At 44.3% G+C, this 57,655-nt stretch overlaps 1 protein-coding gene across 1 annotated transcript; it reads right to left on the bottom strand.

The window, feature by feature from the left end:
* Window positions 1-20,048: 20,048 nt before the first annotated feature.
* Window positions 20,049-52,059, bottom strand: dlat (dihydrolipoamide S-acetyltransferase (E2 component of pyruvate dehydrogenase complex)). The gene is made up of 14 exons (XM_045224122.1): window positions 51,512-52,059; window positions 44,840-44,941; window positions 40,118-40,242; window positions 39,362-39,500; window positions 39,147-39,273; window positions 35,003-35,196; window positions 33,923-34,070; window positions 33,749-33,819; window positions 32,439-32,552; window positions 30,284-30,391; window positions 29,468-29,586; window positions 27,599-27,761; window positions 27,261-27,397; window positions 20,049-21,093 (listed from the first exon to the last, which is right to left on the bottom strand). Exons 1-14 carry the CDS (start codon window positions 51,776-51,778, stop codon window positions 20,964-20,966), a joined length of 1,944 nt encoding a protein of 647 aa, XP_045080057.1. The 5' UTR covers window positions 51,779-52,059; the 3' UTR covers window positions 20,049-20,963.
* Window positions 52,060-57,655: the final 5,596 nt, after the last annotated feature.

Below are 57,655 nucleotides of genomic sequence, written 5' to 3'. Positions count from 1 at the left end.
TGACAGCTATGGTTAGACTATATGGGTGCTGAAACCGTGACAGCTGGTTAGACTATATGGGTGCTGAAACCGTGACAGCTATGGTTAGACTATATGGGTGCTGAAACCGTGACAGCTGGTTAGACTATATGGGAACTGAAACCGTGACAGCTATGGTTAGACTATATGGGTGCTGAAACCGTGACAGTTGCATGCATTTCTGAATTCAATTGCTTTAGCCGACATGTTCAATTGCTGACACTACACATCCAAGTACTGTATATCTGACCAAATTATGAAATTATGAAAGACATTGTAATTATGAATTCTTTAAAGTGAGTAAATAGCTACCAAGGATGAACCAGACTTGTGGAGGTCTACAATTTTTTTTTCTGAGGTCTTGGCTGATTTCTTTTGATTATCCCATGATGTCAAGCAAAGAGGCACTGAGTTTGAAGGTAGGCCTTGAAATACCTCCACAGGTACACCTCCAATTGACTCAAATGATGTCAATTAGCCTATCAGAAGCTTCTAAAGCCATGACATAATTTCCTGGAATTTTCCAAGCTGTTTAATCGCACAGTCAACTTAGTGTATGTAAACTTCTGACCCACTGGAATTGTGATACAGTGAATTATAAGTGAAATAATCTGTCTGTAAACAATTGTTGGAAAAATGACTTGTTTCATTCACAAAGTAGATGTCCGAACCGACTTGCCAAAACTATAGTTTGTTAACAAGTAATGTGCGGAGTGGTTGAAATACGAGTTTTAACGACTCCAACCTAAGTGTATGTAAACTTCCGATTTCAACTGTCGTTCAGAGATACTGGATATAATGAGGAGATGCTTGTGTCTCTGCCCTAACAATGGGATTCGTTATCCACAGAGCGGAACGGCTGGCTGTCAAGCTCCCACCGATTATTTTCTTTGGATTGGTGTCATCTTGTTATTTGAGGGGTGTTGACGTCAACCACCTGTATTCAATGGAGAGTGAGATGTTATGCTGGCCTCATGAATATGCATAGACTGTTACGAATATCAACATGGACAACTCTGATATAAAGTTATTTTTTTGGCCGGGATGTCATCACACTTATTAGTACACTCCTAGCAACCTAAGATTTACACAATGTCTATAAGACTCAATAAGCCCCACGTATCAAAATAGCAAATCATTTTTTTCATGATTACATTTGACACTATTAGTCTGCCACAGTGGATGCGTCATATTACCCATAAAACCTAGCGGTCAAACACGGAAATGGTTCCAATCATTTTTTCACATAGTGAATTTTACAAACCCTTCAAATGAAATGTGTATCTGGTGTAGGCTTACCTTGGCGTGATGTTTTGATAACCGTGTCATTCTCTCTCGGACAAGATGAGTTGTCAATATACCTCTATTTACTCAAAAACTAAATTAAATGCTAATTAGCAACAGAGAAGACCTCCGCAACACTATAAATTCCTGCAGGAAGCTCCTGCACGTCATCTCTAGGAAGCTCCCTTTGCGGTCGGAGGCCAAGCAGTTGCCATACCAGGCGGTGATGCAACCAGTCAGGATGCTCTCGATAGTGCAGCTGTAGAATTTTTTGAGGATCTGAGGACCCATGCCAAATCTTTTCAGTCTCCTGAGGGGGAATAGGCTTTGTCGTGCCCTCTTCACGACTGTCTTGGTGTGTTTGGACCATGATAGTTCGTTGGTGATGTGGACACCAAGGAACTTGAAGCTCTCAACCTGTTCCACTACAGCCCTGTCGATGAGAATGGGGGCGTGCTCAGTCCTCTTTTTTTCCCTGTAGTCCACAATCATCTCCTTTGTCTTGATCACGTTGAGGGAGAGGTTGTTATCCAGGAAGCTCCCTTTACTCATCATATTATCTCTAGCCGACACTGTCAGCTACCGTTCACCAGCGCCATCAGAGACCTGTGCCATCTCTAGCCGACACTGTCAGCTACCGTTCACCAGCGCCAGAGACCTGTGCCATCTCTAGCCGACACTGTCAGCTACCGTTCACCAGCGCCATCAGAGACCTGTGCCATCTCTAGCCGACACTGTCAGCTACCGTTCACCAGCGCGATCAGAGACCTGTGCCATCTCTAGCCGACACTGTCAGCTACCGTTCACCAGCGCCATCAGAGACCTGTGCCATCTCTAGCCGACACTGTCAGCTACCGTTCACCAGCGCCATCAGAGACCTGTGCCATCTCTAGCCGACACTGTCAGCTACTGTTCACCAGCGCCATCAGAGACCTGTGCCCAATCCATGATGAATCCATGTGCTGTATGAAATGAATTGAATAAAGTGTTGAACTTCAACTCTTCTTCCTTTTCTCTGTCTTAGCTAGCCACTGACTACACTTCAGCTAGCTAGTTAGCAGAGCAAAACATATTTTTGTATGACTGAGTCTAGATAATAGTTTGTACAGTATGTTGACTTTGGTGTCTAGTTCAAACCTTGTGTCTTTCTTCAAGGAGGAGCTTCAGAGCATTTAAAGGGGAGAAGTCCACTAGAAGTCTGGCCATGTGGAGACGAGCAGCTACAGTGAGGGGCAACTTACCGGTTTGGTCAGGGCCTGCGTGAGGGATACAGTTTATCCTGTGTCGGTGAGTGTAGCTATGGTCAGGGCCAGCGTGAGGGATCCAGTTTATCCTGTGTCTGTGAGTGTAGCTATGGTCAGGGCCTGCGTGAGGGATACAGTTTATCCTGTGTCGGTGAGTGTAGCTATGGTCAGGGCCTGCGTGAGGGATACAGTTTATCCTGTGTCGGTGAGTGTAGCTATTAAGTTAAGTTTGAGCATCTTAGCAATACAATGTGTTCTATACTGCTGTCAACATTCTACAAGGAAAGAGACACTTAATCAATTATATAATCAATAACCAGATTACCCCGGATACCAGACTTACATGAGCGATAACTCAGTTCTAGAATGTTGTTATTGATGAAAATCTATTGATATTCAGAATTAACTTAGTTTAGACATCCAGCCTGTATTGGAGTTTCATGACCAGAGACAACTCTTCAAAGGCACAGTATTTATTTATTCATTGTGGTACATGCATTCACACAGTGAATTTACAGGATCCTTTCCACCATATGATTGATATATCAAGTGATAAAATCCCAAGTTATCAACTAGAGGTTTATGGAAAAACTGCACTCATCCTCATGTGAAAAGGTGTTTAAATATTCTACAGCTGTAATGTCATCAATCAAATAAAACTTTATTTACATAGCACATTTCTTATAACAAATGTATTTCAAGGTGTTCAAAATCATGCATTGAAGGGCATGTGGCACTTAACATCCTTCCTCTTGGCAGGTCTCTATAGGTGTCCAGGGGATTCTCTCTACCATGTGAATGCCTCTGTGGAGCTCATCAGTGTCACCATGCAGCCTATTTTTGCGTTTCACAATATCGGCCGTACGGATGTGGAATGAGAGTGGAGGAAGCCAGCCGTGCCCAACCAGGTCCAGTCAGTGAAGGACCTGTACCCGGCCGAAGACTAATCAAATCAAATCAAATTTTATTGCCCACATGCGCCGAATACAACAGGTGCAGACATTACAGTGAAATGCTTACTTACAGCCCTTAACCAACAGTGCATTTTTTTTTTTTTTATAAAAAAGTAAAATAAAACAACAACAAAAAAGAGCAGAAGTAAAATAAAATAACAGTAGGGAGGCTATATACAGGGGGGTACCGGTACAGAGTCAATGTGCGGGGGCACCGGCTAGTTGAGGTAGTTGAAGTAATATGTACATGTGGGTAGAGTTAAAGTGACTATGCATAAATAATTAACAGAGTAGCAACAGCGTAAAAAGGATGGGGTGGGGGGGCAGTGCAAATAGTCTGGGTAGCCATGATTAGCTGTTCAGGAGTCTTATGGCTTGGGGGTAGAAGCTGTTGAGAAGTCTTTTGGACCTAGACTTGGCACTCCGGTACCGCTTGCCGTGCGGTAGCAGAGAGAACAGTCTATGACTAGGGTGGCTGGAGTCTTTGACAATTTTGAGGGCCTTCCTCTGACACCGCCTGGTATAGAGGTCCTGGATGGCAGGAAGCTTGGCCCCAGTGATGTACTGGGCCGTACGCACTACCCTCTGTAGTGCCTTGCGGTCGGAGGCCAAGCAGTTTCCATACCAGGCGGTGATGCAACCAGTCAGGATGCTCTCGATAGTGCAGCTGTAGAATTTTTTGAGGATCTGAGGACCCATGCCAAATCTTTTCAGTCTCCTGAGGGGGAATAGGCTTTGTCGTGCCCTCTTCACGACTGTCTTGGTGTGTTTGGACCATGATAGTTCGTTGGTGATGTGGATACCAAGGAACTTGAAGCTCTCAACCTGTTCCACTACAGCCCTGTCGATGAGAATGGGGGCGTGTTCAGTCCTCTTTTTTTCCTGTAGTCCACAATCATCTCCTTTGTCTTGGTCACGTTGAGGGAGAGGTTGTTATCCTGGCACCACACGGCCAGGTCTCTGACCTCCCTATAGGCTGTCTCATCGTTGTCGGTGACTACAACCCTCTGTCCTGAGAGCCCACAGGAGGATCTTCAGTGGCTAAGGAACAGGTTCAGTGGAATGGCATGTCTCCTTGAACCTGAGCCAGAACAACCTCTACCCTCCCTGTCACCCGTGTCTGTACCAGACGCTGTTAAAAAACAAGGGCCCCTGGGGTATGCAGGCATCCTGGCTGGCGTGGCGCTGTCGGTGGAGCAGCAGGAGGCTATACGGCAGGCAACAGATGGACAGCGCACCAACCCCAACTGGCACACCATGAGGAGAGGGAGGTTGACGGACAGCAATTATGGAGCAGTAGGAGGCTATACGGCAGGCAACAGATGGACAGCGCACCAACCCCAACTGGCACACCATGAGGAGAGGGAGGTTGACGGAGCAGTAGTTACAACATCACTGCCAAAAAGGGTCCTCGGATCACAGTCATTGGATGGGGTGTTGTATGTAAAGTGGGCCCAGATAACGAAGAGGAGGTCATCAAGGCATTCAAAATGACTACAGGGATGGATGTGCAGCCGTCAGGGCTTTGGGTCACAGGGTGTGGGATCCTGGGTGCCTCACCGGATCCACAGCAGTGGTGGAGGTCAAGTGTCCCTATGGTGCAAGGGACCTTACCATTGAAGAGGCTGTGAAGTCGAAGGATTTCTATATCAAGGAGGGAGGATCTTACAGCCTCCGTGAAGACCATCCTTACTGGCACCAGGTCCAAGGTCAGCTCCACATAACAGGAAGGGACACCTGCTTCTTCGTTGTGTGGACCACCAAAGCCTCCATCACCATCCAGCGTGACGACCTCTGACCTCTGACAGACTCCTATAGGTCCACCTGTCAGAACATGTTTTCAGGGAAGCCAATGGTCCAAGAATATTCCCCATAGTTCACACTAGGCTCCCAGAATAGGTTATATTACATACAAGTTTTCCTCAAAGCAACCAACTAAAGTAAATGTAGTTAACTTTATCATGGGCACAGTGGGAATTTATATCTGTGATGTTCCGATTATTTCTTACCCCGTGTCTTACTTGCTGAAGGCCCCAGTCATCCCTGCCTGTACCTGGCTGAACAACAAGTCAACAATGAATAAAGATCAAACACAAACAACAGGCTCCTATACTGAACAATAATATAACCGCCACATGTAAAGTGTTGGTCCCATGTTTCATGAGCTGAAATAAAAGATCCCAGAAATGTTCCACATGCACAAAAAGCTTATTTCTCTCAAATGTTGTGCACACATTTGATTACATCCCTGTAAGTGAGCATTTCTCTTTTGCCAAGATAATCCATCCCCCTGACAGGTGTAGTATATCAAGAAACTGATTAAACAGCATGATCATGCAACAGTGGTCATGCAACAGTGGTCCTCTGTAGCTCAATGTAGCTCTGTAGCTCAATTGGTAGAGCACGGCGCTTGTAACGCCAGGGTAGTGGGTTCGATCCCCGGGACCACCGATACGTAAAAATGTATGCACACATGACTGTAAGTCGCTTTGGATAAAAGCGTCTGCTAAATGGCATATTATTATTATTATCATTACACAGGTGCACCTTGTGCTGGGGATAATAAAAGGCCACTCTAAAATGTGCAGTTTTGTCACACAACACAATGCCACAGATGTCTGAAGTTTTGAGGGAGTGTGCAATTGGCATGCTGACTGCAGGAATATCCACCAGAGCCGTTGCCAGAGAATTGAATGTTAATTTCTCTACCATAAGCCACCTCCAACATCGTTTTAGGGAATTTGGCAGTACATCCAACCGGCCTCACAAGCGCAGACCACGTATAACCACGTCAGCCCAGGACCTCAACATCCGGCTTCTTCCCCTGCGGGATCGTCTGAGACCAGCCACCCCGACAGCTGATGAAACTGTGGGTTTGCACAACTGAAGAATTTCTGCGTTGTGTGGGATGAGCGGTTTACTGATGTCAACGTTGTGAACAGAGTGCCCCATGGTGGTGGTGGGGTTATGGTATGGGCAGGCATAAACTACGGACAACGAACACAATTGCATTTTATCGGTGGCAATTTGAATGCACAGAGATATCGTGACGAGATCCTGAGGCCCATTGTCGTGCCATTCATCCGCCGCCATCACCTCATGTTTCAGCATGATAATGCACGGCCCCATGTCGCAAGGATCTGTACACAATTCCTGGAAGCTGAAAATGTCCCAGTTCTTCCATGGCCTACATACTCACCAGACATGTCACCCATTGAGCATGTTTGGGATGCTCTGGATCGACGTGTACGACAGCGTGTTCCAGTTCCTGCCAATATCCAGCAACTTCACACTGGCATTGAAGAGGAGTGGGACAACATTCCACAGGCCATAATCAACAGCCTGATCAACTCTATGTGAAGGAGATGTGTCGCTCTGCATGAGGCAAATGGTGGTTACACCAAATACTGACTGGTTTTCTGATCCACGCCCCTACCTTTTTTCTAAAGGTATATGTGACCAACAGATGCCGATCTGTATTCCCAGTCATGTGAAATTCATAGAGTAGGGCCTAATGCATTTATTTTAATTGACTGATTTTTCTTTATTCGAACTGTAACTCAGTAAAATCGTTGAAATTGTTGCATGTTGCGTTTTATATTTGTGTTCAGTGTAGGATGGGTTATATTACATTGAAGTTTTGCTCAAAGCAGCCAACTAAAGTAATGTAGTTAACGTAAGTTCAATCACAAAGGCTGGTCTGACTGCATATCCTCAGTTTCATTCAGCAGTACAACACAATTCACATTGCATTTTATAATGGGCACAGTGGGAATTTACATCTGTGATGTTTAAATGATGTCTTACCCCCAGAGTGGGAGAGACATCACTTCCAGCAGATCTCCTTGCTGAGAGTGGCGTTGATCATGCACTGCTTCTCGTGAGGTGAGCCTGATGGTTCGCATGTCACGCCTCATGTCTAAAACATGGGGAAAAGGGGACATGGTCAAAATGTTCGATGCATCTACAAATTCAATGTTTTACACAATATTGTATCAAAATGACAACAGGGACAGTCTAGGGCAGGGATCATCAACTAGATCAGGACAGTCTAGGGCAGGGATCATCAACTAGATCAGGACAGTCTAGGACAGGGATCATCAACTAGATCAGGACAGTCTAGGACAGGGATCATCAACTAGATCAGGACAGTCTAGAGCAGGGATCATCAACTAGATCAGGACAGTCTAGGACAGGGATCATCAACTAGACTAAGGACAGTCTAGGACAGGGATCATCAACTAGACTAAGGACAGTCTAGGACAGGGATCATCAACTAGATCAGGACAGTCTAGGGCAGGGATCATCAACTAGATCAGGACAGTCTAGGACAGGGATCATCAACTAGACTAAGGACAGTCTAGGACAGGGATCATCAACTAGATCAGGACAGTCTAGGGCAGGGATCATCAACTAGATCAGGACAGTCTAGGACAGGGATCATCAACTAGACTAAGGACAGTCTAGGGCAGGGATAATCAACTAGATCAGAACAGTCTAGGACAGGGATCATCAACTAGATCAGGACAGTCTAGGGCAGGGATCATCAACTAGATCAGGACAGTCTAGGGCAGGGATCATCAACTAGATCAGGACAGTCTAGGACAGGGGATCATCAACTAGACTAAGGACAGTCTAGGGCAGGGATAATCAACTAGATCAGAACAGTCTAGGACAGGGATCATCAACTAGATCAGGACAGTCTAGGGCAGGGATCATCAACTAGATCAGGACAGTCTAGGGCAGGGATCATCAACTAGATCAGGACAGTCTAGGACAGGGATCATCAACTAGATCAGGACAGTCTAGGGCAGGGATCATCAACTAGATCAGGACAGTCTAGGGCAGGGATCATCAACTAGATCAGGACAGTCTAGGGCAGGGATAATCAACTAGACTAAGAACAGTCTAGGACAGGGATCATCAACTAGACTAAGGACAGTCTAGGAAAGGGATAATCAACTAGACTAAGAACAGTCTAGGACAGAGATCATCAACTAGATTCAGGACAGTCTAGGGCAGGGATCATCAACTAGACTAAGGACAGTCTAGGAAAGGGATCATCAACTAGATCAGGACAGTCTAGGGCAGGGATCATCAACTAGACTAAGGACAGTCTAGGGCAGGGATCATCAACTAGACTAAGGACAGTCTAGGACAGGGATCATCAACTAGATCAGGACAGTCTAGGACAGGGATCATCAACTAGACTAAGGACAGTCTAGGGCAGGGATCATCAACTAGACTAAGGACAGTCTAGGGCAGGGATCATCAACTAGACTAAGGACAGTCTAGGACAGGGATCATCAACTAGATCAGGACAGTCTAGGGCAGGGATCATCAACTAGACTAAGGACAGTCTAGGACAGGGATCATCAACTAGATCAGGACAGTCTAGGGCAGGGATCATCAACTAGACTAAGGACAGTCTAGGGCAGGGATCATCAACTAGACTAAGGACAGTCTAGGGCAGGGATCATCAACTAGACTAAGGACAGTCTAGGGCAGGGATCATCAACTAGACTAAGGACAGTCTAGGACAGGGATCATCAACTAGATCAGGACAGTCTAGGGCAGGGATCATCAACTAGATCAGGACAGTCTAGGACAGGGATCATCAACTAGATCAGGACAGTCTAGGGCAGAGATCATCAACTAGATCAGAACAGTCTAGGGCAGGGATCATCAACTAGATCAGGACAGTCTAGGACAGGGATCATCAACTAGACTAAGGACAGTCTAGGGCAGGGATAATCAACTAGATCAGAACAGTCTAGGACAGGGATCATCAACTAGATCAGGACAGTCTAGGGCAGGGATCATCAACTAGATCAGGACAGTCTAGGGCAGGGATCATCAACTAGATCAGGACAGTCTAGGACAGGGATCATCAACTAGACTAAGGACAGTCTAGGGCAGGGATAATCAACTAGATCAGAACAGTCTAGGACAGGGATCATCAACTAGATCAGGACAGTCTAGGGCAGGGATCATCAACTAGATCAGGACAGTCTAGGGCAGGGATCATCAACTAGATCAGGACAGTCTAGGACAGGGATCATCAACTAGATCAGGACAGTCTAGGGCAGGGATCATCAACTAGATCAGGACAGTCTAGGGCAGGGATCATCAACTAGATCAGGACAATCTAGGGCAGGGATAATCAACTAGACTAAGAACAGTCTAGGACAGGGATCATCAACTAGACTAAGGACAGTCTAGGAAAGGGATAATCAACTAGACTAAGAACAGTCTAGGACAGGGATCATCAACTAGATTAAAAAACAGTCTAGGGCAGGGATCATCAACTAGACTAAGGACAGTCTAGGAAAGGGATCATCAACTAGATCAGGACAGTCTAGGGCAGGGATCATCAACTAGACTAAGGACAGTCTAGGAAAGGGATCATCAACTAGATCAGGACAGTCTAGGGCAGGGATCATCAACTAGACTAAGGACAGTCTAGGGCAGGGATCATCAACTAGACTAAGGACAGTCTAGGACAGGGATCATCAACTAGATCAGGACAGTCTAGGACAGGGATCATCAACTAGATCAGGACAGTCTAGGGCAGGGATAATCAACTAGACTAAGGACAGTCTAGGACAGGGATCATCAACTAGATCAGGACAGTCTAGGACAGGGATCATCAACTAGATCAGGACAGTCTAGGGCAGGGATCATCAACTAGATCAGGACAGTCTAGGGCAGGGATCATCAACTAGACTAAGGACAGTCTAGGACAGGGATCATCAACTAGATCAGGACAGTCTAGGACAGGGATCATCAACTAGATCAGGACAGTCTAGGGCAGGGATCATCAACTAGATTCAGGACAGTCTAGGAAAGGGATCATCAACTAGATCAGGACAGTCTAGGACAGGGATCATCAACTAGATCAGGACAGTCTAGGGCAGGGATCATCAACTAGATCAGGACAGTCTAGGACAGGGATCATCAACTAGATCAGGACAGTCTAGGGCAGGGATCATCAACTAGATCAGGACAGTCTAGGGCAGGGATAATCAACTAGACTAAGAACAGTCTAGGACAGGGATCATCAACTAGACTAAGGACAGTCTAGGAAAGGGATAATCAACTAGACTAAGAACAGTCTAGGACAGGGATCATCAACTAGATTCAGGACAGTCTAGGGCAGGGATCATCAACTAGACTAAGGACAGTCTAGGAAAGGGATCATCAACTAGACTAAGGACAGTCTAGGGCAGGGATCATCAACTAGATTCAGGACAGTTTAGGGCAGGGATCATCAACTAGATTCAGGACAGTCTAGGAAAGGGATCATCAACTAGATCAGGACAGTCTAGGGCAGGGATCATCAACTAGACTAAGGACAGTCTATGGCAGGGATCATCAACTAGACTAAGGACAGTCTAGGACAGGGATCATCAACTAGACTAAGAACAGTCTAGGACAGGGATCATCAACTAGACTAAGGACAGTCTAGGACAGGGATCATCAACTAGATCAGGACAGTCTAGGGCAGGGATAATCAACTAGATCAGGACGGTCTAGGACAGGGATCATCAACTAGATCAGGACAGTCTATGGCAGGGATCATCAACTAGATCAGGACAGTCTAGGGCAGGGATCATCAACTAGATCAGGACAGTCTAGGGCAGGGATCATCAACTAGATCAGGACAGTCTAGGACAGGGATCATCAACTAGACTAAGGACAGTCTAGGGCAGGGATCATCAACTAGATACGGACAGTCTAGGACAGGGATAATCAACTAGATCAGGACAGTCTAGGAAAGGGATAATCAACTAGATTCAGGACAGTTTAGGGCAGGGATCATCAACTAGATTCAGGACAGTCTAGGGCAGGGATCATCAACTAGATCAGGACAGTCTAGGACAGGGATAATCAACTAGACTAAGGACAGTCTAGGAAAGGGATCATCAACTAGACTAAGGACAGTCTAGGGCAGGGATCATCAACTAGACTAAGGACAGTCTAGGGCAGGGATCATCAACTAGATTCAGGACAGTTTAGGGCAGGGATCATCAACTAGATTCAGGACAGTCTAGGAATGGGATCATCAACTAGATCAGGACAGTCTAGGGCAGGGATCATCAACTAGACTAAGGACAGTCTAGGGCAGGGATCATCAACTAGACTAAGGACAGTCTAGGGCAGGGATCATCAACTAGATTCAGGATAGTCTAGGACAGGGATCATCAACTAGATCAGGACAGTCTAGGGCAGGGATCATCAACTAGATTCAGGACAGTCTAGGAAAGGGATCATCAACTAGATCAGGACAGTCTAGGACAGGGATCATCAACTAGATCAGGACAGTCTAGTGCAGGGATCATCAACTAGATCAGGACAGTCTAGGACAGGGATCATCAACTAGATCAGGACAGTCTAGGGCAGGGATCATCAACTAGATCAGGACAGTCTAGGGCAGGGATAATCAACTAGACTAAGAACAGTCTAGGACAGGGATCATCAACTAGACTAAGGACAGTCTAGGAAAGGGATAATCAACTAGACTAAGAACAGTCTAGGACAGGGATCATCAACTAGATTCAGGACAGTCTAGGGCAGGGATCATCAACTAGACTAAGGACAGTCTAGGAAAGGGATCATCAACTAGATCAGGACAGTCTAGGGCAGGGATCATCAACTAGACTAAGGACAGTCTAGGGCAGGGATCATCAACTAGACTAAGGACAGTCTAGGACAGGGATCATCAACTAGATCAGGACAGTCTAGGACAGGGATCATCAACTAGATCAGGACAGTCTAGGGCAGGGATCATCAACTAGACTAAGGACAGTCTAGGACAGGGATCATCAACTAGATCAGGACAGTCTAGGACAGGGATCATCAACTAGATCAGGACAGTCTAGGGCAGGGATCATCAACTAGATCAGGACAGTCTAGGGCAGGGATCATCAACTAGATCAGGACAGTCTAGGGCAGGGATCATCAACTAGACTAAGGACAGTATAGGACAGGGATCATCAACTAGATCAGGACAGTCTAGGACAGGGATCATCAACTAGATCAGGACAGTCTAGGGCAGGGATCATCAACTAGATTCAGGACAGTCTAGGAAAGGGATCATCAACTAGATCAGGACAGTCTAGGACAGGGATCATCAACTAGATCAGGACAGTCTAGGGCAGGGATCATCAACTAGATTCAGGACAGTCTAGGGCAGGGATCATCAACTAGACTAAGGACAGTCTAGGAAAGGGATCATCAACTAGACTAAGGACAGTCTAGGGCAGGGATCATCAACTAGATTCAGGACAGTTTAGGGCAGGGATCATCAACTAGATTCAGGACAGTCTAGGAAAGGGATCATCAACTAGATCAGGACAAACTAGATTCAGCGGCGGCCCTTTTTTTTCTTGAGCAGATGGTAGGAGGGCGGAACATAATTATAAATCATTTGTAGACCGCAAATTGACTGCAAGAAGCCCAAACAGATATGTTTGACTAAAACATAATACTTTCAAACCTTGCTTGAATTTGTATATGATCACATCTCTCTATTATGCGTGGGAATACTTGGGAACAGATTTCTTAAAATTAAAATCACTTGGAGCTGATATATATGTTTTTTAAAAAAATTTGTAGTTGGGGGGCCAAATAAAACCACCGCCAGTTGGGGAACCCTGGTCAAGGTGAAGCCCGGTAGAGGTGAAGTATTGAGATGAGCTATACGACTGTACTTCTGATTCTAACTCTCAAGAGAAAAATGAAAACCCTCAGCTGTGAGGTCACTGAGGAGGACCAACAGTGATAGGGGGCTGTGAGGTCACTGAGGAGGACCAACAGTGATAGGGGGATGTGAGGTCACTGAGGAGGACCAACAGTGATAGGGGGATGTGAGGTCACTGAGGAGGACCAACAGTGATAGGGGGATGTGAGGTCACTGAGGAGGACCAACAGTGGTAGGGGGATGTGAGGTCACTGAGGAGGACCAACAGTGATAGGGGGCTGTGAGGTCACTGAGGAGGACCAACAGTGATAGGGGGCTGTGAGGTCACTGAGGAGGACCAACAGTGATAGGGGGATGTGAGGTCACTGAGGAGGACCAACAGTGATAGGGGGATGTGAGGTCACTGAGGAGGACCAACAGTGATAGGGGGATGTGAGGTCACTGAGGAGGACCAACAGTGATAGGGGGGATGTGAGGTCACTGAGGAGGACCAACAGTGGTAGGGGGATGTGAGGTCACTGAGGAGGACCAACAGTGATAGGGGGCTGTGAGGTCACTGAGGAGGACCAACAGTGATAGGGGATGTGAGGTCACTGAGGAGGACCAACAGTGATAGGGGGATGTGAGGTCACTGAGGAGGACCAACAGTGATAGGGGGATGTGAGGTCACTGAGGAGGACCAACAGTGATAGGGGATGTGAGGTCACTGAGGAGGACCAACAGTGATAGGGGGATGTGAGGTCACTGAGGAGGACCAACAGTGATAGGGGGATGTGAGGTCACTGAGGAGGACCAACAGTGGTAGGGGGATGTGAGGTCACTGAGGAGGACCAACAGTGATAGGGGCTGTGAGGTCACTGAGGAGGACCAACAGTGATAGGGGATGTGAGGTCACTGAGGAGGACCAACAGTGATAGGGGGCTGTGAGGTCACTGAGGAGGACCAACAGTGATAGGGGGATGTGAGGTCACTGAGGAGGACCAACAGTGATAGGGGGATGTGAGGTCACTGAGGAGGACCAACAGTGATAGGGGGATGTGAGGTCACTGAGGAGGACCAACAGTGATAGGGGGATGTGAGGTCACTGAGGAGGACCAACAGTGATAGGGGGATGTGAGGTCACTGAGGAGGACCAACAGTGATAGGGGGCTGTGAGGTCAGAGGAGGACCAATAGTGATAGTGGGATCGTCTGAAAGGGACTGACATGCAGGGGTGGAACATAAGCTAGTCATGACTAACGTTAGGCATGTCACCGCCTGTCGGGAAAGTCCGACTACACCAGTGAGATACGGTGCAACGTTAGCTAGTGTAGCCAACGTGCCCACCAAGGTGCCTAACTAGCTAGCCCACCAGGCGATATTTAGCTGGCTATATCCCTGCCCTTGTGGGCTAACGTTAGCTGGCATGTCACCACTTAAACAGTAGGACTACACCAAAATAGCTTGTTAGCAGCTAGCAAACAGTCATCACACAGCTCCAGCGACGCCTCTCGCTTACAGAGGTCGGAAAACTATAAAATGCATGTGTGCTTATCACAGTAGTGGATATCAGTGGCGGTCAGTGCCGTTTGTGATGAGGGAGGACACATTTTGTTTTCTCATGAGGATGGCCTTATTTCTATTACAGCATATTGGATGACTGTCATTCATATTCCATCCACCCAGTTCAATGTAACATCGATAGGTTTAGGCTACTACATGATACTCTAATGTTCCCTGTACCCATCATGAGGTTGCTATAACCTAGCCTATGAATGAAAGTTTACAACGTAGGAGCACACAGCTCGGAGACACATTTGAGATGACAGACCGTGATACATTCAGTACCGCCTTGCACACTCTCGCCTGCATCTAGCTAATCTAGGGTGTAATTATTAGTCCAACAGTTGCAAACGAGAGTTTCTATTGGACAAATTCAGGTATTTCTATCACCATTTCGTTTGCTTCCATTTAAGAAACATTTTTCAACAGAATCGGCAGAATGAATATACCCCTGATCACGCATAAACACTGTTCACTTTCATAGCAGCCATTTTGTATTCCTTCTCGCCTCTATGCACTCTCCTCCTCTCACCTTTTCCCTTCGTTTGTGGACTTCAATGAACAACACTTCAGCTGTAAGTGACCAGTTGAAAAAACCTTTCCAAGCCAAACCATGTCATAACCGCTACACACAGCCTACACCGTTGTTCCCATATTAAGTAACATCCTAGTCAATATAGCTACTAGAACTAATGCGTTAGTAAACGTTGCAGTGTATAGTCAGTAAGCAGTTACACCGGCGGGCCCCGGTGGCAATACATTAATAAAACCAAAAGCTTACCTTGACTTGGAAGAGTTCCAGTGTTGTGTTGGATAGTCATAGCCAGCTAGCGAACATAGCATCCCTCTGTTTGAGTCGGTTGTTTGAGTAACTAAACTAGCCAGCTGCATTTGCTAGCTAGGTGAAACTGAAACTGAAAAAATGATGAAATCTCTCTCTTGCTTCTGCTTAATTTTAGAATAAATTAATTTGTTAAACTGTTCAACTATTGTCTTTCTCTCTCTTTGAGTCAACTACTCACCACATTTTATGCACTGCAGTGCTAGCTAGCTGTAGCTTATGCTTTCAGTACTACAGGTCAGTTCATGCTGCAAGAGCTCTGATAGGTTGGAGGACATCGTCCTGAAGTTGTCATAATTACTGTGTAAGTCTATGGAAGGGGATGAGAACCAAGAGCCTCCTAAGTTTTGTATTGAAGTCAAATCAAATCAAATTTTATTGGTCACATACACGTGTTTAACAGATTGCCTGCAATGACAACAAGCTCAGTCCGATGATGCTGTGACACACCGCCCCAGACCATGACGGACCCTCCACCTTGAGAAACTAAACAGGCTATAATATCTACTTGCTAGGTTACTTGCTACTCGATGAGAGTTTGCATGGAGAAATATGGAGGTTTTCCCGGCCTTGAGTGATTACATCAAAGCTTGGGACAGGATGTGTAGTTCTATATGATGGCCACATTAGCGGCTAATTAGCATTACATTTTTGGGGTGATTACAGGCAAATTATTTGATAAAAGTTACCTTGTCCGAGAGAGATTTGCGCGGTTATCAAAACATCACGCCACGGTAAGCCTTCACGAAACACAGCCCTTATATGAAGTAGTTCTAAAATCCCCTATGGAAAAACGATTGGAAACATTTCCGGGTTTTACCGCTAGGTTTTATGGGTATTATGACTCATACTGTGGTACTCAATTGCCCCCCATACAAAAATGTAATAATGAATGATATGCTTAACATGGACAGATTTTGGGCGGAGTAAACCCTCTCACTTCGCCTATTCCTCTCTGTAGGGGTCAGAACAGGGGCTACGGTTTCGACTACTCCCACAGTCAGAAGAGGAAGTAGGGGTCAGAACAGGGGCTAGGGTCGACCTACTCCCACAGTCAGAAGAGGAAGTAGGGGTCAGAACAGGGGCTACGGTTTCGACTACTCCCACAGTCAGAAGAGGAAGTAGGGGTCAGAACAGGGGCTAGGGTCGACCTACTCCCACAGTCAGAAGAGGAAGTAGGGGTCAGAACAGGGGCTAGGGTCGACCTACTCCCACAGTCAGAAGAGGAAGTAGGGGTCAGAACAGGGGCTAGGGTCGACCTACTCCCACAGTCAGAAGAGGAAGTAGGGGTCAGAACAGGGGCTAGGGTCGACCTACTCCCACAGTCAGAAGAGGAAGTAGGGGTCAGAACAGGGGCTAGGGTCGACCTACTCCCACAGTCAGAAGAGGAAGTAGGGGTCAGAACAGGGGCTAGGGTCGACCTACTCCCACAGTCAGAAGAGGAAGTAGGGGTCAGAACAGGGGCTAGGGTCGACCTACTCCCACAGTCAGAAGAGGAAGTAGGGGGTCAGAACAGGGGCTAGGGTCGACCTACTCCCACAGTCAGAAGAGGAAGTAGGGGTCAGAACAGGGGCTAGGGTCGACCTACTCCCACAGTCAGAAGAGGAAGTAGGGGTCAGAACAGGGGCTAGGGTCGACCTACTCCCACAGTCAGAAGAGGAAGTAGGGGTCAGAACAGGGGGCTAGGGTCGACCTACTCCCACAGTCAGAAGAGGAAGTAGGGGTCAGAACAGGGGCTAGGGTCCGACCTACTCCCACAGTCAGAAGAGGAAGTAGGGGTCAGAACAGGGGCTAGGGTCGACCTACTCCCACAGTCAGAAGAGGAAGTAGGGGTCAGAACAGGGGCTACGGTCGACCTACTCCCACAGTCAGAAGAGGAAGTAGGGGTCAGAACAGGGGCTAGGGTCGACCTACTCCCACAGTCAGAAGAGGAAGTAGGGGTCAGAACAGGGGCTAGGGTCGACCTACTCCCACAGTCAGAAGAGGAAGTAGGGGTCAGAACAGGGGCTAGGGTCGACCTACTCCCACAGTCAGAAGAGGAAGTAGGGGTCAGAACAGGGGCTAGGGTCGACCTACTCCCACAGTCAGAAGAGGAAGTAGGGGTCAGAACAGGGGCTAGGGTCGACCTACTCCCACAGTCAGAAGAGGAAGTAGGGGTCAGAACAGGGGCTAGGGTCGACCTACTCCCACAGTCAGAAGAGGAAGTAGGGGTCAGAACAGGGGCTAGGGTCGACCTACTCCCACAGTCAGAAGAGGAAGTAGGGGTCAGAACAGGGGCTAGGGTCGACCTACTCCCACAGTCAGAAGAGGAAGTAGGGGTCAGAACAGGGGCTAGGGTCGACCTACTCCCACAGTCAGAAGAGGAAGTAGGGGTCAGAACAGGGGCTAGGGTCGACCTACTCCCACAGTCAGAAGAGGAAGTAGGGGTCAGAACAGGGGCTAGGGTCGACCTACTCCCACAGTCAGAAGAGGAAGTAGGGGTCAGAACAGGGGCTAGGGTCGACCTACTCCCACAGTCAGAAGAGGAAGTAGGGGGTCAGAACAGGGGCTACGGTCGACCTACTCCCACAGTCAGAAGAGGAAGTAGGGGTCAGAACAGGGGCTAGGGTCGACCTACTCCCACAGTCAGAAGAGGAAGTAGGGGTCAGAACAGGGGCTAGGGTCGACCTACTCCCACAGTCAGAAGAGGAAGTAGGGGTCAGAACAGGGGCTAGGGTCGACCTACTCCCACAGTCAGAAGAGGAAGTAGGGGTCAGAACAGGGGCTAGGGTCGACCTACTCCCACAGTCAGAAGAGGAAGTAGGGGTCAGAACAGGGGCTAGGGTCGACCTACTCCCACAGTCAGAAGAGGAAGTAGGGGTCAGAACAGGGGCTAGGGTCGACCTACTCCCACAGTCAGAAGAGGAAGTAGGGGGTCAGAACAGGGGCTAGGGTCGACCTACTCCCACAGTCAGAAGAGGAAGTAGGGGTCAGAACAGGGGCTACGGGTCGACCTACTCCCACAGTCAGAAGAGGAAGTAGGGGTCAGAACAGGGGCTAGGGTCGACCTACTCCCACAGTCAGAAGAGGAAGTAGGGGTCAGAACAGGGGCTAGGGTCGACCTACTCCCACAGTCAGAAGAGGAAGTAGGGGTCAGAACAGGGGCTAGGGTCGACCTACTCCCACAGTCAGAAGAGGAAGTAGGGGTCAGAACAGGGGCTAGGGTTTCGACTACTCCCACAGTCAGAAGAGGAAGTAGGGGTCAGAACAGGGGCTAGGGTTCGACCTACTCCCACAGTCAGAAGAGGAAGTAGGGGTCAGAACAGGGGCTAGGGTCGACCTACTCCCACAGTCAGAAGAGGAAGTAGGGGTCAGAACAGGGGCTAGGGTCGACCTACTCCCACAGTCAGAAGAGGAAGTAGGGGTCAGAACAGGGGCTAGGGTCGACCTACTCCCACAGTCAGAAGAGGAAGTAGGGGTCAGAACAGGGGCTAGGGTCGACCTACTCCCACAGTCAGAAGAGGAAGTAGGGGTCAGAACAGGGGCTAGGGTCGACCTACTCCCACAGTCAGAAGAGGAAGTAGGGGTCAGAACAGGGGCTAGGGTCGACCTACTCCCACAGTCAGAAGAGGAAGTAGGGGTCAGAACAGGGGCTAGGGTCGACCTACTCCCACAGTCAGAAGAGGAAGTAGGGGTCAGAACAGGGGCTAGGGTCGACCTACTCCCACAGTCAGAAGAGGAAGTAGGGGTCAGAACAGGGGCTAGGGTCGACCTACTCCCACAGTCAGAAGAGGAAGTAGGGGTCAGAACAGGGGCTAGGGTCGACCTACTCCCACAGTCAGAAGAGGAAGTAGGGGTCAGAACAGGGGCTAGGGTCGACCTACTCCCACAGTCAGAAGAGGAAGTAGGGGTCAGAACAGGGGCTACGGTCGACCTACTCCCACAGTCAGAAGAGGAAGTAGGGGTCAGAACAGGGGTTAGGGTCGACCTACTCCCACAGTCAGAAGAGGAAGTAGGGGTCAGAACAGGGGCTAGGGCCGAACCTACTCCCACAGTCAGAAGAGGAAGTAGGGGTCAGAACAGGGGCTAGGGTCGACCTACTCCCACAGTCAGAAGAGGAAGTAGGGGTCAGAACAGGGGCTAGGGTCGACCTACTCCCACAGTCAGAAGAGGAAGTAGGGGTCAGAACAGGGGCTAGGGTCGACCTACTCCCACAGTCAGAAGAGGAAGTAGGGGTCAGAACAGGGGCTAGGGTCGACCTACTCCCACAGTCAGAAGAGGAAGTAGGGGTCAGAACAGGGGCTAGGGTTGACCTACTCCCACAGTCAGAAGAGGAAGCGAGACACCACACTCACTGTTTTTTTCTGGTTCAATGAAAGTCAATGAACTAAGCAGATGAGCCCCAGCTGCTACTGCACTGGTGTCTGTGGGAGATACACCCAGTTAATATGTATTCATATACAGTATGACACTCCACAACAGCACCATAGTAGCTCATTTTATTCAGCAATAATTCCCATGGCAACCATACATCCAGCTTCACTTCTTTGTGCGTTTCACTTGTTTACAGCTGATGTCATGTAAATAGAATGTTCTTTATCAAAGGATAGGAATAAGAACAAGGGGACTGGCACAGAGCTGAGTCTGGAGTGATGTCATCAATAAAGCCCCCCCTACTGTGTAAATGAACATTCCACCCATGCTACATCATGTGATACACCATTATAAAGGTACCAATAGGTCAGCAGGACGGCTGGTTGGCATGCTACATCATGTGATACACCATTATAAAGGTACCAATAGGTCAGCAGCACGGCTGGTTGGCATTCTTCCCTTCTAAAGACTTGATACAGGTGAGTGGACTCTAGCCAATCAGTGACATTCATCAATCAATCAATTAACTAACTACCAGGGAGAAGAAACAACCAGCAGAACTGCAGACCTCCTGTCAATGTGTTCACACACACAACATATCGTACTTCAGAGGGGCTGGGGTGGTCTTTATGTGTGTGTGCATGAGAGTGAGTCTAGGGGGCATTCTCCATCTTCCTTTGGCTTTTAACACAATCTCCCCAACTCTGGGTACACACACACACACACACACACACACACACACACACACAGGTCTGTAACAGTTCCCTTTATAAACAACATGAGTGTTAGAGTGACATTATGGCCTCTGGTCTAACCTGTAACTAACTGGTCTCAATAAATACAGAGAGCGAGAGAAAGAGGGGGAGGGGTTATACTCTGGGAGGAGTCCTGCCTCACCCCTTTAAGGGGGAGTGTCCTTGTCGGCCAGCCAATCACAGAAGCATGATGAAAGGTTTCCACCAATCAGATCAGCTTGGCGATGGCTGCATCCAACCAGAGCATGGCCTGGTGAGGGTGTTGTCCAATCAGAGCAGCATGGTGACAGGCTTCTCCAGGAACTTCCTGAACTCTGCGAGCCACTGAGCTCCGACCGCTCCGTCCACCACGCGATGGTCACAACTCAACGTCACCGACATCATGCTGGCCACGTCAAACCTACACACACACGACAGATCATAGTATAATCACCTTTAGTTTTAAAGGCCCTGTCCCTAACCCTAACATGTCAATATCATGATGATGTCACATTATGAAAGTACAGTCACAAAAACCATCAAGCGCTATGATGAAACTGGCTCTCATGAGGACCGCCACAGGAAAGGAAGACCCAGAGTTACCTCTGCTGCAGAGGATACGTTCATTAGAGTTACCAGCCTTAGAAATTGCAGCCCAAATAAATGTTAGAGTTCATTTAACAGACACATCTCAACATCAACTGTTCAGAGGAGACTGCGTGAATCAGGCCTTCATGGTCGAATTGTTGCAAAGAAACCACTACTAAAGGACACCAAAAATAAGAAGAGATTGTTTGGGCCAAGAAACACGAACAATGGACATTAGACAGGTGGAAATCTGTCCTTTTGGTCTGATGAGTCCAAATTTGAGATTTTTGGTTCCAACCGCCGTGTCTTTGTGAGACGCAGAGTAGGTGAACGGATGATCTCCGCATGTGTGGATCCCACCGTGAAGTATGGAGGAGGTGTTATGGTGCTTTGCTGGTGACACTGTCTGGGATTTATTTAGAATTCAAGGCACATTTAACCAGCATGGCTACCACAGCATTCTCCAGCGATACGCCATCCCATCTGGTTTGGGCTTAGTGAGTCTATCATTTGTTTTTCAACAGGACAATGACCCAAAACACACCTCCAGGCTGTGTAAGGGCTATTTTACCATGAATGAGAGTGATGAGTGCTGCATCAGATGACCTGGCCTCAACAAATCACCTGACCTCAACCCAATTGAGATGGTTTGGAATGAGTTGGACTGCAGAGTGAAGGAAAAGCAGCCAACAAGTGCTCAGCATATGTGGGAACTCCTTCAAGACTGTTGGAAAAGCATTCCAGGTGAAGCTGGTTGAGAGAATGCCAAGAGTGTGCAAAGCTGTCATCAAGGCAAAGGGTGGCTACTTTGAATAATCTAAAATATAAAATATGGTTTGATTTGTTTAACACGTTTTTGTTTACTACATGATTCCATATGTGTTATTTCATAGTTTTGATGTCTTCACTATTATTCTACAATGTAGAAAATAGTAAAAATTAAGAAAAACCCTTGAATGAGTAGGTGTGTCCAAACTTTTGACTGGTACTGTATGTAAATGTGATATTATAGTTTAAAATGTTAATACATTTGCAAACATTTATAAAAACCTGTTTTTGCTTTGTCATTATGGGTTATTGTGTGTAGATTGAAGGGGTCTGAATACTTTCCAAAGGCACTGTAGATGTAGTATAGTGTAGATATATTAAATCATGAGCCTTTTACTGAGGAATGGCTTCCGTCTGGCCACTCTACCGTAAGGCCTGATTGGTGGAGTGCTGCAGAGATGGTTGTCCTGCTGGAAGGTTCTCCCATCTCCACAGAGGAACTCTGGAGCTCTGTCAGAGTGACCATCGGGTTCTTGGTCACCTCCTTGATCAAGGCCCTTCTCCCCCGATTGCTCAGTTTGGCCGGGCAGCCAGCTCTAGGAAGAGTCTTGGTGGTTCCAAACTGCTTCCATTTAAGAATGATGGAGGCCACTGTGTTCTTGGGGACCTTCAATGCTGCAGACATTTTTTGGTACCCTTCCCCAAATCTGTGCCTCGACACAATCTTGTCTCGGAGCTCTACGGACAATTCCTTCGACCTCATGGCTTGGTTTTTGCTCTGACGTGCACTGTCAACTGTTGGACCTTATAAAGACAGGTGTGTGCCTTTCCAAATCATGTCCAATCAATTGAATTTACCACAGGTGGACTCCAATCAAGTTGTAGAAACATCTCAAGGATGATCAATGGAAACAGGATGCACCTGAGCTCAATTTAGAGTCTCATAGCAAAGGGTCTGAATACTTATGTAAATAAGGTATTTCTGTTTTTCATTTTTTATCAATTTGCTAAAATGTAAAAAAATAAAAAACTTTTCGCTTTGTCATTATGGGGTATTGTGTGTAGATTGATTTGGATTTTCATTTATTTAATCCATTTTAGAATAAGGCTGTAACGTAACAAAATGTGGAAAATGTCAAGGGGTCTAAATACTTTCTGAATGCACTGTATGTGTAGAGGTGGTATAGTGTAGTTATAGTAGTATAGTATAGTTATAGTAGTAGTATAGTATAGTATAGTGTAGTTATAGTAGTAGTATAGTATACTATAGTGTAGTTATAGTAGTATAGTATAGTGGTAGTGTAGTTATAGTAGTAGTATAGTATAGTTATAGTCGTAGTATAGTATAGTGTAGTTATAGTAGTAGTATAGTATAGTGGTAGTGTAGTATAGTGTAGTTATAGTAGTAGTATAAATAATATAATAATAATAATATGCCATTTAGCAGACGATTTTATCCAAAGCGACTTACAGTCATGCGTGCATACATTTTTGTGTATGGGTGGTCCCGGGGATCGAACCCACTACCTTGGCGTTACAAGCGCCGTGCTCTACCAGCTGAGCTACAGAGGACCAGTATAGTATAGTGTAGTATAGTGTAGTTATAGTAGTAGTATAGTATAGTGGTAGTGTAGTTATAGTGTAGTTATAGTAGTAGTATAAATAATATAATAATAATAATATGCCATTTAGCAGACGATTTTATCCAAAGCGACTTACAGTCATGCGTGCATACATTTTTGTGTATGGGTGGTCCCGGGGATCGAACCCACTACCTTGGCGTTACAAGCGCCGTGCTCTACCAGCTGAGCTACAGAGGACCAGTATAGTATAGTGTAGTATAGTGTAGTTATAGTAGTAGTATATTATAGTATAGTGTAGTTATAGTAGTAGTATAGTATAGTGTAGTTATAGTAGTAGTAGTGTGTAGTTATAGTAGTAGTATAGTATAGTGGTAGTGTAGTTATAGTAGTAGTATAGTACAGTATAGTGTAGTTATAGTAGTAGTAGTATAGTATAGTATCGTGCAGTTATAGTAGTAGTAGTAGTAGTATAGTATAGTGTAGGTATAGTAGTAGTATAGTATAGTGTAGTGTAGTTATAGTAGTAGTATAGTATAGTGTAGTTATAGTAGTAGTACAGTATAGTGTAGTTATAGTAGTAGTATAGTATAGTGGTAGTGTAGTTATAGTAGTAGTATAGTATAGTGTAGTTATAGTAGTAGTAGCATAGTATAGTTTAGTTATAGTAGTAGTATAGTATAGTTATAGTGGTAGTATAGTATAGTGTAGTTATAGTATTAGTAGTATAGTATAGTATAGTTATTGTAGTAGTAGTACAGTATAGTGTAGGTATAGCAGTAGTATAGTATAGTATAGTGTAGTTATAGTAGTAGTATAGTATAGTGTAGTTATAGTAGTAGTATAGTATAGTGTAGTTATAGTAGTAGCATAGTATAGTGTAGTTATAGTAGTAGTAGTATAGTACAGTGTAGTTATAGTAGTAGTACAGTGTAGTTATAGTAGTAGTAGTATAGTTTAGTGTAGTTATAGTAGTAGTATAGTGTAGTTATAGTAGTAGTAGTATAGTTTAGTGTAGTTATAGTAGTAGTATAGTATAGTGGTAGTGTAGTTATAGTAGTAGTAGTAGTAGTAGTAGTAGTATAGTATAGTGTAGTTATAGTAGTAGTGTAGTTTAGTGTAGTTATAGTATTAGTATAGTATAGTGGTAGTGCAGTTATAGTAGTAGTAGTATAGTATAGTGTAGTTATAGTAGTAGTGTAGTTATAGTAGTAGTATAGTATAGTGTAGTTATAGTAGTAGTATAGTATAGTGTAGTTATAGTAGTAGTATAGTATAGTTACAGTAGCAGTATAGTGGTAGTGCAGTTATAGTAGTAGTATAGTATAGTATAGTTATAGTAGCAGTATGGTGGTTGTGTAGTTATAGTAGTAGTATAGTATAGTATAGTTATAGTAGTAGTATAGTATAGTGGTAGTGTGGTTATAGTAATAGAATGGTATAGCGTAGTGTAGTTATAATAGATGTATAGTATAGTATAGTTATAGTAGTAGTATAGTGTAGTTATAGTAGTAGTAGTATAGTGGTAGTGTAGTTATAGTAGTAGTATAGTATAGTTATAGTAGTAGTATAGTATAGTATAGTATAGTATAGTGTAGTTATAGTAGTAGTATAGTGTAGTGTAGTTATGGTAGTAGTATAGTATAGTTATAGTAATAGTATAGTATAGTATAGTTATAGTAGTAGTATAGTGTAGTGTAGTTATAGTAGTAGTATAGTATAGTGTAGTAAAGTACAGTATAGTGTAGTTATAGTAGTAGTGTAGTATAGTGTAGTTATAGTAGTAGTATGGTATAGTATAGTATAGTTATAGTAGTATTATAGCATAGTGGTAGTGTAGTTATAGTAGTAGTATAGTAGTAATATAGTATAGTGTAGTTATAGTAGTAGTATAGTATATAGTAGTAATATAGTAGTAATATAGTATAGTGTAGTTATAGTAGTAGTATAGTATAGTTTAGTTATAGTAGTAGTATAGTAGTAATATAGTAGTAATATAGTATAGTGTAGTTATAGTAGTAGTATAGTATAGTGGTAGTGTAGGTATAGTGGTAGTAGTATAGTATAGTGTAGTGTAGTTATAGTAGTAGTATAGTGTAGTTATAGTAGTAGTAGTATAGTGTAGTTATAGTAGTAGTATAGTATAGTGGTAGTGTAGTTATAGTAGTAGTATAGTATAGTTTAGTTATAGTAGTAGTATAGTATAGTGGTAGTGTAGTTATAGTAGTAGTATAGTATAGTGTAGTTATAGTAATAGTAGTATAGTATAGTTATAGTAGTAGTACAGTATAGTGGTAGTGTAGTTATAGTAGTAATATAGTATAGTGGTAGTGTAGTTATAGTAGTAGTATATTATAGTATAGTGTAGTTATAGTAGTAGTATAGTATAGTGTAGTTATAGTAGTAGTATAGTATAGTATAGTGTAGTTATAGTAGTAGTAGTATAGTATAGTTTAGTTATAGTAGTAGTATAGTATAGTGGTAGTGTAGTTATAGCAGTAGTATATTATAGTATAGTGTAGTTATAGTAGTAGTATAGTATAGTGTAGTTATAGCAGTAGTATAGTATAGTATAGTGTAGTTATAGTAATAGTAGTAGTAGTATAGTATAGTTAGAGTAGTAGTATAGTATAGTACAGTGTAGTGTAGTTATAGTAGTAGTATAGTATGGTGTAGTTATAGTAGTAGTATAGTATAGTATAGTGTAGTTATAGTAGTATTATAGTATAGTGGTAGTGTAGTTATAGTAGTAGTGTAGTATAGTATAGTGTAGTTATAGTAGTAGTATAGTAGTAATATAGTATAGTGTAGTTATAGTAGTAGTATAGTATAGTGTAGTTATAGTAGTAGTATAAATAATATAATAATAATAATATGCCATTTAGCAGACGCTTTTATCCAAAGCGACTTACAGTCATGCGTGCATACATTTTTGTGTATGGGGTGGTCCCGGGGATCGAACCCACTACCTTGGCGTTACAAGCGCCGTGCTCTACCAGCTGAGCTACAGAGGACCAGTATAGTATAGTGTAGTATAGTGTAGTTATAGTAGTAGTATAGTATAGTGGTAGTGTAGTTATAGTAGTAGTAGTAGTATAGTATAGTGTAGTTATAGTAGTAGTAGTATAGTGTAGTTATAGTAGTAGTATAGTATAGTGGTAGTGTAGTTATAGTAGTAGTATAGTATAGTGTAGTTATAGTAGTAGTATAGTATAGTGGTAGTGTAGTTATTGTAGTAGTATAGTATAGTGTAGTTATAGTAGTAGTATAGTGTAGTTATAGTAGTAGTAGTATAGTATAGTGTAGTTATAGTAGTAGTAGTATAGTGTAGTTATAGTAGTAGTATAGTATAGTGGTAGTGTAGTTATAGTAGTAGTATAGTATAGTGTAGTTATAGTAGTAGTAGTATAGTATAGTGTAGTTATAGTAGTAGTATAGTATAGTGGTAGTGTAGTTATAGTAGTAGTATAGTATAGTGTAGTTATAGTAGTAGTATAGTATAGTTATAGTAGTAGTATAGTATATTGTAGTATAGTATAGTGGTAGTGTAGTTATAGTAGTAGTATAGTATAGTATAGTGTAGTTATAGTAGTAGTATAGTATAGTATAGTATAGTTATAGTAGTAGTATAGTATAGTGGTAGTGTATTTACCCTTTCTCATTGTCAGCAGGCAGCAGTCTCTTCTCGGAGCCTCCTACTGCCAGTATACAGGCCTGGGGAGGGTTGATGATCGCTGAGAAGTTCTTGACGCCAAACATTCCCAGGTTAGAGATGGTAAACGTGCCTCCCTGAAACACACAGAGGATTCAACTCCTGGAACCTGTGGGACCAACTGGGTGAGTGGGTTAGGGTTCAAACCTGTGGGACCAACTGGGTGAGTGGGTTAGGGTTAAAACCTGTGGGACCAACTGGGTGAGTGTGTTTAACACATTTGTTTCAGTGTGTGTGTGTGTAATCATTGTGTGTTTTAGTGTGTAGTCGGTAGTTACCTGGAACTCGTGTGGCTGTAGTTTCCCGTCGCGGGCCTTGGCAGCCAGGGCTGTGACATCAGAGCTGATAGCAGCCAGTCCTTTGGTGTGGGCGTTGAACACGATGGGAGTTATCAGACCATTGGCTGTACTCACCGCCACACTCAAATCCACCACATGGTTCCTACACACACACACACACACACACACACACACACAGGTTAAACCTGACCTATTGATTTTTTTGCGTGGTGTGAGTACAGTGGGGAAAAAAAGTATTTAGTCAGCCACCAATTGTGCAAGTTCTCCCACTTAAAAAGATGAGAGAGGCCTGTAATTTCCATCATAGGTACACATCAACTATGACAGACAAATTGAGAAAAAAAATTCCAGAAAATCACATTGTAGGATTTTTAATGAATTTATTTGCAAATTATGGTGGAAAATAAGTATTTGGTCACCTACAAACAAGCAAGATTTCTGGCTCTCACAGACCTGTAACTTCTTCTTTAAGAGGCTCCTCTGTCCTCCACTCGTTCCTTGTATTAATGGCACCCGTTTGAACTTGTTATCAGTATAAAAGACACCTGTCCACAACCTCAAACAGTCACACTCCAAACTCCACTATGGCCAAGACCAAAGAGCTGTCAAAGGACACAAGAAACAAAATTGTAGACCTGCACCAGGATGGGAAGACTGAATCTGCAATAGGTAAGCAGCTTGGTTTGAAGAAATCAACTGTGGGAGCAATTATTAGGAAATGGAAGACATACAAGACCACTGATAATCTCCCTCGATCTGGGGCTCCACGCAAGATCTCACCCTGTGGGGTCAAAATGATCACAAGAACGGTGAGCAAAAATCCCAGAACCACACGGGGGGACCTAGTGAATGACCTGCAGAGAGCTGGGACCAAAGTAACAAAGCCTACCATCAGTAACACACTACGCTGCCAGGGACTCAAATCCTGCAGTGCCAGATGTGTCCCCCTGCTTAAGCCAGTACATGTCCAGGCCCGTCTGAAGTTTGCTAGAGTGCATTTGGATGATCCAGAAGAGGATTGGGAGAATGTCATATGGTCAGATGAAACCAAAATATAACTTTTTGGTAAAAACTCAACTCGTCGTGTTTGGAGGACAAAGAATGCTGAGTTGCATCCAAAGAACACCATACCTACTGTGAAGCATGGGGGTGGAAACATCATGCTTTGGGGCTGTTTTTCTGCAAAGGGACCAGGACGACTGATCCGTGTAAAGGAAAGAATGAATGGGGCCATGTATCGTGAGATTTTGAGTGAAAACCTCCTTCCATCAGCAAGGGCATTGAAGATGAAACATGGCTGGGTCTTTCAGCATGACAATGATCCCAAACACACCGCCCGGGCAACGAAGGAGTGGCTTCGTAAGAAGCATTTCAAGGTCCTGGAGTGGCCTAGCCAGTCTCCAGATCTCAACCCCATAGAAAATCTTTGGAGGGGAGTTGAAAGTCCGTGTTGCCCAGCGACAGCCCCAAAACATCACTGCTCTAGAGGAGATCTGCATGGAGGAATGGGCCAAAATACCAGCAACAGTGTGTGAAAACCTTGTGAAGACTTACAGAAAACGTTTGACCTGTGTCATTGCCAACAAAGGGTATATAACAAAGTATTGAGAAACTTTTGTTATTGACCAAATACTTATTTTCCACCATAATTTGCAAATAAATTCATTAAAAATCCTACAATGTGATTTTCTGGATTCTTTTTTCTCATTTTGTCTGTCACAGTTGACGTGTACCTATGATGAAAATTACAGGCCTCTCTCATCTTTTTAAGTGGGAGAACTTGCACAATTGGTGGCTGACTAAATACTTTTTTCCCCCCACTGTAGGTGTTACAGTGTGTGTACTCACTGTCGGATGACAGAGTCGAGCCATGAGGAGTTGGCTTCAGGGACCTTAAGGCAGGCCAGAGCGCTGGCTTTAATGATGAAGTCATTCACACTCAGCTTGATGTTCTGGGCCTTTACCTCCTAGGAGGGAGGCAGAGACGGGGGTGAGAGAGAGAGAGGACGAAAGAGAGAGAGAGAGAGGGGAGGAGAAAGGGGGAGAAAGGGAGTGAGAAAGAGTGAGAGGGGAGGAGAAAGGGGGAGAAAGGGAGTGAGAAAGAGAGTGAGAGGGGGGGAGAGCGAGAAGGGGGAGAGAGAGTGAGAAGAGAGGTTACAGACAGACAGACAGACAAACACTCACAGCCAGACAACAGCCAGCCAGAGAGACTCACAGCCAGACAACAGCCAGTCAGAGAGACTCACAGTCAGACAGACAGCCAGACAGAGAGACTCACAGCCAGACAGACAGCCAGACAGAGAGACTCACAGCCAGAGACAGAGAGACTCACAGAAAGACAGACAGCCAGAGACTCACAGACAGCCAGCCAGCCAGCCAGACGACAGAGAGACTCACAGACAGCCAGCCAGCCAGACGACAGAGAGACTCACAGACAGCCAGCCAGCCAGAAGACAGAGAGACTCACAGACAGCCAGCCAGCCAGACGACAGACAGAGAGATTCACAGACAGCCAGCCAGCCAGCCAGCCAGACAGAAAGACAGACAGCCAGAGACTCACAGCCAGCCAGCCAGCCAGCCAGCCAGACGACAGAGAGACTCACAGACAGCCAGCCAGCCAGACGACAGACAGAGAGACTCACAGCCAGAGACAGACAGACTCACAGCGTTGAGCTCCATGCGTAGTTCCAGGACTTGGTCCATGTTGACGTCAACAGACAGGTAGTAGTGGGGAATGGTCTGCTTCGACTGCATCAACCTCTGGGCTATCACCTAGGGAACAACAATAACACTATCACCTAGGGAACAACAATAACACTATCACCTAGGGAACAACAATAACACTATCACCTAGGGAACAACAATAACACTATCACCTAGGGAACAACAATAACACTATCACCTAGGGAACAACAATAACACTATCACCTAGGGAACAACAATAACACTATCACCTAGGGAACAACAATAACACTATCACCTAGGGAACAACAATAACACTATCACCTAGGGAACAACAATAACACTATCACCTAGGGAACAACAATAACAATATCACCTAGGGAACAACAATAACACTATCACCTAGGGAACAACAATAACACTATCACCTAGGGAACAACAATAACACTATCACCTAGGGAACAACAATAACACTATCACCTAGGGAACAACAATAACACTATCACCTAGGGAACAACAATAACAATATCACCTAGGGAACAACAATAACACTATCACCTAGGGAACAGCAATAACACTATCACCTAGGGAACAACAATAACAATATCACCTAGGGAACAACAATAACACTATCACCTAGGGAACAACAATAACAATATCACCTAGGGAACAACAATAACACTATCACCTAGGGAACAACAATAACACTATCACCTAGGGAACAACAATAACACTATCACCTAGGGAACAACAATAACACTATCACCTAGGGAACAACAATAACACTATCACCTAGGGAACAACAATAACAATATCACCTGACATTAAAAGACACATGCCACACCCTGTCCTCCTCCAGTCAGATATAACGTTGACTAATATATATATTTATACCATGGCATTGTTGAATACTCGTTTCTGATTGGCTTGAAGGGCATTCTAGAGTGTACATTATTTTCCCAATAATGCACAGTATATTTGCACGGTAGAATTCAATGACTATATTACATTCTTACATGTTCTATGTTTGAGCTGATTTAGAAAATAAAAGTCGAATTGAAAACATTATTTTCATTTTTGAATTCGATTTTCATAATGGCAAGCTAGGACTGATGGTTTGGTTAGCTAAACTAGCAAGTCTGTTTGGTTACCATGGCAACTACTGTAGTTACAGTATCTAGGCAACTTGCTAGCTACTTCAGAGGATGTTGAACACATTTCTACTGGCAAATTAACACATTTCTACTGGCAAATTAACACATTTCTACTGGCAAATTAACACATTTCTACTGGCAAATTAACACATTTCTACTGGTAAATTAACACATTTCTACTGGCAAATTAACACATTTCTACTGGCAAATTAACACATTTCTACTGGCAAATTAACACATTTCTACTGGCAAATTAACACATTTCTACTGGCAAATTAACACATTTCTACTGGTAAATTAACACATTTCTACTGGCAAATTAACACATTTCTACTGGCAAATTAACACATTTCTACTGGCAAATTAACACATTTCTACTGGTAAATTAACAAATTTCTACTGGCAAATTAACACATTTCTACTGGCAAATTAACACATTTCTACTGGCAAATTAACACATTTCTAGTGGTAAATGTGTTAAATTATAGCCATAGTATAAAAGGGATAATCAACTCGGGGCTTTATGGATTCTCTGGAAAATAATGCAACTCTGTGGAAGGTTAGTTACTCCGCTAGGGAGTCGCGGAACACACCTTCCACGTCGTTGATTATTCCTCACACAATTTGGATCAATAAACATTAGCACAGCGAACATATTAAATGGTGAAGATATCTTGTGTGTGTTTAAAAATAACGAAACAGTAAATCGATTTCAATAATATATTGTTTGTATTTTCAATAAATGTATGTTTAAGTAACTTTAAATTATAATTGTTGAATTTTTAACAGTCAAGTAAAAAAGTTTTCAGGGGGATGTATGATCACGTGGTATGACCTTAATGCCTCTAGCTCAGCCAGAATATACAACAATTTGTGATATTGTGTTCAAGTAAACAGAGGACTTTTATTTTTATGATTTTTGCGCGATTTGGACCCGTTAATGGCGCTAACAGAGCCCTCCTTGGCTTGCTAGCTCAGCTCACCCGTCTGATGTTGCTGATAGGGATGTCGGTGAAGGTGCCTGTTGAAACGGCAGCGGCTGGGGAGGGTGTAGGGGCAGGGCTACGGGCAGGGCTACGGGCAGCTGATACTGGAGTCTACACAAACACACAGAAACACCCACAAAACACTGCATCAGATCTCTGTCTACATACCATTAATCAATGAAAGTCTCAAATATCAATACTAAGCTAAGCATGAATCACATTCAATACTAAGCTAAGCATGAATCACATTCAATACTAAGCTAAGCATGAATAATAATCAATACTAAGCTAAGCATGAATAACATTCAATACTAAGCATTAATAATAATCAACACTAAGCTAAGCATTGGTAATAATCAATACTAAGCTAAGCATTGGTAATAATCAATACTATGTATAATAATAATCAATACTACTCATTCATCATAATAATCAATACTACGGATTAATACTAATCAATACTACGGATGAAGACTAATCAATACTACGGATTAATAATAATCAATACTACGGATTAATAATAATCAACACTACAGATTAATAATCATCAATACTAAGCTAAGCATGGGTAATCATCAATACTAAGCTAAGCATGGGTAATCATCAATACTAAGCTAAGCATTAGTAATAATCAATACTAAGCTAGGTAGCTTAGTGGTTAAGAGCATTGTGCCAGTAACTGAAAGGTCGCTGGTTCTAATCCCCGAGCCGACTAGGTGAAAAATCTGTCGATGTGCCCTTGAGCAAGGCACTTAACCCTAATTGCTCCTATAAGTCGCTCTGGATAAGAGCCTCTGCTAAAGGACTACAATGTCAAATGTAAGCTAAGCATTAGTAACAATCAATACTAAGCTAAGCATTGGTAATAATCAATACTAAGCTAAGGATTGGTAATAATACATACTAAGTATTAGTAATAATCAATGCTAAGCATTAGTAATAATCAATACTAAGCTAAGGATTGGTAATAATACATACTAAGTATTAGTAATAATCAATGCTAAGCATTAGTAATAATCAATACTAAGCTAAGCATTGGTAATAATACATTCTAAGTATTAGTAATAATCAATGCTAAGCATTAGTAATAATCAATACTAAGCTAAGCATTGGTAATAATCAATACTAAGCTGAGCATTAGTAATAATCAATGCTAAGCATGAATAATAATCAATACTAAGCATGAATAATAATCAATACTAACCATGAATAATAATCAATACTAAGCATGAATAATAATCAATACTAAGCTGAGCGTTAAAACCCATCTAGGATAAACACAGTAAAGTGCACTTGTGGTGACTTACAGCAGGGGCAGCCTTGGGGGGGACGAAGGTCTCAATGTCTTTCCTGGTGACTCTACCATCAGGACCGGAGCCTGAAAAACACACAGACACACACGAGCGTCAGAGAGAAGGGGTGTGTGTGTGTGTGTGTGTAAATGTGTGTGTGTGTGTGTGTGTGTGTGTGTGTGCACTCACCGCTGACCTGGGCCAGGTCAATGCCCTTCTCAGCAGCGAGGGTCTTGGCGAGCGGGCTGGCGAAAACACGCCCTTTCCTGGGGGTTGCCGGGGCAACGGGGGCTGGGCTAGGGGTGGGGAGGGGCGCTGCAGGAGTGGGGGCTGCAACCTAGAACACACACACACAATGTTGCTGTTTCTATGAGTTGATGTACAGGTATTCTCCAGACTGTCAGATAACCATCTTGAAAATGTCTAATTAGCTACCAAGTTATAATACAAGATCTCTAACAACGCTAGCTAACAAGTTATAACATTTTACATTTTAGTCATTTAGCAGACGCTCTTATCCAGAGCTTACAGTTAGTGAGTGCATACATTTGTATTTATCTTTTCATACTGGTCCCCCGTGGGAATCGAACCCACAACCCTGGCGTTGCAAGCGCCATGCTCTACCAACTGAGCTACACGGGACTATAACACAAGCTCTCTAACAACGCTAGCTAGCAAGTTATAATACAAGATCTCTAACAACGCTAGCTAACAAGTTATAATACAAGATCTCTAACAGCGCTAGCTAACAAGTTATAATACAAGATCTCTAACAACGCTAGCTAACAAGTTATAATACAAGATCTCTAACAACGCTAGCTAACAAGTTATAATACAAGATCTCTAACAACGCTAGCTAACAAGTTATAATACAAGATCTCTAACAACGCTAGCTAACAAGTTATAATACAAGATCTCTAACAACGCTAGCTAACAAGTTATAATACAAGATCTCTAACAACGCTAGCTAACAAGTTATAATACAAGATCTCTAACAACGCTAGCTAACAAGTTATAATACAAGATCTCTAACAACGCTTAGCTAACAAGTTATAATACAAGATCTCTAACAACGCTAGCTAACAAGTTATAATACAAGATCTCTAACAACGCTAGCTAACAAGTTATAATACAAGATCTCTAACAACGCTAGCTAACAAGTTATAATACAAGATCTCTAACAACGCTAGCTAACAAGTTATAATACAAGATCTCTAACAACGCTAGCTAACAAGTTATAATACAAGCCATCAGAATGTTGTGTGTTACCGGTGCTGAGGCGGGGGGAGGAGCGGGGGGTGGGGTGGAGACTTCAGCTCCTGCGGTCTCTACGTAGTCGCTGAAGGCAGCGATGTCACTCTCCTTCTCCACGATGATGCAGAGAGGAGCGCCCAGTGGAACGTCACGCGTTCCCTCAGACACCATGATCTTAGCCAGGTAACCCTCTTCCTGCACCTCAAACCCTACACAAACACACACACACACACACACACACACACACACACACACACACACACACACGAGTAACATCAATGTGTACAGTGTGGTAGTGATGCGTGGGTCGGCTGTTTTGTTTATCCACACCTGCCCGCAATAGCTAATAACCCATCGACAACCGCCTGACTATGTGATAGTGACAATCATTATACAGTCAGAGATGACGGAGTGATGTTTTGACAGGGGGTGCAGGATATATATTTCTAAGCCTTTAGATAGGCCCTTTGTTTCCAACATGTTGGTAAGCTAGGCTATTTGTTAGTCAACTTCTTTAGAATTAGATACATGAAGCTTCTCTGTCATTACTGCCCTAGAAGACTAAATAAATCATTGTTCACCAATAATGTCATAAAATCGATGAACGCTTCAATCTAGTTGACATCGGTAAAGTTCTCTTTCATCTCTGCATCTCTGTTTAGGCACCGAAGAGAAAATGCATTAACAAAAAACACGGAGAAGATTTTCAGTGCAAAATTTCCAAATGACATCAGTTTGACTGGTTTAAGAGGAACACCTACGTGAGAATGCTATTCATTGACTACAGCTCAGCATTCAACACCATAGTGCCCTCTAAGCTCATCACTAAGCTAAGGATCCTGGGACTAAACACCTCCCTCTGCAACTGGATCCTGGACTTCCTGACGGGCCGCCCCCAGGTGGTAAGGGTAGGTAACAACACATCTGCCACACTGATCCTCAACACGGGGGCCCCTCAGGGGTGCGTGCTCAGTCCCCTCCTGTACTCTCTGTTCACCCATGACTGCATAACCAGGCACGACTCCAACACCATCATTAAGTTTGCCGACGACACAACAGTGGTAGGCCTGATCACCGACAACGACGAGACAGCCTATAGGGAGGAGGTCAGAGACCTGGCCGTGTGGTGCCAGGACAACAACCTCTCCCTCAACGTGACCAAGACAAAGGAGATGATTGTGGACTACAGGAAAAAAAAGAGGACTGAGCACGCCCCCATTCTCATCGACGGGGCTGTAGTGGAACAGGTTGAGAGCTTCAAGTTCCTTGGTGTCCACATCATCAACGAACTATCATGGTCCAAACACACCAAGACAGTCGTGAAGAGGGCACGACAAAGCCTATTCCCCCTCAGGAGACTGAAAAGATTTGGCATGGGTCCTCAGATCCTCAAAAAATTCTACAGCTGCACCATCGAGAGCATCCTGACTGGTTGCGTCACCGCCTGGTATGGCAACTGCTTGGCCTCCGACCGCAAGGCACTACAGAGGGTAGTGCGTACCGCCCAGTACATCACTGGGGCCAAGCTTCCTGCCATCCAGGACCTCTATACCAGGCGGTGTCAGAGGAAGGCCCTCAAAATTGTCAAAGACTCCAGCCACCCTAGTCATAGACTGTTCTCTCTGCTACCGCACGGCAAGCGGTACCGGAGTGCCAAGTCTAGGTCCAAAAGACTTCTCAACAGCTTCTACCCCCAAGCCATAAGACCCCTGAATAGCTAATCATGGCTACCCGGACTATTTGCACTGCCCCCCGACCCCATCCTTTTTACGCTGCTGCTACTCTGTTAATTATTTATGCATAGTCACTTTAACTCTACCCACATGTACATATTACTTCAACTACCTCTACTAGCAGGTGCCCCCGCACATTGACTCTGCACCGGTACCCCCCTGTATATATAGCCTCCCTACTGTTATTTTATTTTACTTCTGCACTTTTTTTTCTCAACACTTTTTTTGTTGTTGTTTTATTTTTACTTTTTTTGTTAAAAATAAATGCACTGTTGGTTAAGGGCTGTAAGTAAGCATTTCACTCTAATGTCTGCACCTGTTGTATTCGGCGCATGTGACCAATACAATTTGATTTGATTTAAAGAAATTACAAGCTGTGAAAATTTGAAAACTACCCAACATGTTTCTGATTTCAGGTCGGCTTGGATGCATATTTTGTCATTGAAATAGTATCAGCTTTTATGATGCTGATAAAGATAGCCCCTTTACAAACGGTCCCTAACCGCACATTAATTCTCTGAAGATGCTGAAATAAATAAATAATATTTCTCCAATCATGTTCGCCAGTTCTGCTGGAGTTAATATTAGCAAAGACAGCACAGTATGGAGATAGGCAGAAACTGCTTCTCCAATAGAAATCCCTGATCATGCTTGTAGGCGATGTCATGGCAACGTTGGCTAGCTAAGCTCGTGCAGAAACGCGCCATTGGGTCTAACGGTCGTATCGCGGGGAACTGCACATGTGCAGCCGTCAAATCAAAAGGCACTCATTCGACATAAAGTAGTTTTTGAGGAAAATGAAAACGTGTCATCTTGTCACTCTAACGAGGTTGGAGTAATAACATGATCAATTACTGAAGACATTGGCTCTAATCCAGGTTCTGCCTTTAGATTTAGAGAAAATTAACAACTAAGGAAGATTTTTTCACTTCTCTCATGGACTTCTCAAACCCCGGCCTCGTCTGATTGGTCTGATTGGTCTGATTGGTCTGATTGGTCTGATTGGTCTGATTGGTCTGATTGGTCTGATTGGTCTGATTGGTCTGATTGGTCTGATTGGTCTGATTGGTCTGTTTGGTCTGATTGGTCTGATTGGTCTGATTGGTCTGATTGGTCTGATTGGTCTGATTGGTCTGTTTGGTCTGATTGGTCTGATTGGTCTGTTTCGCAAGCGTTCCTGGAAGTCTTGCGATGTTGCGCCTCTGGGTTTAGAAACTCTGTGATATAATGCTGTGAGAGGTTATTGACCTACAGTCAGTGTCCAGATTTCAGCTATGCTACTATTCCATTTAACCCATCTGAACAGTAGAGTTCCCTTGACGCGCCATTTTAAAGTCCCAGTCTTGTGACAGTCTAATTTGTATAACGCCACATAACATAGAACATGGAACACTGCTATCATCCTCTTTGACCACTTCACCTAAATCTTTCCCAAACATCACTGTCCTGACCCTCCCTTCTTATTGAATTAAACTCAGACATTGCCCTTTTTGCCTCAGTGGATCGACAGTAAAGTTCCCAAAATGTGGTGATTGGTGTGTATCAGGACAGTTAAGCTCTAAATGTGGTGATTGGTGTGTATCAGGACAGTTAAGCTCTAAATGTGGTGATTGGTGTGTATCAGGACAGTTAAGCTCTAAATGTGGTGATTGGTGTGTATCAGGACAGTTAAGCTCTAAATGTGGTGATTGGTGTGTATCAGGACAGTTAAGCTCTAAATGTGGTGATTGGTGTGTATCAGGACAGTTAAGCTCTAAATGTGGTGATTGGTGTGTATCAGGACAGTTAAGCTCTAAATGTGGTGATTGGTGTGTATCAGGACAGTTAAGCTCTAAATGTGGTGATTGGTGTGTATCAGGACAGTTAAGCTCTAAATGTGGTGATTGGTGTGTATCAGGACAGTTAAGCTCTAAATGTGGTGATTGGTGTGTATCAGGACAGTTAAGCTCTAAATGTGGTGATTGGTGTGTATCAGGACAGTTAAGCTCTAAATGTGGTGATTGGTGTGTATCAGGACAGTTAAGCTCTAAATGTGGTGATTGGTGTGTATCAGGACAGTTAAGCTCTAAATGTGGTGATTGGTGTGTATCAGGACAGTTAAGCTCTAAATGTGGTGATTGGTGTGTATCAGGACAGTTAAGCTCTAAATGTGGTGATTGGTGTGTATCAGGACAGTTAAGCTCTAAATGTGGTGATTGGTGTGTATCAGGACAGTTAAGCTCTAAAGCTGAGGCCAGATACAAATAATGAAAGAAAAACCTCCATGTAGCCTGTAGATATGAAGGATTTTTTCTGTTGTTTTCTCTTTCGTCACCTACCCGCCCCCACCCCACACCCCACACCCGCCCCCACCCCACACCCGTGTGTCGTGTGTATACCCTGTGTGTGTGTGTGTGTGTATACCCTGTGGGTGTGTGTGTACTGACCGATGGTAGCCTTGTCCGTCTCTATCTCTGCCAGTAGATCTCCTTCACTGAGTTTCTCTCCAACCTTCTTCTCCCAGCGCTGCACTGTCCCCATCGTCATAGTAGGAGACAGCGCTGGCAGACACACCTAACACCCAGATGAGGAGACAGACAGGTTTCTGATAAGACTAAATGGACTGGTCCATCTCCAGTGAAATGTTTGGTGTGTGTCCTACCTTCATGTGGGTGGGTAGGGAGCTGCCGGGGGCGGTGGGAGGAGCAGCAGGGGGAGGGGGCGGGGCAGCTGCAGAAGGGGAAAAGCTAGTGGCAAGCTTCTCCAACGTCAAGTCCTTAAAGGCCGGGATCAGATCAGCACTGATGACACACACAGGTTAGAACACACACACAGGTTAGAATACACACACAGGTTAGAATACACACACAGGTTAGAATACACACACACAGGTTAGAATACACACACACAGGTTAGAATACACACACAGTGGGCCTCCCGAGTGGCGCAGTGCTTGAGGAGTCACTACAGACCCGGGTTCGATCCCAGGCTGTGTCAAAGCCAGCCGCGACCGGGAGACCCATGAGGTGACGCACAATTGGCCCAGCGTTGTCCGGGTTAGGAGAAGGTTTGGCCGGCTGAAATGTCCTTGTCCCATCGCGCTCTAGCGACTCCTTGTGGCGGGCCGGGCGCCCGCAAGCTGACTTCGTTCGCCAGCTGGACAGTGTTTCCTCCGACACATTGGTGCGGCTGGCCTCCGGGTTAAGCGAGCAGTGTGTCAAGAAGCATTGCAGCTTGGCAGGGTCGTGTTTCGGAGGACGCATGGCTCTCGACCTTCGCCTCTCCCGAGTCCGTAGGGGAGTTGCAGCGATTGGACAAGACTAACTACCAATTGGATATCACGAAATTGGGGACAAAAAGGGGTAAAAGTACAAATATATATAGAATATAGAATACACACACACAAACACAGACGTACCTGTCAACGGTGATGCAGATGACTGCTCCCACGGTGACGTCTCTAGTTCCTTCGGGTACCAGGATCTTAGCCAGGTAACACTCCTCCAACAGTTCAAACCCTACGGTGGCCTTGTCAGTCTCCACCTAACACACACACAGTTAGCCAGGTCTGTGTTCACTATGTATGAAACAGAGGAACACAAGTTCAAAACATCACGGAGTTCAAAGTAAAGAAGGGAGAGAGAGAGAGAGAGAGAGAGAGAGAGAGAGAGAGAAAGAGAGAGAGAGAAAGAGAAAGAGAGAGAGAAAGAGAAAGAGAGAGAGAGAGAGAGAGAGAGAGAGAGAGAGAGAGAGAGAGAGAGAGAGAGAGAGAGAGAGAGAGAGAGAGAGAGAGAGAGAGAGAGAAGAGGAAGAGAGAGAGAGAGAGAGAGAGAGAGAGAGAGAGAGAGAGAGAGAGAGAGAGAGAGAGAGAGAGAGAGAGAGAGAGAGAGAGAGAGAGAGAGAGAGAGAGAGAGAGAGAGAAGAGAGAGAGAGAGAGAGAGAGAGAGAGAGAGAGAGAGAGAGAGAGAGAGAGAGAGAGAGAGAGAGAGAGAGAGAGAGAGAGAGAGAGAGAAGAGGAAGAGAGAGAGAGAGAGAGAGAGAGAGAGAGAGAGAGAGAGAGAGAGAGAGAGAGAGAGAGAGAGAGAGAGAGAGAGAGAGAGAGAGAGAGAGAAGAGGAAGAGAGAGAGAGAGAGAGAGAGAGAGAGAGAGAGAGAGAGAGAGAGAGAGAGAGAGAGAGAGAGAGAGGAGGAGAGAGAGAAGAGGAAGAGAGAGAGAGAGAGAGAGAGAGAGAGAGAGAGAGAGAGAAGAGGAAGAGAGAGAAGAGGGAGAAAAGGAAGAGAGAGAGAGAGAGAAGAGGAAGAGAGAAAAAAGTAAGAGAGAAGAGGAAGAGAGAGAGAGAGAGAGAGAGAGAGAGAGAGAGAGAGAAGAGGAAGAGAGAAAGAGAGAGAATAGGAAGAGAGAGAGAGAGAGAGAGAAGAGGAAGAGAGAGACAGAGAGAAGAGGAAGAGAGAAAAAAGGAAGAGAGAAGAGGAAGAGAGAGAGAGAGAAGAGGAAGAGAGAGAGAGAGAAGAGGAAGAGAGAGAGAGAGAGAGATAGAGACAGACTGTAATTATGATTTTGTGACATTCAAACGTCTCAGATAAATTCCCGAAATTGTGATTTTTTGGTTTTTTGATACTCCTGATATAACTGATAGCTAAGGACACTCCTGTAATAACTGATAGCCTAGGATACTCCTGTAATAACTGATAGCTAAGGACACTCCTGTAATAACTGATAGCTTAGGATACTCCTGTAATAACCGATAGCTAAGGACACTCCTGTAATAACCGATAGCTAAGGATACTCCTGTAATAACCGATAGCTAAGGATACTCCTGTAATTACTGATAGCTAAGGACACTCCTGTAATAACTGATAGCCTAGGATACTCCTGTAATAACTGATAGCTAAGGACACTCCTGTAATAACTGATAGCCTAGGATACTCCTGTAATAACTGATAGCTAAGGACACTCCTGTAATAACTGATAGCTAAGGACACTCCTGTAATAACTGATAGCTAAGGACACTCCTGTAATAACTGATAGCTAAGGATACTCCTGATATAACTGATAGCTAAGGATACTCCTGATATAACTGATAGCTAAGGATACTCCTGTAATAACTGATAGCTAAGGATACTCCTGTAATAACTGATAGCTAAGGACACTCCTGTAATAACTGATAGCTAAGGATACTCCTGATATAACTGATAGCTAAGAACACTCCTGTAATAACTGATAGCTAAGGATACTCTTGATATAACTGATAGCTAAGGACACTCTTGTAATAACTGATAGCCTAGGATACTCCTGTAATAACTGATAGCTAAGGACACTCCTGTAATAACTGATAGCTAAGGATACTCCTGTAATAAATTATAGCTAAGGACACTCCTGTAATAACTGATAGCTAAGGATACTCCTGATATAACTGATAGCTAAGGACACTCCTGTAATAACTGATAGCTAAGGATACTCCTGATATAACTGATAGCTAAGGACACTCCTGTAATAACTGATAGCCAAGGATACTCCTGTAATAACTGATAGCTAAGGGTACTCCTGTAATAACTGATAGCTAAGGACACTCCTGTAATAACTGATAGCTAAGGATACTCCTGATATAACTGATAGCTAAGGACACTCCTGTAATAACTGATAGCTAAGGACACTCCTGTAATAACTGATAGCTAAGGATACTCCTGTAATAACTGATAGCTAAGGACACTCCTGTAATAACCGATAGCTAAGGATACTCCTGTAATAACCGATAGCTAAGGATACTCCTGTAATTACTGATAGCTAAGGACACTCCTGTAATAACTGATAGCCTAGGATACTCCTGTAATAACTGATAGCTAAGGACACTCCTGTAATAACTGATAGCCTAGGATACTCCTGTAATAACTGATAGCTAAGGACACTCCTGTAATAACTGATAGCTAAGGACACTCCTGTAATAACTGATAGCTAAGGATACTCCTGATATAACTGATAGCTAAGGATACTCCTGATATAACTGATAGCTAAGGATACTCCTGTAATAACTGATAGCTAAGGATACTCCTGTAATAACTGATAGCTAAGGATACTCCTGATATAACTGATAGCTAAGGACACTCCTGTAATAACTGATAGCTAAGGATACTCCTGATATAACTGATAGCTAAGAACACTCCTGTAATAACTGATAGCTAAGGATACTCCTGATATAACTGATAGCTAAGGACACTCTTGTAATAACTGATAGCCTAGGATACTCCTGTAATAACTGATAGCTAAGGACACTCCTGTAATAACTGATAGCTAAGGATACTCCTGATATAACTGATAGCTAAGGACACTCCTGTAATAACTGATAGCTAAGGACACTCCTGTAATAACTGATAGCTAAGGACACTCCTGTAATAACTGATAGCTAAGGATACTCCTGATATAACTGATAGCTAAGGACACTCCTGTAATAACTGATAGCTAAGGATACTCCTGATATAACTGATAGCTAAGGACACTCCTGTAATAACTGATAGCTAAGGATACTCCTGTAATAACTGATAGCTAAGGACACTCCTGTAATAACTTATAGCCAAGGATACTCCTGTAATAACTGATAGCTAAGGGTACTCCTGTAATAACTGATAGCTAAGGACACTCCTGTAATAATTGATAGCTAAGGATACTCCTGATATAACTGATAGCTAAGGACACTCCTGTAATAACTGATAGCTAAGGACACTCCTGTAGTAACTGATAGCTAAGGACACTCCTGTAATAACTGATAGCTAAGGACACTCCTGTGCATCTTTAGAAGGAGGAGGTAGATTGACGTAGTGTCCTTCCTCAAATTCAACAAACTTGACCTGCCTGTCAAAAACGTCCAGGTCACCAAGTGAATAACGAACTTTCTTCTGATTCAAACAACTATTAGAAAGCAGCCTTAGTATCTGAACAGGCAGAGGAAATGTTAGGTAGTTAGTAGAAGCCTTTACACACCTTTAGCCCAAAAATGCATTGAAGATCACTGGAACTGCGATCAGCGTTTACCCACTTATTTTGTTACCACTGCATCGCTGGTTCTCACCTCAGTGATCAGGTTAGTATCTGAACTGGTTCTCACCTCAGTGATCAGGTTAGTATCTGAACTGGTTCTCACCTCAGTGATCAGGTTAGGGTTAGTATCTGAACTGGTTCTCACCTCAGTGATCAGGTTAGTATCTGAACTGGTTCTCACCTCAGTGATCAGGTTAGTATCTGAACTGGTTCTCACCTCAGTGATCAGGTTAGTATCTGAACTGGTTGTCACCTCAATAATCAGGTTAGGGTTAGTATCTGAACTGGTTCTCACCTCAGTGATCAGGTTAGTATCTGAACTGGTTCTCACCTCAGTAATCAGGTTAGGGTTAGTATCTGAACTGGTTCTCACCTCAGTGATCAGGTTAGTATCTGAACTGGTTCTCACCTCAGTAATCAGGTTAGGGTTAGTATCTGAACTGGTTCTCACCTCAGTGATCAGGTTAGTATCTGAACTGGTTCTCACCTCAGTGATCAGGTTAGTATCTGAACTGGTTCTCACCTCAGTGATCAGGTTAGTATCTGAACTGGTTCTCACCTCAGTGATCAGGTTAGTATCTGAACTGGTTCTCACCTCAGTAATCAGGTTAGGGTTAGTATCTGAACTGGTTCTCACCTCAGTGATCAGGTTAGTATCTGAACTGGTTCTCACCTCAGTGATCAGGTTAGTATCTGAACTGGTTCTCACCTCAATAATCAGGTTAGGGTTAGTATCTGAACTGGTTCTCACCTCAGTGATCAGGTTAGTATCTGAACTGGTTCTCACCTCAGTGATCAGGTTAGTGTTAGTATCTAAACTGGTTCTCACCTCAGTGATCAGGTTAGTGTTAGTATCTAAACTGCTTCTCACCTCAGTGATCAGGTTAGTATCTGAACTGGTTCTCACCTCAGTGATCAGGTTAGTATCTGAACTGGTTCTCACCTCAGTGATCAGGTTAGTGTCTGAACTGGTTCTCACCTCAGTGATCAGGTTAGTATCTAAACTGCTTCTCACCTCAGTGATCAGGTTAGGGTTAGTATCTGAACTGCTTCTCACTAACTATAACTAGTCACCTCTGCTATCAGGTAACTAACTATAACTAGTCACCTCTGCTATCAGATCTCCCTCGTTGATCTTGTCTCCCTCCTTCTTCTCCCAGCGAGCGATGGTTCCAGTCTGCATGGTGGGGGACAGAGCAGGCAGCTCCACCTAACACACACACAGACACAGACACAGACACAGACACACACACATTAGAGCGATGGTTCCAGTCTGCATGGTGGGGGACAGAGCAGGCAGCTCCACCTAAGACACACACACACACACACACACACACACACACACACACACACACACAGACACACACACACAGACACAGACACAGACACAGACACACACACAGACACATTAGAGCGATGGTTCCAGTCTGCATGGTGGGGGACAGAGCAGGCAGCTCCACCTAACACACACGTTCTTACACACACACACTCCAGGCTTTCCGTTAGCAGGTAATAGCCGGCTTTTGGCCATCAAAAAAATTGAAAAGCCAATAAATACAATTTGTCCTGAAGAAAATAAATCCCATCACAAAATAATTCTTTTTAGCATATTCACTGATGGAAATACCAGTTGATGGAATTGTTCATTGATTGAAATACCAGTTGACGGAAATGTTAATTGATGGAAAGACATTTGATGGAAATATTAATTGATGGAAAAACATTTGACCGGTCATGCTTATAGGTCTGGAGCTTGTGTATATCCGTTACGTATCGACTTTTCCACACGCGTACAGCATACAGAGCTTTGGAGGGGAACATCTGTCAGACAACGCTTTTATAAGCCCAATCATTGCGCAACAATTATAAACGCAATTGTGTGTTAAAAATAGCTTTTTGGCCCCAATTAAAAACAGCTCGTATTTTTATTCCTCAACTGGTAATTGAAGCGCGTTTCCCATTCACCATTTCAAAATACTATCGTGGGAAAACAGTTTGGAAAGCAAATGGTTTTTGCTGTAAAGAGAAGACAATGAAAATACTAAATCTGTCTTTTAGTTATCAAAATTCTCAACTTAATTGATCGAACAACAGTAGGCCTATAACCTGTCTTATTGGCACCAGAGGAGAGCATCAGATCCCTGGTGAGGGATCACTTAGCATATTCACAGCAGAGAGCATCAGATCCCTGGTGAGGGATCACTGAGCATATTCACAGCAGAGAGCATCAGATCCCTGGTGAGGGATCACTGAGCGTATTCACAGCAGACAGCATCAGATCCCTGGTGAGGGATCACTGAGAGGGATCACTGAGCATATTCACAGCAGATAGCATCAGATCCCTGGTGAGGGATCACTGAGCATATTCACAGCAGAGAGCATCAGATCCCTGGTGAGGGCGCACTGAGCATATTCACAGCAGAGAGCATCAGATCCCTGGTGAGGGATCACTGAGCATATTCACAGCAGAGAGCATCAGATCCCTGGTGAGGAAGCACTGAGCATATTCACAGCAGAGAGCATTAGATCCCTGGTGAGGGCGCACTGAGCATATTCACAGCAGAGAGCATCAGATCCCTGGTGAGGGATCACTGAGCATATTCACAGCAGAGAGCATCAGATCCCTGGTGAGGGATCACTGAGCATATTCACAGCAGAGAGCATCAGATCCCTGGTGAGGGATCACTGAGCATATTCACAGCAGAGAGCATTAGATCCCTGGTGAGGGCGCACTGAGCATATTCACAGCAGAGAGCATCAGATCCCTGGTGAGGGATCACTGAGCATATTCACTATCATTGTTGGGTCAGTGCCACTAAAAGTTTGTTTTTGGACAATATTTTCCTCCTCCAGTTTATGCCTCTCCCCTTCTCGTAGGCCTATTATATGGACGACGTCGTTTTTATTGATCTGTTTGTCAGTGTCAGCAGAGTAGGTTACCCTGTAATTTGTCCTATTAAAAAAGGTTTTGCCAATGTCTCCAGTCATATACTGTAAAGTGTAGTAGAACTGCATAAAATGTGTTTTTCCCGTGTAAAAAATAAGAAACATATCTGATATAGCCTATAGCCCAGGCGCTCAGCACATATCTGATATAGCCTATAGCCCAGGCACTCAGCACATATCTGATATAGCCTATAGCCCAGGCGCTCAGCACATATCTGATATAGCCTATAGCCCAGGCGCTCAGCACATATCTGATATAGCCTATAGCCCAGGCGCTCAGCACATATCTGATATAGCCTATAGCCCAGGCGCTCAGCACATATCTGATATAGCCTATAGCCCAGGCGCTCAGCACATATCTGATATAGCCTATAGCCCAGGCGCTCAGCACATATCTGATATAGCCTATAGCCCAGGCGCTCAGCACATATCTGATATAGCCTATAGCCCAGGCGCTCAGCACATATCTGATATAGCCTATAGCCCAGGCGCTCAGCACATATCTGATATAGCCTATAGCCCAGGCGCTCAGCACATATCTGATATAGCCTATAGCCCAGGCGCTCAGCACATATCTGATATAGCCTATAGCCCAGGCGCTCAGCACATATCTGATATAGCCTATAGCCCAGGCGCTCAGCACATATCTGATATAGCCTATAGCCCAGGCGCTCAGCACATATCTGATATAGCCTATAGCCCAGGTGCTCAGCACATATCTGATATAGCCTATAGCCCAGGCGCTCAGCACATATCTGATATAGCCTATAGCCCAGGCGCTCAGCACATATCTGATATAGCCTATAGCCCAGGCGCTCAGCACTAAACTGTATTTTCTGCAAACAGTGATTGAGTTATATTATTAGACTAAATTATGACTATCCAATCTATTCTAGGGCTGACACCAATTAGTCGACTGGTCGATTGTTTGGTTGTTAGGCTGTTGGTTGACCCAGATTGTTTTAGTCGAGCAGTAACACATATATACAGTACCAGTCAAAGGTTTGGACACACCTACTAATTCCAGGGTTTTTCTTAATTTGTTACTATTTTCTACTAGTGAAGACATCAAAACTATGAAATAACACATATGGAATCATGTAGTAACCAAAGAAGTGTTAAGAAATCAAAATATATTTTATATTTGAGATTCTTCAAATAGCCACCCTTTGCCTTGATGACAGCTTTGCATTCTATAAACCAGCTTCACCTGGAATGCATTTCCAACAGTCTTGAAGAAGTTCCCACATATCTGAGCACTTGTTGGCTGCTTTTCCTTCACTCTGCAGTCCAACTCATCCCAAACCATCTCAATTGGGTTGAGGTCAGGTGATTGTGGAGGCCAGGTCATCTGATGCAGCACTCCATCACTCTCCTTCTTGGTCAAATAACCCTTACACATCCTGGAGGTGTGTGGGGTCATTGTCCTGTTGAAAAACAAATGATAGTCCCACTAAGCCCAAACCAGATGGGATGGCGTATCGCTGCAGAATGCTGTGGTAGCCATGCTGGTTAAATGTGCCTTGAATTCTAAATAAATCCCAGACAGTGTCACCAGCAAAGCTCCCCCACACCATAACACCACCTCCTCCATACTTCACGGTGGGATCCACACATGCGGAGATCATTCGTTCACCTACTCTGCATTTCACAAAGACACGGCGGTTGGAACCAAATATCTCCAATTTGGACTCATCAGACCAAAGGACAGATTTCCACTGGTCTAATGTCCATTGCTCGTGTTTCTTGGCCCAAGCAGGTCTCTTCTTATTATTGGTGTCCTTTAGTAGTGGTTTCTTTGCAACAATTTGACCATGAAGGCCTGATTCACGCAGTCTCCTCTGAACAGTTGATGTTGAGATGTGTCTGTTACTTGAACTCTGTGATGCATTTATTTGGGCTGCAATTTCTGAGGCTGGTAACTCTAATGAACTTATCCTCTGCAGCAGAGGTAACTCTGGGTCTTCCTTTCCTGTGGCGGTCCTCATGAGAGCCAGTTTCATCATAGCGCTTGATGGTTTTTGTGACTGCACTTGAAGAAACTTTAAAAGTTCTTGAACTTTTCCGGATTGACTGACCTTCATGTCTTAAAGTAATGATGGACGGTCGTTTCTCTTTGCTTATTTGAGCTGTTCTTGCCATAATATGGACTTGGTCTTTTACCAAATAGGGCTATCTTCTGTATACCCCCCTACGTTGTCACAACACAACTGATTGGCTCAAACGCATTAAGAAGGAAATTAATTCCACAAATTAACAAAGCACACCTTTTAACTGAAATGCATTCCAGGTGACTACCTCATGAAGCTGGTTGAGATAATGCCAAGAGTGTGCAAAGCTGTCATCAAGGCAAAGGGTGGCTACTTTGAAGAATCTCAAATATAAAATATTTTTTGATTTGTTTAACACGTTTTTGTTTACTACATGATTCCATATGTGTTATTTCATAGTTTTGATGTCTTCACAATTATTCTACAATGTAGACAATAGTAAAAATAAAGAAAAACCCTGGAATGAGTAGGTGTGTCCAAACTTTTGACTGGTACTATAAGTCTGCAAATGCAATGATGCATGGAATCCTTTATTATAAAGGTGCATTTTTATGGTGAAAATTTGCTTCCCCAAACTTGAAACTCACGCTGCACCTATGCATAGGCTAGTGATTTTGCGGTTCCTTACTCATCTTGTTGGCTGAGGGAAAGTAAATGTTGACAGTTATCCTAACATCTTCAAAGTGAGCGGTACGGACACACATCATTGCTTCCTCTGTTAATATGAATGACCATAATCTAAAACGTGATTTCTGTCATTCTGAGCACCGTGTGTAGACGCCCTAATCAGGTTATGCACCCAATGCATATGAGTCAGGTAAATAATGGGTCAATAAAGAATACAATGCATTTGTCATCCCTGGATTGAAGTATGTTTTCCAGGCCATATCTCGAGCTGGCTCCACCATGTCCTAATATACACAGGAATGCTGCCTGACCTTTGTGCAGCTGTAAGCAAGCGGGTCAGATCTGATCGCTGCTACCGCGGACACTGCTAGTTAGCAAGTTGGTTAGCTGCCGCTACTACAAGGGACTGGTTAGCTCCCGCTACTACAAGGGACTGGTTAGCTCCCGCTACTACAAGGGACTGGTTAGCTGCCGCTACTACAAGGGACTGGTTAGCTGCCGCTATTACAAGGGACTGGTTAGCTCCCACTACTACAAGGGACTGGTTAGCTCCCACTACTACAAGGGACTGGTTAGCTCCCGCTACTACAAGGGACTGGTTAGCTCCCACTACTACAAGGGACTGGTTAGCTCCCACTACTACAAGGGACTGGTTAGCTCCCACTACTACAAGGGACTGGTTAGCTCCCACTACTACAAGGGACTGGTTAGCTCCCACTACTACAAGGGACTGGTTAGCTCCCACTACTACAAGGGACTGGTTAGCTCCCACTACTACAAGGGACTGGTTAGCTCCCACTACTACAAGGGACTGGTTAGCTCCCACTACTACAAGGGACTGGTTAGCTCCCGCTACTACAAGGGACTGGTTAGCTCCCACTACTACAAGGGACTGGTTAGCTGCCGCTACTACAAGGGACTGGTTAGCTCCCACTACTACAAGGGACTGGTTAGCTCCCACTACTACAAGGGACTGGTTAGCTGCCGCTATTACAAGGGACTGGTTAGCTGCCGCTACTACAAGGGACTGGTTAGCTCCCACTACTACAAGGGACTGGTTAGCTGCCGCTACTACAAGGGACTGGTTAGCTGCCGCTACTACAAGGGACTGGTTAGCTCCCACTACTACAAGGGACTGGTTAGCTCCCACTACTACAAGGGACTGGTTAGCTCCCACTACTACAAGGGACTGGTTAGCTCCCACTACTACAAGGGACTGGTTAGCTCCCACTACTACAAGGGACTGGTTAGCTCCCACTACTACAAGGGACTGGTTAGCTCCCGCTACTACAAGGGACTGGTTAGCTCCCACTACTACAAGGGACTGGTTAGCTGCCGCTACTACAAGGGACTGGTTAGCTCCCACTACTACAAGGGACTGGTTAGCTGCCGCTACTACAAGGGACTGGTTAGCTGCCGCTACTACAAGGGACTGGTTAGCTCCCGCTACTACAAGGGACTGGTTAGCTCCCACTACTACAAGGGACTGGTTAGCTGCCGCTACTACAAGGGACTGGTTAGCTCCCACTACTACAAGGGACTGGATAGCTCCCACTACTACAAGGGACTGGTTAGCTCCCACTACTACAAGGGACTGGTTAGCTGCCGCTACTACAAGGGACTGGTTAGCTCCCACTACTACAAGGGACTGGTTAGCTCCCACTACTACAAGGGACTGGTTAGCTCCCGCTACTACAAGGGACTGGTTAGCTCCCTCTACTACAAGGGACTGGTTAGCTCCCGCTATTACATTTACATATACATTTTTTGTCATTTAGCAGACGCTCTTATCCAGACGACTTACAGGAGCAATTAGGGTTAAGTGCCTTGCTCAAGGGCACATCAACAGATGTTTCACCTAGTCGGCTCGGGGATTAGAACCAGCGACCTTTCGGTTACTGGCACAACGCTCTACCAGGGACACCGCTACCAGGGACACCGCTAACTAGCTGGTTAGTTAACGACTCTGGGTGGCTAACTGATTAAGATGGTTATCCCTTGTCACTGTCAATGACTGCTACTCCATCGATAGATGTTGTTAGCTACAATAAAGACAATACCATTAGCTAGTTAGCTAGCAAAGCTAACGTTTCTGTCTGAAACGGACCTTTTAGAGCCCACACAAGCACAGAAGTCAGCTAGCGAAGTCGTCATACCTTCTGGTGCGGTGGCAGGCTGTAGAAGCGCTGTGTCTGGGCTCCCATGATGGGCTTGGGGGGTTGCAGCAGGGCCGCTCTGCTGGCGAAGACCACGGTGTTGAAACGACCCCCATTGCAAACAGCCTTGGACCGGACAGAGCCGTGATAGCGCCTCAGATGACAGGGTCCCAGAGCGGGACGAGAGCTCAGGGCAGGCCCAGGTAGGGCACCGCGGGACCGAGGCAACGCTGCAGACGGCCTCAGCCGCAGGACCAGACGGAGCATTTCGCCTTTATTGGTTTAGTCGCTAAACAGCTTTTAGATTCACTTGGAGCTACTCAGGTAACAGAATGTCTGATACCAATGGTAGCAATAAAGTGTCTTTCTGTCCCCCGAACCGGCCCAGGTAGCTAGCTAGATGCTCACTTTCCAATGACCTCCTTAATCACAACACAACGCTTTACGGCTGTCGTTCCGTGCATGTTACAGCAGGATTGGCATTGGCCAGAAAATTCTAAAAAGAAAACCGTAATTGAGCTGGCAACGTTGAGGACTCCATCTACTGTCGTAAAAAAGTCGCAAATCGGCTCTTCTTCTTCTTCTTCTTCTTCTTCTTCTTCTTCTTCTTCTTCTTCTTCTTCTTCTTCTTCTTCTTCTTCTTCTTCTTCTATGGTATATTGGCGATCGCACAATTTATTGTGCATTCCGCCACCTACTGTGCGGGATGGAAACAGGATTCCTAAAAATGGAACAAAATACCAAAACAACTACCATACTATAAAAAATAATTAAACTGAACTAACAAGATCTGATCCCTACACAGGCTCAAGGTGAACCTGGGAGGAAGACGCCAGTACCCCTTGCAAGTCTTCATATGTAAAATCCTTAAGTCCCAAAAACCTTTCTGCCACAGCCACAATAATGTCCAGTTTCTTAGATTTCTTTGAGACTTGTCCCACACAATTTATAACTGTGTGCAGCTGAACACTGTCTACTGGAAACACTTGGTTTGTTGTTTTTCATAAAAAAATTATAAAAATCTTAGTTCATGATGAATACTGAACTTTACAGGCTCAAATAGCCGACCAATCAGTCTGTTACCAACTCTTAGTACATGTTTGGCAAAAAAATTGTTTGACCAGATATAATGCTATTTTACAGTACACAAATTGACAACAGACTTTCAGCATGCTTATAGGGAAGGAAATTCAACAACCACAGTTCTTACACAAATGGCTGATGATTGGCTGAGAGAAATTGATGATAAAAAGATTATGGAGGCTGTTTGTTAGACTTCAGTGCGGCTTTTGACATTATCGATCATAGACTGCTTCTGGAATAACGTACACTACCGTTCAAAAGTTTGGGGTCACTTAGAAATGTCCTTGTTTTCAAAAGAAAAGCATTTAATTTTTTATTTTTAATAACATCAAATTGATCAGAAATACAGTATAGACATTGTTAATGTTGTAAATGGCTATTGTAGCTGGAAACGGCTGATTTTTAATGGAATATCTACATAGGCGTACAGAGGCCCATTATCAGCAACCATCAGTCCTGTGTTCCAATGGCACGTTGTGTTTGCTAATCCAAGTTTATCATTTTAAAAGGCTAATTGATCATTAGAAAACCCTTTTGCAATTATGTTAGCACAGCTGAAAACTGTTGTGCTGATTAAAGAAGCAATAAAACTGGTCTTCTTGAGACTAGTTGAGTATCTGGAGGATCAGCAATTGTGGGTTCGATTACAAGCTCAAAATGGCCAGAAACAAATAACTTTATTCTGAAACTCGTCAGTCTATTCTTGTTCTGAGAAATGAAGGCTATTCCATGCGAGAAATTGCCAAGAAACTGAAGCTTTCGTACAACACTGTGTACTACTCCCTTCACAGAACAGCGTAAACTGGCTCTAACCAGAATAGAAAGAGGAGTGGGAGGCCCCGGTGCACAACTGAGCAAGAGTACAAATACATTAAAGTGTCTAGTTTGAGAAACAGACGCCTCACAGGTCCTCAACTGGCAGCTTCATTAAATAGTACCCGCAAAACACCGGTCTCAACGTCAACAGTGAAGAGGCGACTCCGGGATGCTGACCTTCTAGGCAGAGTTGCAAAGAAAAAGCCATATCTCAGACTGCCCATCTTAATCTTTTCTTTTTATTGGCCAGTCTGAGATATGGCTTTTTCTTTGCAACTCTGCCTGGAAGGTCAGCAAAAGTGGAGTCTGTCAGAATGACCAGGACTGGTCTTATTTTGATTAATTTGATTTCTGAAGAACAGAGGAAGATTGAAGTGAGCCTCAAAATAATCCGGACAACAGAAGTTTTGTGTTTTGAACTTCGGAGTAGAGCACCAGTCAAAGGAGACATCTCAGGGGTGACGACGGAAGTTCAGGTTGAATCCCTGAAGAGAATTCCTGGAGCGGTTGGTGCCCGGCGTCTGACCCGCTGGGTGAATGGAGAAAAAGAAGAAAGTCTGTCAGTCCTGTTGTTTTTTGATAAAGAGCAAATACCTGATACCAGCGCATGTGAAGCTTGGTTATGTAAGATACGCTGTAACAGCTTTTGTCCCCAAACAAATGCAGTGTATGAATTGTAAAGGATTTGGCCATGTTTCAAGTGTGTGCAGACGGACAGAGTATATTGCAGAACGGTGTCCAGAAGGACAACGATGTTGCAATTGTGGTAGGGTTCATGATCCGGAGTTCCTGGAGTGCCCTGTAAGGGTGAAGGAGATTGAGGTGGCAAAAGTTAGAGCGACCAATCAAATCTCTTATGCGGAGGCGATTAAAATAATTGAGAAAACAAGTGACGCTAGAAAATATATGGTAGTGTACGCAGCACAGTCTGTAGTAAATAGGCAGCAGCTACTCTTCCTGGGGTTTATTATGGATCCCCATTAGTTCCTGCCAAGGCAACAGCTACTCTTCCTGGGGTTTATTATGGATCCCCATTAGTTCCTGCCGAGGCAGCAGCTACTCTTCCTGGGGTTTATTATGGATCCCCATTAGTTCCTGCCGAGGCAGCAGCTACTCTTCCTGGGGTTTATTATGGATCCCCATTAGTTCCTGCCAAGGCAGCAGCTACTCTTCCTGGGGTTTATTATGGATCCCCATTAGTTCCTGCCAAGGCAACAGCTACTCTTCCTGGTGTTTATTAAGGATCCCCATTAGTTCCTGCCAAGGCAGCAGCTACTCTTCCTGGGGTTTATTATGGATCCCCATTAGTTCCTGCCAAGGCAACAGCTACTCTTCCTGGGGTTTATTATGGATCCCCATTAGTTCCTGCCAAGGCAACAGCTACTCTTCCTGGGGTTTATTATGGATCCCCATTAGTTCCTGCCAAGGCAGCAGCTACTCTTCCTGGGGTTTATTATGGATCCCCATTAGTTCCTGCCAAGGCAGCAGCTACTCTTCCTGGGGTTTATTATGGATCCCCATTAGTTCCTGCCAAGGCAGCAGCTACTCTTCCTGGGGTTTATTATGGATCCCCATTAGTTCCTGCCAAGGCAGCAGCTACTCTTCCTGGGGTTTATTATGGATCCCCATTAGTTCCTGCCAAGGCAGCAGCTACTCTTCCTGGGGTTTATTAAGGATCCCCATTAGCCGTGGCCAAGGCAGCAGCTACTCTTCCTGGGGTCCAGCAAAATTAAGGCAGTTTAAAAACATTACAACCCATTCACAAAAGATGTCAAAACACATTCACAACATATTTCACAACACACTGTGTGCCCTCAGGCCCCTACTCCACTACCACATATCTACAACACAGAATCCATGTGTACGTGTGTGTATAGTGCGTATGTTATCGTGTGTGTGTATGCATGTGTCTGTGCCTGTGTTTGTGTTGCTTCACAGTCCCCACTGTATCAAAAGGTGTATTTTTATATTTTTTAAATCTAATTTTACTGCTTGCATGAGTTACTTGATGTGGAATAGAGTTCCATGTAGTCATGGCTTTATGTAGTACTGTGCGCCTCCCATAGTCTGTTCTGGACTTGGGGACTGCTAAATGGCATATTATTATTATTATTATTAAGAGACCTCTGGTGGCATGTCTTGAGGGGTATGCATGGTTGTCTGAGCTGTGCGCCAGTAGTTTAAACAGACAGCTCGGTGCTTTCAACATGTCAATACCTCTCATAAATACAAGTACTGATGAAGTCAATCTCTCCTCCACTTTGAGCCAGGAGAGATTGACATGCATATTATTAATGTTAGCTCTCTGTGTACATCCAAGGGCCAACCGTGCTGCCCTGTTCTGAGCCAATTGTAATTTTCCTAAGTCCCTCTTTGTGGCACCTGACCACACGACTGAACAGTAGTCCAGGTGTGACAAAACTAGGGCCTGTAGGACCTGCCTTGTTGATAGTGCTGTTAAGAAGGCAGAGCAGCGCTTTATTATGGACAGACTTCTCCCCATCTTAGCTACTGTTGTATCAACCTATTTTGACCATGACAGTTTACAATCCAGGGTTACTCCAAGCAGTTTAGTCTCCTCAGCTTGCTCAATTTCCACATTATTCATTACAAGATTTAGTTGCGCTTTAGGGTTTAGTGAATGATTTGTCCCAAATTAGTTTTTCAAATATTTAGGACTAACTTATTTCTTGTCACCATTCTGAAACTAACTGCAGCTCTTTGTTAAGTGTTGCAGTCATTTCAGTCACTGTAGTAGCTGACGTGTATAGTGTTGAGTCATCCGTATACATAGACACACTGGCTTTACTCAGAGCCAGTGGCATGTCATTAGTAAAGATATAAAAAAGTAAGGGGCCTAGACAGCTGCCCTGGGGAATGCCTGACTTTACCTGGATGATGTTGTTTCTGCTAAATGACTAAAATGTCAAATGTACAGTTGAAGTCAGAAGTTTACATATACTTAGGTTGGAGTCATTAAAACTCATTTTTCAACCATTCCACACATTTCTTGTTAACAAACTATAGTTTTGGCAAGTTGGTTAGGACATCTACTTTGTGCATGACACAATACATTTTTCCAACAATTTTTACAGACAGATTATTTCACTTATAATTCACTGTATCACAATTCCAGTGGGTCAGAAGTTTACATACACTAAGTTGACTGTGCCTTTAAACAGCTTGGAAAATTCCAGAAAATGATGTCATGGCTTTAGAAGCTTCTGATAGGCTAATTGACATAATTTGAGTCAATTGGAGGTGAACCTGTGGATTTATTTCAAAGCCTACCTTCAAACTCAGTGCCTCTTTGCTTGACATCATGGGAGAATCAAAAGAAATCAGCCAAGACCACAGAAAAAAATTGTAGACCTCCACAAGTCTGGTTCATCCTTGGGAGCAATTTCCAAACGCCTGAAGGTACCACGTTCATCTGTACAAACAATAGTACGCAAGTATAAACACCATGGGACCACGCAGCCGTCATACCGCTCAGGAAGGAGACGCGTTCTGTCTCCTAGAGATGAACGTACTTTGGTGCGAAAAGTGCAAATCAATCCCAGAACAACAGCAAAGGACCTTGTGAAGATGCTGGAAGAAACAGGTACAAAAGTATCTATATCCACAGTAAAACGAGTCCTATATCGACAGACTATGGTTTGCAACTGCACATGGGGACAAAGATCTTACTTTTTGGAGAAATGTCCTCTGATCTGATGGAACAAAAATATAACTGTTTGGCCATAATGACCATCGTTATGTTTTGGAGGAAAAAGGGGGGTGCTTGCAAGCCGAAGAACACCATCCCAACCGTGAAGAACGGGGGTGGCAGCATCATGCTGTGGGGGTGCTTTGCTGCAGGAGGGACTGGTGCACTTCACAAAATAAATGACATCATGAAGAAGGAAAATTATGTGGATATATTGAAGCAACATCTCAAGACATCAGTCAGGAAGTTAAAGCTTGGTCGCAAATGGGTCTTCCAAATGGACAATGACCCCAAGCATACGGGGAGGAGGGAGGTGGAGAGAGAGAGACATGGGAGGGGGGAGGTGGAGAGAGCCAGGGGAGGGGAGAGGTGGAGAGAGACAGGGGAGGGGGGAGGTGGAGAGAGACATGGGAGGAGGTGGAGAGAGCCAGGGAGGGGAGAGGTGGAGAGAGACAGGGGAGGGGGAGGTGGAGAGAGACATGGGAGGGGGGAGGTGGAGAGAGAGTGAGAGACAGGGAGGGGGGAGGTGGAGAGAG

This window comes from Coregonus clupeaformis, chromosome 13 (genome assembly GCF_020615455.1).
Source record: "Coregonus clupeaformis isolate EN_2021a chromosome 13, ASM2061545v1, whole genome shotgun sequence".
NCBI classification, from domain to species: Eukaryota; Metazoa; Chordata; class Actinopteri; order Salmoniformes; family Salmonidae; genus Coregonus; species Coregonus clupeaformis.
Note: the sequence above shows the minus strand (reverse complement) of the source record. Positions and strands in the feature narration are given on the sequence as shown.

Coding starts and splice junctions, on each gene's coding strand:
- dlat (XM_045224122.1), bottom strand. CDS start 51,778: ATGCTCCGTCTGGTCCTGCGGCTGAGGCCGTCTGCAGCGTTGCCTCGG. Junction 40,243..44,839: donor AGGGAGATCTGATAGCAGAG/GTGACTAGTTAT, acceptor TGTGTGTGTTAG/GTGGAGACTGACAAGGCCAC. Junction 21,094..27,260: donor CCTGCTGACAATGAGAAAGG/GTAAATACACTA, acceptor GTGTGTGTGTAG/GTTTGACGTGGCCAGCATGA.